The sequence below is a fragment of the Muntiacus reevesi genome, chromosome 1 (assembly GCF_963930625.1).
Source record: "Muntiacus reevesi chromosome 1, mMunRee1.1, whole genome shotgun sequence".
NCBI classification, from domain to species: Eukaryota; Metazoa; Chordata; class Mammalia; order Artiodactyla; family Cervidae; genus Muntiacus; species Muntiacus reevesi.
This window is the reverse complement of record NC_089249.1, coordinates 166,811,237-166,881,498: the sequence shown is the minus strand read 5'-3', so window position 1 is coordinate 166,881,498 and position 70,262 is coordinate 166,811,237. Positions and strand designations below refer to the sequence as shown.

The 70,262-nt window shown below is 45.3% G+C and overlaps 4 protein-coding genes, 1 non-coding gene and 1 pseudogene across 7 annotated transcripts in view; 3 read left to right on the top strand and 3 right to left on the bottom strand.

Moving 5' to 3' along the window:
* The window catches only part of MEAF6 (MYST/Esa1 associated factor 6), a 22,948-nt gene extending 10,715 nt beyond the window's left edge, over nucleotides 1–12,233 (bottom strand). For both annotated transcript variants that reach the window (XM_065916253.1, XM_065916258.1), the window contains exons 1-4: nucleotides 12,106–12,233; nucleotides 10,793–10,908; nucleotides 7,213–7,300; nucleotides 6,979–7,024 (exon numbers count right to left, since the gene is read on the bottom strand). In XM_065916253.1, the coding sequence (XP_065772325.1) occupies nucleotides 6,979–7,024; nucleotides 7,213–7,300; nucleotides 10,793–10,908; nucleotides 12,106–12,195 (340 nt within the window). In that variant the 5' untranslated portion in view covers nucleotides 12,196–12,233. The remainder of the gene's footprint in view (nucleotides 1–6,978; nucleotides 7,025–7,212; nucleotides 7,301–10,792; nucleotides 10,909–12,105) is intronic.
* Nucleotides 12,234–24,183: 11,950 nt separating this feature from the next.
* Nucleotides 24,184–37,558, bottom strand: SNIP1 (Smad nuclear interacting protein 1). Of its 2 annotated transcripts, none has more exons than XM_065916243.1 (4): nucleotides 37,291–37,558; nucleotides 35,777–35,879; nucleotides 27,187–27,791; nucleotides 24,184–24,814 (listed from the first exon to the last, which is right to left on the bottom strand). In XM_065916243.1, exons 1-4 carry the CDS (start codon nucleotides 37,515–37,517, stop codon nucleotides 24,616–24,618), a joined length of 1,134 nt encoding a protein of 377 aa, XP_065772315.1. In that variant the 5' UTR covers nucleotides 37,518–37,558; the 3' UTR covers nucleotides 24,184–24,615. The 2 variants fall into 2 exon arrangements, with proteins under 2 accessions (XP_065772315.1, XP_065772304.1); XM_065916232.1 differs by lacking the exon at nucleotides 24,184–24,814 and adding an exon at nucleotides 24,881–25,671.
* LOC136154050 (large ribosomal subunit protein eL37 pseudogene) lies at nucleotides 25,714–26,309 on the top strand (annotated as a pseudogene).
* Nucleotides 37,559–38,716: 1,158 nt separating the features above from the next.
* Nucleotides 38,717–47,043, top strand: DNALI1 (dynein axonemal light intermediate chain 1). The gene is made up of 6 exons (XM_065916218.1): nucleotides 38,717–38,826; nucleotides 39,339–39,484; nucleotides 41,470–41,639; nucleotides 42,779–42,957; nucleotides 43,296–43,460; nucleotides 45,381–47,043. The coding sequence occupies exons 1-6, from the start codon at nucleotides 38,746–38,748 to the stop codon at nucleotides 45,414–45,416; spliced, it is 777 nt and encodes a 258-aa protein (XP_065772290.1). The 5' UTR covers nucleotides 38,717–38,745; the 3' UTR covers nucleotides 45,417–47,043.
* Nucleotides 47,044–47,168: 125 nt separating this feature from the next.
* On the bottom strand, nucleotides 47,169–69,980 carry GNL2 (G protein nucleolar 2). The gene is made up of 16 exons (XM_065916207.1): nucleotides 69,795–69,980; nucleotides 68,035–68,119; nucleotides 66,761–66,855; nucleotides 65,048–65,187; nucleotides 61,695–61,879; nucleotides 60,105–60,171; nucleotides 59,026–59,184; nucleotides 58,364–58,477; nucleotides 55,059–55,187; nucleotides 54,239–54,343; nucleotides 53,303–53,461; nucleotides 52,974–53,087; nucleotides 49,648–50,105; nucleotides 49,235–49,320; nucleotides 48,033–48,118; nucleotides 47,169–47,355 (listed from the first exon to the last, which is right to left on the bottom strand). Exons 1-16 carry the CDS (start codon nucleotides 69,856–69,858, stop codon nucleotides 47,206–47,208), a joined length of 2,196 nt encoding a protein of 731 aa, XP_065772279.1. The 5' UTR covers nucleotides 69,859–69,980; the 3' UTR covers nucleotides 47,169–47,205.
* On the top strand, nucleotides 48,661–48,732 carry TRNAF-GAA (transfer RNA phenylalanine (anticodon GAA)). The gene has a single exon. It is a non-coding gene; the product is annotated as a tRNA-Phe (tRNA).
* Nucleotides 69,981–70,262: the final 282 nt, after the last annotated feature.

Below are 70,262 nucleotides of genomic sequence, written 5' to 3'. Positions count from 1 at the left end.
CAGTTCTTCACATCAGGTGGCCAAAGTATTGGAGTTTCAGCTTCAGCATCAGTCCTTCCAATGAATATTCAGGACTGATTTCCTTTAGGATGGACTGGTTGGATCTTCTTGCAGTCCAAGGGACTCTCAAGAGTCTTCTCCAACACCACAGTTCAAAACCATCAATTCTTCGTCACTCAGCTTTCTTTATAGTCCAACTCTCACATCCATACATGACTAGTGGAAAAACCATAGTTTTGACTAGATGGACCTTTGTTGGCAGTAATGTCTTTGCTTTTTAATATGCCATCTAGGTTCGTCATAGGTTTTCTTCCAAGGAGCAAGTGTCTTTTAATTTCATGGCTGTAGTCACCATCTGCGGTGACTTTGGAGCCCAAAAAAATAAACTCTGTCACTGTTTCCATTGTTTCCCCATCTATTTGCCATGAAGTGATGGGACCAGATGCCATGATCTTGGTTTTCTGAATGTTGAGCTTTAAGCGAGCTTTTTCACTCTCATTGTGTTCACTGCAGCATCACTCAATAGCCCAGATGTGGATACAACTTAAATGTCTGTCAACAGATGACTGGGTAAAGAGAATGTGATATATACATAACAATGGAATACAGTATTCAGCCTTAAAAAGAAGGAAATCCTGTCATGTGCCATAACATGGATGAACCTGGAGGAAATCATACTAAATGAAATAAGCCAGTCACAGGAAAATGAATACTGCACGATTGCACTTTTATGAGGAATCTAAAAGAGTCAAACTCGCAGAGGTAGAGAGCAGAACGGGGGGCACAGGTGGCTGGGGGAGGGGGTGGGTGGGGTGTCACTCTTTGATGAGAGGTCTGCAGGGCAACTCTGCACAGGTAACAACAGCACGTCGTGCGCTTAAACATCTGTAGGTCTTCTGTTTAGTCTTCTCACCACAAGTTAAAAACGACCATCAGGAGACACACGGTGAAGTGTACACAAGAAGCAGGTGTAGACTTCTGGGATTTTCAACACGACACAGGCGGTGGGGCTGAGGGCAGGCAGGGTGTGGAAGAGACAGGATCAGCCATGGTGTGATGGGTGGGAGGCAGTGTGACGGCTACACAGGGGTTCGTTATTTTGTCTCTATTTGTGTAGACTGAAAATTTACTCTAACAAAGAGTAATGATAAAATGATCTTTTCTCTCTCATTTTATCCCAATGATTCCTCCCAAGGTATGCCTTTAAGAATGGGGATGACAAGATTCTTTTTGGTAAGTCCATGGTTGTTTGCCAACACCGGCAACCAATTCTCTGATTTCCCAGATACCAACAATTTAACTTAATTCTGCCCCTAACTCCTGAAGTCACAGCAGACCTGACAGTTTAAGGGCTCAGTCCCACAAGAGAGCTCCCTACTTTGGACACCACAAGTCCTGGGCCTCCCGTACCTCCAACAGACCAGCTATAAATCAGAGGTCGATGGTTCACTAGAATAGCTCACAAAACTCAGGAACACTACTTCCTGTCACTGGTTAATTATAAAGGATACAAGCCAGAAACAGGCCAAAGGAGGAGGCACACAGGACCAGGCATGGGAAGGCGCGTAGAGTCCCTTGCCTTCTCTGGGTCGGGACCTTTCCAGCACTGCATCGTGTTCACTAACAGTAACTCCATCATTTAGGGGTTTTCACAGAGGTTTCACTACTCGTGGTCAGTCACTCAGTCATGTCCAACTCTTTGTGACCCCATGGACTGCAGCCCATCAGGCTCCTCTGTCCATGAGATTTTCTAGGCAAGAATACTGGAGTGGGTTGCCATTTCCTTTTCCATTCACTATGCAGGTATGATTAATTAACTCAATCTCCAATCTCAAACTCGCCACTCCCTAGAGTTTTCAGGGGTAAGGCTCAAAGTTCCAAGTTTCTAATCAAGGATTGGTCTTTCAGGGAAACAGCCCCCATCTGAAGCTCTCTGACTGCTCTTTGGCATACTAGTCATTCTTTATATTCTGGAACATCCTGGAGTTTTAGGAGCTCTGTGCCAGGAAAGGGGACAAAGACCACATACACCTTGCCCTTGATGCCACGGACAGTAACTGAACTATATTTATGAATATCACTCTGACATGGTAATGCCACTTCTGGGATACTGTCATACAGAAATTAAAACTGCATTATAAAAAAAGCATATGGTTACAAGGATGTTTACTGTGACACCATTCACAGTGGGGAAAACGGAGATGATGGGAATATTCATCAACAGAGGATGAACAACCAGACTGACAGGTGTCTTTCAGCTTTTAAAACGAATGCAAGATGCTAAGACCTCCCTGGTGGTCCAGTGGTTAAGACTCCATGCTTACATTGCAAAAGGCATGGGTTCCAAGGGCAAGGGTTCAATCCTTAGTTGGGGAAGTTCCACATGTCGAGCAGTGCAGCCAAAAAAAAAAAGAAAGAAATCTTATGGGACTTCCCTAGCTGTCCATGGTCAGGGAACTAAGATCCCACATGCCACATGGCATGGCCAGAAAAAAAAAAGACAGAAAAGAATATAAGACACTAACAATAGCTGACACGACGGTCCTTACCATAAGCCAAGTACTGCTGCACACACTTTAAATATATTAATACAAGGAACTCTCACAAAAGCTCTACAGTTACGATGTCCATTTTACAGAGAAAGGAATGGAGGGCTGGAGAGGTTAAGGAACCTGCCTAGAGTTGCATAGCTCAGAAGCTGTAGAGCTGGGATTCAAACCAGATGGCTTGATTCCAAATCACACTCTTTAATCACAACTCAATACTGCTCTCAATGTGTGTGCTGAACTGGCAGGGCCATGTGTGACAAAACAGTAAAAAGTAGACAGTATGCACTGATCCACTATCTCTATTTAAAAAAAAAAAAAACTCCCAGAGGAATCGGGTGGAGAGGGAGGTGGGTTGGGAGACCGGGATGGGGAATTCGTGTAACTCTATGGCTGATTCACATCAATGTATGACAAAACCCACTGAAAAATAAAAATATTAAAAAAAAAAAAAAACTCCAGCTCTGTGTGTGTGTGATTATGTCCAGGAATGTATGTTAGATTAAAACCAAGCTGTTAATGCTGGGAAGCTCAGGAAACAAATAACCTCTTTCACATTCACCTCTGAACAGCCTCACTCGTAATGAGAACATGTTATTTTTCCGGCTCAGTTGTATCCGACTCTTTGCAACCCCACTGTCGCCCGCCAGACTCCTCTGTCCACGGAATTCCCCAGGCAAGAATACTGGAGTGGGTGGCCATTCCCTTCTCCATGGGATCTTCCCGACCCAGGGATCAAACCCAGGTCTCCTGCATTATAGGCAGACTCCTTACCGTCTAAGCCACCAGGGAAGCCCCCAAAAATCTAATGAAATATAAAAAGATGACTGTAAGATGGAGAAGTATGATTAGGACAGTCTTTGTTTCTGTCACCCAATTCTATTTATTCAAGTAAAAATTTATCATCTCCCAGGACTTCCCTGGAGGTCTAGTGGTTAAGAATCCACACTTGTCTATGCAGTGGGTCAACTAAGCCAGCACGCTGCAACTAGAAAAGCCCGCACACCACAACTAGTGAGCCCACGCACTCGAGAGCCCGAGTGCCGGAACAAGAGAAGCCCGCTCTCCAAGCTAGAGACAGCCTGTGCACCACAACAAAGACCCAGCACGGCCAAAATTTAAAAAAATAAAATAACCATCACTGGAAACCTACGTGGTGGAGGCGCCGGCTGGGGAGGGACTAGCCTGACAGGGCATGTGGTCACAAAAAATTTGTATCCGGTGCTCTGTGATAACCTAGAGGGGTGGGATGGGGAGGGAGGTGAGTGGGAGAGGACGTGGTATACTTATGGCTGATTCACGGTAATGTATGGCAGAAACCATTGCAATACTGTAAAATAATTATCCTCCAATTAAAAATAAAATAAAATTTAAAAAAATAAGAAAGCTCTGGATCCCAGTATGAAAGAAGGGACATGGGACTAACAGCGGAGGGGCTGGGCACAGGGGAGAGAAGGTTTAACTAAAAAGGTGGGAGACAAGTTAAGAAAAAGGCAAATTAGATATGGCAAATTTTGTCTATGTTGCAGTTCTAGTCAAATACATTTGGGAGCAAAATCAACTGCTGACTCATTTGGGGGCAGTTGCTATGGGAATTCTGAGTCAACAGATGCATGAGTTGGTCATATTCTATAAAGCCAGTACACATGTACCCCCACACACGTGCAAACACAGACAAAGCTGCCTTCATCAAATCAAAGTCCTAAGAATTGAGAGCCTATGCAGTAAGCGATGTTCTAAATGGTTGATATGGATACTAAGTATTATGGGAGTCAGAGAAAAAAGAGTGGATTATTCTGGAAAAGCTTCACTGCAGGGGTGGAATCTACACTGGACCTTGAAAGAAACAAGAGGCCAAAATAAGTACAAAAAATAGCGCAAGCAAAAGCACGAGGTGGGAAAACACAAGGTGTACTTGGAACAAATAAATCAAACACCACCTCTAAAACAGAGAGCTTGAGAAGTGGCAGCTGAGAGAAGTCATAACTATCAGACTAGGAGATCTAATCTAGGGGGACAATACAAACTGATGTTAAAAGAACTGATCTGTTGTTTAACCTTTCTGAGCCTGTTTTCTCGTCTATAAAACAGGAATTCTGTCTCTCATGTGTTGAGTATCTCTTATAATTAAGACATTGAGCTAGACACTGGGGGCTATAGCCATGTTCCCTACTTTCAAGAAACTGACAATCTATGTGTATCCTCAAGGAGTAGCTTTAGATTAAATGAGATAATGCAAACTAAAGTGTTTCCTTCGTGTCCAGAACAGAAGTAAGTGTTCAAATCTCAACATGTTTGAGATCTACAAACACACAAGTCAAATTCCAAACAATCAGTCAAGGTTATGTGCAGTAAAAGAGCTGCTAGAAGGAGAGGAAGTCAACCTGAATTTCAGAACAGGGAAGTAACACCAAACAACTAATATGTATTACATTCTTTGTGCAAATCTGTGTTTTAGGATCTTTAGGCTAGAAGCAGTTTGTAAGAGGGGCTGGAGCTAGGGAGACTAGATTTACCACGGTTAAAGTACAAAGTGAAACCACAAAGTAGTAATCGTTTTCTTCCTCAGCTCATGGAAGCAGAAGGCAAGTGGCAGCAAGAGAATTGGGTTACAATATCTCAGGGTACAACAGTAAGGTGGTCAGCTGACTGACGCTGCCACCATGAAAACACACGCGAGTCTGCCTCTCATTGACATAAAACTGAGCGACTCATTCTTAGAGCAAGTAACATCAGACTTTAAGTTAAATAAATCCACAAATGAGACACTCTACTTGAAGGACTAGCTACTGAACAGTGAGGCAGTGACTTCAGATCAACATGAAACGTTAAAAGGCAGAAAGTAAGACATCGAGAACTACACTCAAGCATCACTTACCTGCGCAAGGATGCAGATGCTGGAAGGGTTTGCTTTGATGAAAGCTTCAGAGAAGCCCAGTAAAACAGACAGGGGAGACTGCAGATCCTTTTACAGGAGAACTGGATAAAATCTGCCAGTTTTGTTTTTCATTCTTGTTTTACTTTATTCTTTTAACAAAAATATACAATGCTTCACTAATTAGCATATAATTCCCCTTTGGGACTATGCTAATCCATTCTCTTCCTAGTGCAGGTACATAAGAAGCCAAAGGAAACAAAAGCAATGCATGCTTGAGGAAAACTTTCAAAACAGTTTGAAAATACATGCCCCAAATACAAAACTCCAAAACTCCAAAATCCTTGAGATCTGAAGACATAAAAGTACAAATTCTGAGAGAAAAGGTTGTTTCCTCCATTGCCACCAAAGATCAAGAACACAGGAATCATTCCATAGAATCTGTTATACAAAAATCTGGGGATAAGGGAGAGATTCTATACCAAGGAAAAAAGAGTGAAAGGCAAAGCAAACCATTCTGACAGTCATAGTGAAGGGGGAAAAAAAAAGGACTTAGTCCAACTGATGATGTTGGTAGAAAGGAGTCAAAGCCACCTACCAAGTTTTGAAGGCGGGAGAATAGAGTACTCTAACAAAATAATTGGGCAGATACACTTTGAAGAAAATGGCATGGCTCAGTTTTAGACAAAATGAGTCTGACTGAGTGGAAATGTCTAGAAGACATTTTATAGAATTTTCTAGAAATGCAGGACTAAAGCTCAGGGAAGTGAGTTAGGGACGAGGCTAAAAACTCAGAAATCTGTATATAGAGAAAATAATAGAAGTCACTGGGTAGTTCTAATTCCCAAACTACCAAAACCCATTTTCCTCAAACCAGTGCCCTAATGCAAACAAAACAACTGGATCCCACACCGAGACATGCCGTGGGCAAGTACCCAGCCACAGTACAAAAAGCAGGGTGAGTTTCAGAGCGACCCGACCCACAGGGAGAGCACCCAGTGCATCTGCCTAGAGTCTGATGCAGAAAGGTAAACCTGCAGCTCTAAGTCTCATTACTAGAAATTAGAAAGGAGTTAGACTGTGTGGCTTAAGTACAGAGAATGATACAATTTCTCTACAAAGTAAATACAATCTGCTCTCCATTTTAAATTTAAGAACACACAGGTACATTCCATTCACAGCATCAGAATTTCCTAAGAATGATTAAATTGGGTACACGGGAATTTATTAGATATGTCTAAAATTTTCCATGATAAAAAGGGTTATTTTTAACTAAAAAAAAAAATTTCCTAAGACTTCACAGGAGTGAAAACATATTTCTGTGTCTTTGAGCAGCTAAAGTGAATCTTCAAGTGACTGAAAAGGCAGGAGGGACATGGTAGTTTCTTCCACAGAGAAAAACATGATTAAGGATATCCAAAAGGGCTCCTAACTTCCAGAAAGAGGCAAGGAAAAGACATGCAGTCTTCAGATACACAGTTGGACTGAAGTTAAACATAGGAGTGATGGTAGCCCAAATATAAATTGATGAAAAAGTAAAAAAATAAATAAACTTACTCTTTTCAATGAGCTGGTCCTGAACTCCTGCCAAAGCACTCACTGCCTAAAAAATAAAACTACCAGTTACCAAAAAAATTATTACAGGTCTCAGGAGAGCACTCACAGACAGAAAGGAAAGAGACAGCCTACTCACAGACAGAAAGGAAAGGGAAAACTCGCAGGAATTTAACTGAGGGCTTCCTTAACAATGGGCCACAGAAAGATCCTCCCCCCCACCCCCACCTCACTTACAGCTGCTGAAGTAACTGAGGATTTACTGAAGAGCCGCTCTGCTTCCTTAAACTTCCGGTTCCTTCTATCGTTTTTGCTATTGGAGTTTCTAAAAGACACAAGAAACTCATTGTAAGCACCAAGCTACTCCTATGGTTCAAGCTGAGGACGCCCCAGGACAAATATAAGGAAGTCTTTTTTTTAATTATGAAGTTCATTAAGGAAACACCTCCACACCACCTGGATTGACCAAAATGACATTCATGCTGAATGCCTACATACATAGCAGTGTTTTCCAATGTATGGTATGTGATCCACTGTGACACATGGGATTACTTTAGCTTTAAAGTTCAGAGTCATTTTCATGTATTCAATATGTATTTAAATATGTATTTAAAATGTATTTATTTTAATGTATTTATTTTAATTATTAAAAACATCTAGCACAGACTAGTGCTATGAAGTATCTCTGTTTAATAACCTGAATTTAAAAATTTAAAGAAAGAACTAGGGTTCCTCAGAGAAATGACTGATACCAGGCCTGGGACAAGCAAAGTACAAGGTGAAAGAAAACAAAGTGCTCAGATAACAGGGTCATGTCAAAGGAATCGGCTTGGGGAGGCTCCCTCCGGCCACTTTTTGGACAAATTAAGCTTTCTGGTGGCTCAGCTGGTAAAGAATCCACCTACAACGTGGGAGACCGGGGTTCGATCCCTGGGTCGGGAAGATCCCCTGGAGAAGGGAATGGCAACCCACTCTAGTATTCGTGCCTGGAGAATCTCATGGACAGAGGGGCCTGGCGGGCCACAGTCCACAGGGTCGCAGAGTTGAACCCAACTGAGTGACAAACAAGCATCAGGAACAATAATGATGGGTGTGCTGCAGCGTGAAAAGTCAGTGGGTTGTAAACTCATGATTTATGTACTTCTTTGTATAGATTTCAATAAATGAATTTATACTAAATAATAAAATAAACCTCTACATAAAAAAGTGACAGTACTAGACCCCAATACACTGGGGGTTTTTTGGGTTTTGTTTTGTTTTTAAATCCATGCACCTACAAGGATTCTAAAGAGATAGAGAAAGACAGAATGAAAGGGAAAGAAGATAAAAAGGGACGACTCTTCTTTCGGAATGCTAGTAACAAATGTAAAAGGAACAGTAAAATTAGAATCATCATTTTGCAACCTCCATTATAATAACTGATTCAGATAAGAATCAACAATGGACAGTAAAACCAGTGACAAAAACTGGGGGAGTAGCATATTCACACTTCTAAAAAAGTATAACCTCTGAAATTGTTAATTATGAAGAGAAAAAAATAACTTTGGCAATTGTGAAATTACAGAATCAAACTTAGCAGCACCAACAATGGGGCAATCTGTCATTATGAGCTGTCTGATATCACAGAGGTAAACAGGGACTCCCCTGGTGGTCCAGTGGTTAGAACTCCATGCTTCCAGTGCAGGAGCACAGGTTCGATCCCTGGTCAGGGAACTAAGATCCGGCATATGGCATGGGGCAGTCAAAAAAAGAAAAAACAACTTTTAGAGGTACACAAGAGGTACACAATCAGTAATTCAACATTTTTGCCAAAAATATTTAAAGGATCCCTCATGAAGTCACAACAAGAAAAACCTAGAATTTGTACATTCTACAAGATAATGTCATAAACAAGCTCACCACTGAAAAGGTTGCTGCTGCTGCTGCTGCTGCTGCTAAGTCGCTTCAGTCGTGTCCGACTCTGTGCGACCCCATAGACGGCAGCCCACCAGGCTCCCCCATCCCTGGGATTCTCCAGGTAAGAATACAGGAGTGGGTTGCCATTTCCTTCTCCAATGTATGAAAGTGAAAAGTGAAAGTGAAGTTGCTCAATCGTGTCTGACTCTTAGCGACCCCATGGACTGCAGCCTACCAGGTTCCTCCCTCCATAGGATTTTCCAGCCAAGACTACTGGAGTGGGGCGCCATTGCCTTCTCCATGAAAAGGTTGGGAAGATCCTAAATTAAGAGACTAAAGACACATACTAGCCAAATGCAATGCACAAACACTACCTGGTTCAAAACAAGCTATAGCAATGCATTTTGGGAACCATTAGGGGAAATATGAATAAAGACTGTATATTAGATAATACTATTAATGCAGTGCTAATTTTCCAGGCATAATTGTGGTTACGTTAAGAAAGATGTTCTTATTCTTAGGAGGTATCTGCTGACACAATTAGGGACGAAGTGTCACAAGATCTGCTTTTAAATTTCTGAATGGTTTAGCAAAAAGTATATATACATATATATGGAAGAAAGGAGAGATACGACTACAGGGGGTGGCATGAGGGAGATCTTTGTGGTGACAGAAGAGTTCTATATCTTTACTGCAGTGGTGGCTATAGGAAGCTACCCACTTGATAAAATGACAGAACTAAACATACACATTGTACCAATGTCAATTTCCTGGTTTTACCATTATACTATATGGTTACATAAAACCCAACCACTGGGGAAAACTGAGTGAAGGGTATATGGAACCTCTCTGTATTGTTTTTTGCCTATGTATCTATAATTATTTCCAAAAAAATTTTTTTTTAATTTTAAGTATAGATATGGGGATGTATGGGCTTCCCTGGTGGCTCAGATGGTAAAGAATCTGCCTGCAATGCAAGAGACCAAGGTTCGATCTCTGGGTCAGGAAGATCCCCTGGAAAAGGTAATGACTACTACTACTCCAGTATTCTTGTCTGGAGAATCCCATGGACAGAGGAGCCTGGCAGGCTATAGTCCATGGGGTCACAAAGAGTTGGACACCACTGAGGGACTAAGCAGGCATGCCCGAAGAGGGGTGTGTGCTTATAAATTACACAAAGAGAAAAGCGAGAAAGCAAATGTGGCAACAAGTTAACAGCTGGTGATCGGTAAAGGGTAAAGGGTACCAAAAGATCATGAACTATTCTTTCAGTTTTTCTCTAGATTCGAAAATATTCAAAAAAATTAGAAAGCTTTTAAGAATAATATTACTAAATAAACCATGGCACAGTTGGCATATAGGTAGGGCAAATCCTGTGAGGGTGGAACTCTTGACTGATTAAAATGTACAAAATACCAAGAGGCATGCTGGTATATAAAGTATTATATGCTGTATTCCATTTAAGCCTCATACAACCCTGTGCCATTGGCCAGACTTCCCCTACTATACAGATGTAGAATTTGTCCAGGGTTACTCAGTAAGGTAGGGGCTGAACCAGAGTCCGAGCTCAAATGCAGACCTCTGTCCACCCCACCTTACTACTGTTTCCCTCCAAAGCTACTACCAAGAATACACACATAGTCCTAATCACAAATACAGTTGTTGCTTAGTCACAAGTTGTGTCAGATGCTTTGAGATCCCATGGACTGCAGCACACCAGGCTCCTCTGTCCATGGGATTTTCCAGGCAAGAATACTGGAGTGGGTTGGCATTTCCTTCTCCAGGGAATCCTCCTGACCCAGGGAAGGAACCCCCATCTCCTGCATTGGCAGGCGGGTTCTTTACCACTGAGCCACCAGGGAAGCCGCAAACGCAAACATTACTAGAGCACAGAGCAACACTACAGGCCTCTGTCACTCACTTTTGGTTGGTCAGATACCGATCCCAGCCACGAATAATGTTGCCATACATCTGCGTGTCTTCCAGGTAGCTTCCTTCAAAGGCATAGATCTGTCTCTCCAAGTTTGCCAGTGTTTCCTGAGATGAAAGACAAGGAAGCAGTTGATGCCTTTTACATGCAAGCATTAAGTCGGACCAAACTGAAATCCTGGTATCAGGCTTGGAAATTCAAGTTCAACGAAACCGAGCCAGCCGAGTGGAGAAGGATGACGTGGGCAGGGGCAGGCTGTTTTAGACAAGACGGTCTAGACCTGTCTTGCTGGGTGCCTTTAAGAATAAAATGAAACAGAGTCTGTCCCCAGAAAAATGTACACCCAGGCAAACGTCTGCATATACTCAGAGGCTTCGTGGAAACCCAGCTGTCAAGAAACTCCGCGGAGGAAGAAGGTGAGCAGTCTCCACTCCCACGCATAAAAGATACCGCTACCGAAGAGCGAAGGGAGAGCAGCCTTCCAGCGCGCCAACTCGCTCCCCTCCCTGCAAGCTCCGAAAGGCCGCCCGCACTGGGCTGCCGGTTGCTATGGAAACCTGGAAGGGCAGCTTCAGGTAAGATGCGCCTCCCGGTGCTCCAGCCAAAAACGCAAGGGGAGGAAAGGCTTAGCCACGAGGGAGCAAGGGGCCCCGGGCGCGTGTCACAATTCCTAATTCCCTAGACTGAGTCCGCTCCCCCTCACCTGTCATCTTCTAAGATGCCCCCAAACACATCCCACGCCTGCCCATCAAAAGCCCCATTAAACGGATCTACTCCTGTTCCCCGCAAAGACATTAACGCCCCTCCATCCTCCAAAGGTCAGAATGGATGTGCGGGTCTCCCCTCCCACATCCGTCTCCTACCCCACCTCCCCAGAGCCCATCGCCAAGCCCGAGCCGATCTCCTCCACCCTGCCGGCACGCTTGCCGCCCAATCGCTCCAAGAGCCCAGAGCCGCCCGCCCTCATCCAGCCCGCGGAGCTCGCGGACCCTCGCCGCTGCAGGGCTCCCACACGGCAGCCCCCACCCGCGGGCGCCATCCTCCCTCCACGCCTCCGCCGGCCTAGCCTCCCTCCTCCTCCCCCGCTCCGCGCCCCGCCCCCGGCTCCCGGCTCCAGATCCGCCCGGCCGGGAAGCTGAGGCGCCGGCGGGCCGCGCAATGCGCAGCCGTCCTCAGGCCGGCGGACTCCGAGCCGCCGCGCTGCGCCCGGGGAGTAACGAACGGCCCGGAGCGGCTGGGCCCGGGCCCGAAGACGGGGGCAAGCGCGGGGCCCCCACCCGGGCACCCCCGGTGCCGGCCCTCACCGCCAGCTCCTGCTTCCGCTTCACGAGCTCCGCCAGCTCCCGCCGGGTGTCGGGGATCTGCGGCGGCGCCGCCTTGTTGTGCATCGCCATGTTGGGCTGAGGCGGGCGGCGGCGGCGGCGGCGGCGCCAGGCTGGGGGCGGTCCCTTCGCGCCACCGCCCGCCAGGGGGCGCCCGCCGCCACACTGCGCCTGCGCGCGCGGTTTCCGGAGGCGCGCTGGGCGCCCCCGCAGAGCTCCCGCCAGCGGGCTCAGCGCGCCCCTGCCAGGAGGACCCCGGGGGTGGCCTCTGCCCTAGGTCCCGGCCGCGTTTCTGCACTGCAGATTCACCGTGTCCAAAATAAGACTTCTCGGAAGTCTTGCCAGTGAATGACTGTTAGTGTCCGCGGAATTACTTGAGTCAGAAACCTGTGTACCAGCCTCACCCTTCTTCACCCCCTTAATCCGATCCAAAACCAAGTCCTGTGGACTTGACTCCAACAAAGCTCGCCAATCTGTTTTTTCTTTTGCCTGCCACCTCCCTCATTCATCCAGGCTCTCATTTTTGGAGACATTATTACAACAGCCTCCTGTTTCTATCCTTAGCTCCATTTAATCCATTATCCAAAGTGGTGCCAGGATGACTTGCTTTTATAAAACAAATGTGTCACTTTCTGGGTAAAAACCTTTCAGTGGCTCCCTATCGCCCTTTAGAGAGGCGGTGGTTAAGGGCGCAAACGAGCCAGAACAGACACCTGGCTGGTGGCAGAAATGGAGGAGGAGGAACAAAGCTGAGGTCTGGAAGATGATTATTCTGTGTGTTTTCAGACACAGAAAACAAATTTATGATTACCAAAGGGGGGAGGGGGCAAGGAATAAATTAGGAGCCTAGGGCTGATATATAGGCACTACTATATATAATATAGATAACCAACAAGGACCTACTCTATAGCACAGCAAACTATACTCATTATATTGTAATAACTTATAAAGGAAAAGAATCTGAAAAATATTCTACATATGTGAATCGCTTTTCTGTACACTTGAAAGTAATACAACATTGCAGCTCGCTTCGGCAGCACATATACTGAAAGTCACAATACTGTGAATCAACTATACTTCAATAAAAAATTAAAAATTTAAAAATCCTACCTCTACCACTGCTGAGGCTGTGCCACCTTGAGCAGGTAGCTAAATTTCACTTGTCTCAATTTCCTCATCTGTATAATGGAGGTAATAATAGTGCATACCTAATACAATTGCTGTAAGTCTAATGTTGTTATGGAAAGCTTGGCATCTCCGTACACTTGTGCCAAATCAAATCTTGGGAGGCAGAGTTTTGAGTGAAGTAGAAAAGGATAGCTCTAACACTTTGCCAGGCAAAGGGGAGACAAACTGGTCTTCTGTCTCAAAAAACTATGTGTTCCACCCTGGGAGGATGTGATGAAGGGTTTTACAACAATAATTCAGAACTACTCTCTGATTGTGGCGCTAAGGCTTCTCCTTGTGGTGGCTCCTCTTGTTGCAGAGCACAGGCTCTATCTAGAGAGTTCAAGTTTCAGTAGATGCAGCACAGGGGCTCAGCGGCGGCGGCTCCTGGGCTGAGAACACAGGCTCAGCAGTTGAGGCCCACGGACTTAGCTGTCCTGCAGCATGTGAGATCTTCGTGGACCAGGAACCCAACCCGAACCTCCTGCATGATGAGCAGTTTGAGCGTAGGTTGGTAAAGAACTTCCAGACACACAGTATTCCAGCAGGGAGTGAGTATATTAAGAACAAAGAGCAGAGATAAAGTGGGCGCTGAGAGCGCAGTGGGCCAACCTCCTGACAGACCAGGGAGAGTCGACAGCTTTTGTGGGTTAATAGCCAACTTTTATAGCCTCAAGCCAAAGAAAATTCCTGCTGGAAGGTTGGTGTTAGGTGATTGGTTGGGGTCCTATAGGGTGTTTGCTGGAGTGGACATCTTTGCCTGATTGGGAGTCAGGAAGTCAGGCGGGCTTTTGGAAACAAAAGGGGCTCAGTTACAAAGGGGCTCAGTCAGCTTCAGAGGTGACCTTGGTTCTGGGCTCCACTTCTGTGGCCTTGGGGGCAGGACTCAACACTGCATTGGCAGCCAGGTATTTTATCACTGAGCCACCAGGGAAGCCTCTGTCTATTTATTTTTGGTTGTACGGGGTCTTTTGTTGCTGCAGAGGGTTTTCTCTAGTTGCAGTGAGCAGGAACTACTCTTACTTGCAGTACAGACTCCTCATTGCAGTGGCTTCTTTGTTGCCGAGCGCGGGCTTCCTAATTTGGGCTCACAGGCTCTAGAGTTGTGGCACACGGCCTTAGTTGCTCTGCAGCATGTTCAAATCCACTTTTCTGGTGGTCCAGTGGCTAAGAATCCACCTACCAATGCAGGGAACACAGGTTTGATCTCTGGTCTGTGATGATTCCACTTGCAACTACTGAGCCTGCGTACTCTAGAATCCATGCCACACACGAGAAACCCTTGTTCCAGAACAAAACAGCCCATGTGCAGCAATGAAAACCCAGGGCAGTCAAAGAACAGGTGTTGAATTTTGTTATTCAAAACTAATTGACATGATCATATGATTTTTATTTATCTTTAGCTTCTTGATACAGTGGATTACTACATCAGTATATTTTCAAATGTTAAATCAATTCATTTTCACATGTTGAACCAGCCTGACATGTCTGGAATAAACTCCTTGGCCATCTTGCATAATTCTTGTTATATATTGCTAGATTCAATTTGCTAATGTTTTACTGAAGATTTTAGTAGCTAAGTTCATGGGATATTGATCTGTAGTTTTTTGTTTTGTACTGTCCAGTCTAGTTTTCGTATCAAAATAATAATGGCATTATAAAGTGAAAATAATAATGACATTATAAAGTGAGCTGAGAGGTATTCCCTACTTTTCTAATTTCTGGAGATTGTATAGAATGGTGCTAATTCCTCTTGTAATGATTGGTAGATTACTTCAATGAAACTATCACCAACTGGACCTGGATTTTTTTTTAAGTTTTTAAATTACAAACTCAATTTTTAAAATAGTTACAGGATTATTCAAATGATCTATTTAATATCAGGTGAATTTTGGTAATTTTACGGGTTTTGAAGAATTGATCCATTTTCTCTAAGTTGTTAAATTTATGTGCATGGATCATTTCTTTCGACTTATCTTCCAGTTCACTAATTCTCCCTGAAGCTTCTGTTAAAGGAGTTCATTGTTGGATTTAGTTATTATATTTTTCATTTCTAAAAAGGTTTTAGTTGGTCTTTTGAATAACTCTCAATTTCACTCATTGCCATTCTTGTTCCCTGTGGGTATTTTTAAGCTTGTCATATATTTCTTTGAAAATAGCAACCATGAACATTTTATATGTAGTACCTTGAATTCAAGTATTTGAAGCCTTTGACAATCAGTTTATCCATGATTTCTGTTGGCAATAATCTTTACTTGTATACTTTAAAAAATAATCGGTTCTTTGCAGAATAAGATGTGGAAATAACTGGAAGGGAGATAATATATCTCTTCCTCCAAAGACTAATTTCATTTATTTATTTATATCAGACATCTGGAGGCACAAATAGTACAGGGTCATTTTCTTTTCTTCTTTTTTTCCTTTGTATTTAGTACAGGGTCATCTTAAGCCAAGTTCAAGACTTGAGGTTTTCTGAGCTCCCAGCCTGCAAATCCCTGGGAGGATTCAATTTCTGACCTGCTCTTTTATCCTGAAAGATATAGCCCTTTGGTGTGCCAGATTTTTGTTGGAAAGATGTTCTATTAGACTCATGGTATGTGTGCTCTGGGTTTTGATGTTTGTCCCATTCCATTCAGGGTAAGGTCTGATATGCTGGAATCGAGTACGGTTTGCCTTTACATTGAAAGTGTTTTCCAGGCGTCCGTGCTCCATTGCTGTCTGGATTAGTATCTTCACTTTGGGCTTGATTACTCTGCTTGTCAGTTCCTGGATGCCTTAAGAAATTTTTTTTAAGTTTTATTATTTTTTTTATTATTTTTTTAAGTTTCTTTTATTTTTGGCTGCACTGGGTCTTTGTGGCTATGCACAGGATTTCTCTAGTTGTGGTGAGTAGGGCATACTCTCTACTTGCAGTGCATGGGCTTCTAATTGTGGTGGCTTCTCTTGTTGCAGAGCACAGGCTCTAGAGCACTGACTTACTAGTTATGTCCTCAGGCTTGGTTGCCCCTTGGTACATTGGATCTTCCCAGACCAGGGATTGAACCTATGTCCCCTGCATTGGCTGACGAATTCCTAACTGCTAGACTACAAGGGAAGCCCAAGAGATTTTTTTTTTTTTTGAGATTTTTTTTAATTTATCTTTTATTCAAAAACTTTAGCTGTTTTCAGCAGGATTCATAAAAATAACTTAGGCAGTCATTAATAGAAACCAGAAGTGTCAATCACCTTCTTTCCCCTACTGAACTTCAAGCGCTTTCAAAGCCTCACGGAACACCTTAAGCATTTCTGAGTGCTAGTCTCTTAGAAATTGTTGGTGTTGTACAGTCATTTCTGACACTTTGCATCCCCATGGACTGCAGCATGCCAGGCTTCCCCGTCTTTCACTATCTCCCAGAGTTTGCTCAAACTCGTGTCCATTGAGTCAATGATGCCATCCAACCATCTCATCCTCTGTTGCCCCCTTCACCTCCTGCCTTCAGTCTTTCCCATCAGGGTCTTTTCCAATGAGTCAGCTCTTCACATCAAGTCTAGAAATTATTTTCCTGTTTTGGCGTCTGCAAAATATAATGATAATAGAAGCCCTACTCCTAAGATTATGTGGGTGAAATGAGTTAATGTATGTGCTTGTTGTGCACATGTTAAATGCTCCATCTAGTCAAAGCTATGGTTTTTCCAGTAGTCATGTGTAGATGTGAACGCTGGACTACAAAGAAGGCTGAGCACCGAAGAACTGATGCTTTCAAACTGTGGCTTGAAAACCATTTATCTGAATAAAAGATAAGTTTAAAAAAATCTCTTGGGCTTCCCTTGTAGTCTAGCAGTTAGGAATTCGTCAGCCAATGCAGGAGAAGACTCTTGAGAGTCCCTTGGACAGCAAGGAGATCAAACCAGTCAATCCGAAAGGAAATCAACCCTGAATATTCATTGGGAGGACTAAGGCTAAAGCTGAAGCTTCAATACTTTGGCCACCTGATGCAAAGAGCCAGCTCATTGGAAAAGACCCGGGTGCTGAGAAAGATTGAAGGCAGGAGAAGGCAGCAACAGAGTATAAGGTGGTTGGATGGCATCATTGGTTCAATAGACATGAGTCTGAACAAACTCCAGGAGATTGTAAGGGACAGGGAAGCTTGGCATGCTGCAGTCCATGGGGTAGCAAAGAGATGGACACGACTGAGAGACTGAACAGCAACAACACACACACAAATATATATATACACACACACACGTATATATATAATCTTTTTCAGGTTATTTTCCCTTATAGGTTATTACAAAATATTGAGTATAGTTCCCTGTGCTATACAGTAGGCCCCTGCTGGTTACCTGTTTTATGTGTGTGTGTGTGTGTACAATTGAATCACTGTGTTGTACACCTGAAACTTACATTGTAAATCAAATACACTTCAACCAAATAAAAATTAAAAACAAATACCATCTCTTTCACAAGCTGCATGGCACCTCCAAATTACTGTTCTGTTTCTAACTCAGCTGTACGCCAATTGCTAGCATAGGAATTTTATGCAATCATTGATTGGATTAATTCACTTTAACTTCAGTGTAAAAGTGTGAAAGTGTCAGTCGCTCAGTAGTGTCCAGCTCTTTGTGACCCCATGGACTGTAGCCCACCAGGTTCCTCTATGCATGGAATTCTCCAGGCAAGAATACTGTGGTGGGTAGCCATTGCCTCCTCCATGGAATTTTCCCAGTCCAGGAATCGAACCCGCGTGTCCTGCACTGCAGATGGTACTTTATTGTCTCCCACTTGATAAATATACTGGAAACTTGACCCAGGAGACTGAATGAAGCTTTAAATTCCAAACTTTTGATTTAAATCAATAGTGCTTTTATATAAACTCACACAGCCAGGAACCTTGAGGGTCCAGAACATTCTCTCACAAGCAGGCATTACTGGCGTGTTATGTGCGTGGCACACTTAGACTCTGATTAATGTAGCATCATTTCATTCCTCATCAACTACTAATTTCCACAAATGGAAGGGTGTTAACAAATATACCCATGTGTGTACACAAAAATAAACTCAAAATGGATTAAAGATCTAAACATAAGACCAGAAACTATAAAACTAGAGGAAAACATAGGCAAAACACTCTCCGACATAAATCACAGCAGGAGCCTCTATGACCCACCTCCCAAAGTAATGGAAATAAAAGCAAAAATAAACAAATGGGACCTAATTAAACTTAAAAGCTTTTGCACAACAAAGGAAACTATAAGCAAGGTGAGAAGACAGCTTTCAGAATGGGAGAAAATAATAGCAAATGAAACAACTGACAAAGAATTAATCTCAAAAATATACAAGCAGCTCCTGCAGCTCAATTTCAGAAAAATAAACGACCCAATAAAAAAATAGGCCAAAGAACTAAACAGACATTTCTCCAAAGAAGATATACAGATGGTTACCGAACACATGAAAAGATGCTCAACATCACTCATTATCAAAGAAATGCAAATCAAAACCACAATGAGGTACCATCTCACACTGGTCAGAATGGCTGCTGTCCAAAAGTCTACAAACAATAAATGCTCGAGAGGGTGTGGAGAAAAGGGAACCCTCTTACACTGTTGGTGGGAATGCAAACTAGTACAGCCACTATGGAGAACAGTGTGGAAATTCCTTAAAAAACTGGAAATAGAACTCCCATATGACCCAGCAATCCCACTGCTGGGATTACACACTGAGGAAACCAGATCTGAAAGAGACACGTGCACCCCAATGTTCATCGCAGCACTGTTTATAATAGCCAGGACATGGAAGCAACCTAGATGCCCATCGGCAGACAAATGGATAAGAAAGCTGTGGTACATATATACAATGGAATATTACTCAACCATTAAAAAGAATACATTTGAATCAGTTCTAATGAGGTGGATGAAACTCGAGCCCATTATACAGAGTGAAGTAGTCAGAAAGAAAAGCACCAATATAGTATACTAACTCATATATATGGAATTTAGAAACATGGTAACAATGACCCTATATGCGAGACAGCAAAAGAGACACAAATGTATAGAACAGTCTTTTGGACTCTGTGGGAGAGGGCGAGGGTGGGATGATTTGAGAGAATAGCATTGAAACATGTATATTATCAATTGTGAAACAGATCGCCAGTCCAGGTTAGATGCATGAGACAGGGTGCTCAGGGCTGCTGCACTGGGATGACCCTGAGGGATGGGATGGGGAGGGAGGTGGGAGGGGGGTTCAGGATGGGGAACATATGTACACCCATGGCTGATTCATGTCAATGTATGGCAAAAACCACTACAATACTGTAAAGTAATTAGCCTCCAATTAAAATAAATAAAGTACTTTAAAAAAAAACAAAAAAAATGTATGTACCACATAAAATCATAATTATATATAAGAACATATATAACTTCTAAGACTTTAAAAACCAAGCTATACTGTGGCACCTTAACACAATAATACAAAAAATTTTTTTTTAATTTTTTAGATACATGCGAGGGAGGAGCTAGGATGGCGGAGGAATAGGACAGGGAGACCACTTTCTCCCCCACAAATTCATTTTGAAATGAATTTCAAATTCAAATGAAAGATCATTTGAATGCTGAGCAAACTCCACAAAACAACTTCTGATCCTTAGCAGAGGACATCAGGCACCCAGAAAAGCAGCCCATCGTCTTCAAAAGGAGGTAGGACAAAATATAAAAGATAAAAAGAAAGACAAAAGAGTTAGGGACGGAGATCCGTCCCGGGAAGGGAGTCCTAATAGAGAAAGTTTCCAAACACCAGGAAACTCTCTCACCGGCGGGTCTGAGGGAAGTTTTCAAATCTCGGAGGGCAACCTAACCGGGAGGAAAAATAGATACATGCCTATGTATCACTGAATCACTTTGCTGTAAAACCTGAAATGATCACAACATTGTTAATCATCTATACTCCAAAATAAAGTAAAAAGTTAATAAAATTTTCCCAGTTATCTGAATTGATTACTCGGCTTTCCCTTATCATTAGGATACAGTAAGAGTATTTAAAATTTAAATACTTTTAAACTTTTAAATAAGTAAAGGAGTATTTAAAAATACAGTAAGAGAATTCCCTGGCAGTCCAGTGGTTAGGACTCTGCCCTTCCAATGTAGGGGGCATAGGTTCTATCTCTGGTCAGGGAACTAAAATCTCCCATGCTGTGCTGCACGGCGGGGGGGAAGAAAGTTATATCACTGGTTACACTTAATGAGCTATCCTTTGTCAGTGTCAGAAAGAGGAAACTAGAAGATGATTGGATCAAGGCTTATGGGGGAAATCTGAACTTTCTGTCCCATACCTCGGCAGAACCATAGACCACAGAGGATTTGAGGGAGGGGCTCAGAAGCACAGAGTTGTTCTGCAGATGGCTCGATTCTGACAGCTGTGACTTGCAGACAAGGACGCCAGGGTGGAGAAAGGGTGGGGAGTAAAGCCATTGCCAACAGCTAACATGAACATGAGTCTCTAAGCAACAAATTAATTCTAGAAGAAAGGTTTAGAATTAGGACCTCCCTGGTGGTCCAACCTCCAATGCAGGGGTGACGGGTTCCATCCCTGGTTAGGGAACTAAGATCCCACAATGCTGCACCTCAGTCACTGAGCTCACACTAGAAACCTGGCACTGCAATGAAAATCCCATGTGCCAAAACTAAGACCCAGCCAAAGCCAAGTTGTGGGTTTTTTTCTTTTTTTAAAGAAACCTTTAGGATTAACTCATCAACTTCAGATGAGAAGTCTACTTGCTGATACCTGGCCTGGCCTCAGAGATGAGTAGTTTTTTTCTTTCAGTCTCTTAAAAAAAAATGTGAGTATGGGCGGGAAACAACGTCCCATATATCTGGCATGAAACATCTCTTAATCCAGGAAGCAAAAGTTAACTATACAAGTGGCACCTCTAATTGAAAAATATAAGCAAAGTGGTCATCGATCAGTGTCCACCAGGATGGTGCATGAAGTCAAGCCAAAAGCTGCCAGAAGCAGAAGGAGTTGCACAGACTGAACAAGGAAGCCCTGGAATGAGATGCCAGGTAAGTACCTCATTCCAGGAGGAGAAAACCATTCGTCAGGATCAAGAGAAAAACTCATCCAAACATAATCTTTTAGACCTGCACGCATGTAACATGCACATCCACGGGCCAAATTAGAGCACTTTGGGTGAGGATGCTAATTGCTCTTACATTGCTTCTTCCCTCAGGTAAGCTTTTACCTAATTAACCCTTAAGTATTCACTCTTCAAAGGGGATCTTTTTTTTTTTTTTTAGTTTTTGCCCCAAGTCATGTGAGATCTTTATTGTGCCCATCTTGCATGAAATGTTGCTTTGAGATCTCCAATTTTCTTGGAGATCTCTAGATTTCATGCAAAGATGGGCACAATAAAGGACAGAAACGGTGAAGACCTAATAGAAGCAGAAGAGATCAAGAAGAGCAAGAATACACAGAGGAACTGTACAAAAAAGATATTAATGACCCTGATAACCACAGTGGTGTGGTCACTCACCTAGAGCCAGACATCCAGGAATGTGAAGTCAAGTGGACCTTAGGAAATACTGCTGCCAATAGAGCTAGTGGAGGCAATGAAATTCCAGCAGAGCAATTTAAAATCCTAGATGATTCTGTTAAAGTGCAGCACTCAATATGTCAGCAAATTTGGACAGGAAATTTGGAGATTGCAGTGGCCACAGGAAAAGGTCAATCTTCATCCCAATTCCCAAGAAGGGTGGTACTAAAGACTGTTCAAACTACTAGACAGTTGCACTCACTTCCCATTCTAGTAAGGTTATGCTCAAAATCCTTCAAGCTAGGTTTTAGCAGTATGTGAACCGAGAACTTCTAGACGTCCAAGCTGGGTTTAGAAATGACAGAGAAACCAGAGATCAAATTGCCAACATTCACTGGATCATACAGAAAGCAAGGGAATTCCAGAAAAACATCTGTTTCATTGACTACGCTAAAGTCTTTGACTGTTGTGGATCATAACAAACTATGGAAAAATATCTTAAAGAGATATTATCTTAGACAGATAATATCTTAGACAGATCATCTTATCTGTCTCCTGAGAAGCCTGTATGCGGGTCAAGAAGCAATAGTTAGAACCTTATATGGAACAACCGACTGGTTCAGAATTGAGAAAGAAGGACAAGGTTTATCTGTCACCCTGTTTATTTAACTTATATGCAGAGTGCGTCATGCAAAATGCCAGAATGGATGAGTTACAAGCTAGAATCAAGGATTCTGGGAGAAATAAACAACCTCAGATATGCAGATACACTTTAATGGCAGAAAGCGAAGAAGAACTAAAGAGCCTCTTTATGAGGGTGAAAGAGAAGAGTGAAAAAGTGGGCTTAAAACTCAGTATTAAAAAAACTAAGAAAAAAAAAAATTAAGATCACAGCATTCAATCCCATCACTTCATGGCAATTAAAAGGGGAAAAGGTGGAAGCAGTGACAGATAAAATCACTGCCGATGGTGACTGCAGCCATGAAATTAGACAATGATTGCTTCTCTGAAGAAAAGTTATGACAAACCTAGATAGCATATTTAAAAAGCAAAGACATCACTTTGCTGACAAAGGTCCATAAAGTCAAGGCTATGGTCTTTCCAGTAGTCATGTACGGATGTGAAAGTTGGACCATAAAGAAGGCAGAGTGCCAAAGAATTGATGCTTTTGAACTGTGGTGCTGGGGAAGACTTCAGAGTCCCTTGGGCTACAAGGAGATCAAGCCAGTCAATCCGAAAGAAAGTCAATCCTGAATATTCATTGGAGGGATTGGTGCTGAGGCTGAAGCTCCAATACTTTGTCCACCTGATGTGAAGAGCCGACTCACTGGAAAAGACCCTGATGCTGAGAAAGACTGAAGGCAGAAGAGGGAGACAGAGGATGAAGTGATTGGACAGCATCACTGATTCAATGGGCATGAACTGGGGCCAACTCCAGATGTTGAGGGACAGGGAGGCCTGCAGTGCTGCAGTCCATGGGGTTACAAATAATTGGACACGACTTGGTGACTGAACAACAATGTGGGATCTTAGTTCCCCCACCAAGGATAGAACATGTTCTCCCTGTAGTGGACAGGAGAGTCCTAACCACTGGACTGCCAGGGGAGTCCCCAAAGGGGATCTTTTCATTTCTTTCGAATAAAATTAGTCAGCTGCTCCTCTCCACACTAGGTACTAGTCAACATTTAATGTTGAGTACATACAGGTATGAGACCTCAATGGAAATACAATGGTAAGCAAGATCAGCTAACGTTAATGTTGTCTAGTCACTAAGTCACTTGTATCCCGATTCTTTTGCAACCCCATGGACTCTATAGTCTGCCAGGCTCCTGTCCATGGGATTTTCTAGGCAAGAATACTTGAGTGGGTTGCCACTTCCTTCTACAGGTGATCTTCCCAACCCAGGGATGGAATCCGAGTTCCCTGCATTGGCAGGTGGAGTCTTTTACCACTGAGCCACCAGAGAAGCCCAGTAAGATCATCAGTTTCCACCCAAGAGGACCAGCTAGCAGCAGCACTGACTTGCATCATCTCTCCTTCCCATCTCACACCCCCATCACCACCTGAGGGTGAGGAAGCAGGGACAGGTGTCAGCGGTAGGAGGCCCACGACGGATAACCTGCCCCAACTCTGACTCTTCTGGGAAGGAAAAACCCTCCACTGCCAACTCAAAAAGCACGGCTGCTTCATCAGGACCACCACTCAAGTCGCTGAGATGTGAAGATCTGGATTCCAAGGCAGGTGTGGGCCCTATCACTCCCACAACACCTTCCACAACTGTCAACTTCTACTCCACAATACTGATTCAGAGGTGTCCTTAGCACCAGAATACACCCATGAACACAAGGTCTTCTGTGCAAGCAAAGAAGTACATTTTGAAAGGGGGCTATATTTACAAATTTTATTATTTTTTATTCCAAAAATACATATAAATGAAAACCTGCTCCTCAAATGCAGGGAGGCCTTTGCCTATAATATTGTATTACATTTACGTCACAAAACATTCTCATAGGAAAATCAGTATGCGGCTCTTTCACACAATTTTTTAAATATGTACATATATACATACACACAACAGATGTAAGCAGTTGTGACTTTTCTACTTACACATAGTCCTCTGGTGGAAAATGAGAAAACTGGGCAATTCCCATACTTTCCAGCCTTGGGAAGGTAAATACAACCTCTCTGAATGTTGTTTTAAAAAGATGAAACGTGTCAACCACACAACCGTCTTTTGACATGTATATGTTGTTAGGATAAAGCAAAGACCCTGCTACAAAAATGACTCCTTCTCTCAAAGAAGAAAGAATGGAGATAACCTCTAAATAAAAACGTGAAGTTGAAGAACAGCTACGATGATCAAAATTGTTCTGTACATGTTCCGTGGAGAAGTCAGAGTTGTCTCCCAGGAAACAGATCCACGACCCATCTCGGCCTCCTGTGACATGCAGTCAGCACCCGCTGGCAGTGGCCATGGTCCTCCTGTACAGTTGTGAGCTGAAGCAGGCTCCATAAAGTATCTGTTTGAGTCCAACAGTCAATAATGAGGTCATGTGGTAAATCCCACCCACCCACCCAAACCAACCAAGTGCAAAATCAATTTCTATGACTCAAGAGCTCAACCAGGTCAAAGCTTTGGTATATTCTGGAGGCTATTTTGGTGATAACCAAAGCTTAGTAAGATTCTCTGTTCAGGGGTTTGCCCCCAAGATAAAAACAAACCCGGTCCACAAAGCTTAACAACTATATAAATAAAGTAACTGTACAAAGAAAACAAGCCACAATTCCCCCTTAACCAAAGGTTTATAGTTTCCTAGGCAGCAGTTCTGAAAGCACCAACTCAAGCCACGATGCTTCTACTAAAACACGATGTGTCGGTGAGACTGTTCGGGAAATAAATGCCCACAGGCATGTGGCCAATGTGTCACAGATAGAAGTTCAACCAAACCTAAGTCTTTTTTTTTTACACTGAAACATAAGCTGGTCAGCAACAGAAGAAAGACTTAAGGCAGTAAGAGGCATTACAGAGAGCACAGCGGTGCCCCGTGAGTCAGTCCCAAAGCCTTCGCACAAAGAAAAGGTCTCCCGAGAGTCTGGGTTGTTTTCAGTTCGCTAGCTGTCAGACACCTCCTCCTCTTCCTCGTCATCCTCGTCTTCTTTCCTGTCTACTTCAGAGGTGTCAGAGGACTCGTGGAGCAGAACATACTCTCTACTGCTGAACCCAAACTTAAGGACATCCTTTTCCTTCAGTTCATAGTATCTCTGTGGCTCAATTCGCTTGTTGTTCAGGAATGTTCCATTGCCTGAGCCAAGGTCAATGATGTAGGGCTTCACCCTGCGGCCAACTGTCCCATCAGCACGGGTATACTCCACAAGCCTAGTGGAGGTAAAGTAGAGAAATCTGTGAGGGAAATCCAGCCTCAGATCCTCCAGCTCTTTGCTAACAGTCTGGACAATGTAAATACCTGGCTTAGACTCAGTTCAAGTTCAAACTGTAGAAATCAATGGGAGGCACAGTCATGGATTTTGAAATTGGGAGCAAGTTAAATCGGTGAGAACTGGTCACTGGGAGGAAGGGATTCATGGTAGACCAAAGCTTAAAATGCAGAATCCAAAGCCACTTGCCATGGTTAAGAAATTTTTTTTTTTCCTCTTTGGTCTCGGTGGCAGAAGCAAGATGACGAAGGGAACGTCATCGTTTGGAAAGCGTCGGAATAAGACGCACACGCTATGCTGCTGCTGTGGCTCTAAGGCCTACCACCTTCAGAAGTCGACCTGTGGCAAGTGTGGCTACCCTGCCAAGCGAAAGAGAAAGTATAATTGGAGTGCTAAAGCTAAAAGACGAAATACCACCGGGACTGGTTGAATGAGGCACCTAAAAATTGTATGCCACAGATTCAGGCATGGATTCCGTGAAGGAACAACACCTAAACCCAAGCGAGCGGCTGTTGCAGCATCCAGTTCATCCTAAGGATTTCAACAATTAGTAGCGCAATAAATGTTCTGGCTTTTAAAAATAAAAAATAATAAAATTTGACATTTTTTGTATTGTTAATAATCAACACAATGCTTCTTTTACCTATATTTCAACATATTTTAGCTTCTGTCCCAATAGGAATAAACCAGTGTATTTGGACTTCGGAGTCAAGGGGACAGATAAGATGATCAAAATTGTTCAGATCAAAACCAATTTGAGCCAGCATGCTACCTGAGTGATTATTTATTAGGCAGGCCACCTGGCTTTGCTGGGCTCCATCGTCTCATCTGTTAAATGGGGTATTAATACCAGTCCTCGCCTCCCCACAGGATTGTTGTGAGCATCCAACAGTAACAGATGTACTACAGAAACTGCCAAGAGACTCAGCTAACACATGCCAGGCACTCTCAGCTTTATTTCCATTCTTAGCTTTATTTCCACTCTCAGCTTTATTTCCATTTACCTATCGTAACAGCCCTGCGAGGGACGTAGAAACTGAGGCCCAGAAAAGCGGCTGGCCCCAGGTAAGTGGCATTGGCAAGATTCAAAATCTGGATTTCGGACACCAACTTCAATCCTCTTACACAAGTGTTGGCAATTATTTATATAAAGTGATTACACATTAGATGAATAATACTCCTTAAGACTAATATTAGAAGAAATTCCCTGCCAGTCCAGGGGCTAGAACTCCACGCTCTCACTGACAAGGGCCTGGTTTCGATCCCCGGATGGGGAACTAAAATCCCATAAACCAAGCAGGTTCAGCCAAAAAAATAAAAATTAAAAAAATACTATTACGTATGAGGGATATGGGCTTCTTGTGCAAACACACGTGCACAGATCTCAGTAATCCTAACTAGCCAAGACGGCAGGCTTCTGCTGGCACCTTGGTTTCCTCCGCAGATGGACACTTACCGGTACTGAAAGACGGCATGCTGCTTTGAACAGGAGGGGTGATCGATGGGAATGTCTGCGATGCGGCGGTGCCGGCCCAGGAGGTAAGCGCTCTGTCGGTGGATGTACATCACTGGAAGCACTTCATCATTTTTAAAGGGGTAGAGACGCCACCGTTTTTTGGGGATACGTGCTTCCGGGGGCTCGCTATATTTAATAACTACACCCCGAAAGGTGTTAGTGTCCTCAAGAAGTGCCCCAGAAAGTTCGAAGCTTGGCTTCTCTTTCACAGGCACCTCTTTGTCCTTGCTGTTGCCTCCAGGTCCAGGCCGAGGCAGTGCGTCCTGAGACGCATTACTGCCAGCACTAACTTCATTCTTCTGGCGGTGCTCGCGGCGCCGGGCATTGTGGAACTCCCGCTCGGCTTCCTGAGCCTGCAGGTTCTGAGCATCTCGATCACGTCCCTGAGGCTGCCCGCTGCCAGGCCTCTCTCCTGAGCTTCTCCTCTGGTGGGAATGGCCGCGGTGCCTGTCCCGGTCGCTGTTCCGAGCTCGCTTGTGTTCCTGTCCTGAGGTTTCTCGGTGTGGCCGATCCTCCCGGCCTCTCCGAGGATGGTCCTCATGTTCCTGAAATTCGAACAGATTCAGGAAAGTAAAGGCAGTTCACAGTCTCTAAACAGAGCTGCATTCGAGAAGTCACTTGTGATTTGGTGTTCAGAGCAAAATGTCCCACAGAAATAAGGTTACCAGTGGTGGTCATGTTCCCCTTGCAAGGCCACCACCCAGTCAAAGTGTTAGCCACTCAGCTGTGTCCGACTCTTTGCGATCCCACAGACTTTAGCCTGCCAGGCTCCTTTGTCCATGAGATTTCCCAGGCAAGAATACTGGAGTGGGTTGCCATCTCCTTCTCCAAGGTACCCCAGGCTGCCCAAATATAGCTCTAACAGTGCACACCCATGTTCAGAGCCTGAGAAACAAGAATACCTACAGGCAAATTTAGGGAAAACACAACTCACAGAGAGAATTAAGTAGTCACATACAAGATAATTACATAAAGAAAAAAGCTACCTTTCTCTTATGCCAGAAATAAAAATGTATTAATAGTAATTTTGAAAGATCTTATTTCAACAGTAACAAAGATTACTCAATACCTAGGAATAAAATTAAGAACTATATAAGAAGAAACCTGTAAAAATTTACTGCAGCTGGGGCACAGGGGAACTGACCCTCCAGGCAGCTGTAGTTGGCGATCTGTATACGTGGTCCCTCTGTATTTGAGGGTCTGCATCCGCAAATTCAACCAACTCGGGACACAGAGTACTGCAGCCTCTACTACTGAAAACAATCTGCATATAAGTGGACCAGTGCAACTCAAACCCATGTTGTCCAAGGGTCAACTGTAACAGATATATTTTTTAAAGATTTGAAGAAATGAAGAAACATACCACGGCTTCTTTAAAAACAGTACTGAAAATCAGCCTAGTAGATAATGGGCAAAGGATAGTAACAAGCACTCTTCAGAAGAAGTATTAATAAATATTTAACGAACACGTGAAGATAGGTTTATCCTTACTAATCTTATAGCTAAAGTATCAGAGCTCAAGAGGGAGCCCTGCACTATGAAGTGAGGCTCCCCTCCTGGGAAGGGGTGGAGAGGAAATCCCGAGCATCAGGACTGGGACCTTTCCCCCACTTCCTCGCCGACCCTCATCCCCAGCCCCTGCCTCAAGGCCTTCTCCCTACCAACCACAGAGGTCAAGTAGGGGTATGCTTGCTCAGAGCTGGACCCAGTTTTCCTAGACTTCCTAACCTCCAAAGACAAGTACCAAGAAGAAGGGAGCCGCAGACACCCATCTCTCCTACCCCAAGACAGTCACAAGCTTGCCACCACCATCTGCCTTGAGTTCACCAGAACTAATCTCATTATACCCTTTATCCCTGATTAAATGAGTCACTGTAAGAAGTCACAGACTCCAGGCCATCACCTCCACCTCCCTTGTACTCTAATTCCCATAAGGCTCTGTATATGAAGGATTCTGTCCCCAAATTCCACCCTTTTTCAACTCCTAAAGCCACTGTACTTTCTATTTCCCCTGGAAATGGGAAGCTTGGCAAAACCAACCTACACCCTCCACGTCTTCTGATAGTTCCCGTCTCTGTTCCCCTCCAGCTCTCTCAAAGGAGCTGGTTTTCGCCTTCCAACCTCCCCTCAGCTCCCAGCATCTTCAGGCCTGGACATACGGCAGGCAATGCCCTTTCCTCTCACTGCCAATTCTAGAACACTCCCCACCTCTTCTTTCTCCCTGAAAAGATGCGGCAGTGAATCTCATGTAAGACCACTGTCAGCCACCCCTCTCACTGTTGCTATCATTTACTAACCCTAAATCACGCCCCTTCACGTCACCGTCTCACTTCTAGCTCGTGTCACTCTCTAAAGCACTGCCCTTGCTGATTTCAGTACCACGTTCACATCTCCACTCTTCGCATTGCTCTCTCCCCGTTATCTTATCTGCCATCTCCTTTCTCCTCAGCCACTCACCTCACGGTTACACAGACCTTTTCACTTCGAAGAACTGCAGCCCCTCTATAATTTCAGGCAGTCCTCTTTCTGCCCATCTTTCCAGTTCACATTTTACCCAACTCTAACGATCATGCCAGTAAGACTCATCCAAGCCTTTGATCCTCTTACCTCTGCACAGTCCCTCACTCTCTTGATGTGCTCTCTTCCCTTCCCCTCTAGCTGAAATTCCAGGGTCAAGCAGTATGATCACTCCCTCAATCCCTTGTCCAATGCCATTCTTGTTGCGCTGTCCTGGCAAAACCACAACCAGCATCTAGTACATCAAAGTGGCAAGAGAGAAGCACAAGCCATTCTGACGGGTCCCACTTCAGAAGCATGACCTAAGCCTCCTTAACGATGCCCAGCAACCATCCTACATTTTCTTGATCTAGTCCTCCTCCCAGATGACTGTTTCACCCCTTCTCTCTCATCCTACATGGTCCTCTACATGTCTTATTTACTCAGAAGGGGTTTTCTATGTCTGCCCCCTTACCACTATCTACACCCATATACTGTTTCCCTTCCTGTGCCCATAAGGAAACTATGTGTGCTTCTCAGTTCAGTTCAGTTCATTCAGTCGTGTCCGACTCTTTGCAACTGCCCCAGGAACCGTAGCACGCCAGGCCTCCCTGTCCATCACCAACTTCCGGAGTTTACCCAAACCCATGTCCATCGAGTCGATGATGCCATCCAACAATCTCATCCTCTGTCGTCCCCTTCTCCTCCTGCCCTCAATCTTACCCAGCATCAGGGTCTTTTCCAATGAGTCAGCTCTTCGTATGAGGTGGCCAAAGTGTTGGAGTTTCAGCTTCAACATCAGTCCTTCCAATGAACACTCAGGAGTGATCTCCTTTAGGATAGACTGTCTGGATCTCCCTGCAGTTCAAGGGACTCTCAAGTCTTCTCCAACACCACAGTTCAAAAGCATCAACTCTTCGGCGCTCAGCCTTCTTTATAGTCCAACACTCACATCCATACATGACCACTAGAAAACCATAGCCTTGACTAGATGGACCTTGTTGGCAAAGTAATGTCTCTGCTTTTTAATATGCTGTCTAGGTTGGTCATAACTATCCTTCCAAGGAGCAAGTGTCTTTTAATTTCATTGCTGCAATCACCATCTGCAGTGATTCTGGAACCCAGAAAAATTAAGTCAGCCACTGTTTCCCCATCTATCTGCCATGAAGTGATGGGATCGGATGCCATGATCTTAGTTTTCTGAATGCTGAGCTTTAAGCCAACTTATTCACTCTCCTCTTTCACTTTCATCAAGAGGTTCTTTAGTTCTTCCTCACTTTCTGCCATAAGGGTGGTGTCATCTGCATATCTGATGTTATTGATATTTCTCCCAGCAATCTTGATTCCAGCTTGTGCTTCCTCCAGCCCAGCATTTTTCAAGATGTACTCTGCATATAAGTTAAATAAGCAGGGTGACAATATACAGCCTTGACGTACTCCTTTTCCTATTTGGAAGCAGACTGTTGGTCCGTGTCCAGTTCTAACTGTTGCTTCCTGACCTGCATACAGATTTCTCAAGAGGCAGGTCAGGAGGTCTGGTATGCCCATCTCTTTCAGAATTTTCCACAGTTTATTGTGATCCACAGTCAAAGGCTTTGACATAGTCAATAAAGCAGAAATAAATGTTTCTGGCTCCTCTGCCTTTTCTAAATCCAGCTTGAACATCTGGAAGTTCACAGGTCACGTATTGCTGAAGGCTGGCTTGGAGAATTTTAAGCATTACTTTACTAGCGTGTGAGATGAGTGTGTCGTGCGGCAGTTTGCGCATTCTCTGTGCTTCTATCTGAAGCCAGTCCCCACACTGGGGAGCTCCCCTCGCACGCAGAGCATCACTGCAGTGACCCCTGCCCTCCCCTGCACAGTCCCCTTTCCTGGTCTGCACTGGACCAGCCCTGTTAGCACTGGCATCTGCTCTTCCCAAAGCCCGTTTCCCATGCTGGCTTCCACTCTATCTCTTCACTCTCTGAGTAAAATTCCTTAAAAGAGTTTGGTTTCAATCAGTCTCCAATTCTTTTTCCATCTTTTTCTGAATTCTCCAATTAGACTTCACCCTTACTACTCCACTAAAATTGCTGGTCAAGGTCACCAATGACCTACATATTGCTAAATCAAATGGGCAATTCTGTCTTTGTTTCCAGTACATGTATGTATACTAGGCAAAAATCAGTAGAAGCTTTGGAGAGAATATGACAAATTACATAACCAGACAACACAAAATAACTAAGATTTCAACATACACTCTCAACTATTGATAAGTCAAGTAGGATAACAGATACAATATGATTCTTTTTGTTAATTAACATCTTTGCACAGAATACACACACACACCAAAATATAAAGGAAAAGAAGAGAACATAAGCATTGTAGAATGCTAAAGTATAAACACCAAACTATTAACAAGGTGACTTCTGGGGACTGAGGTGGTTTTTTTTGTTCATGGGGAGGGGTGTGATTCTGGGGCTAACGAGAGAAGTAACCATATACTATGTAAACCATACTCTCACTTTTTTATTTTAGAGACTTCTGTGTTATGATCATGAATAAGCAATTGATAAATTTTTTCCTCGGGTTTCCACAATCCTGTCCCCTACCTCCTTAAAAAAAAAAAAAAAAATCGAAGTATAGTTGATTTACAATGTTGTATTCATTTCAGGCATATGCAAAGTGATTCAGTTACACACATATACACATTTTTTTTCAAATTATTTTCCATATTAGGTTATTAAATTATATCGAATATAACTCTGTGTTGAACTTTTTTTTTTTAATGGTGGCTGAATAGTGCAAAAAAGAATCTCTCTAAGTACAAGTCAGAGGCGGTGTGTGCTCTTACAATCCAGGTGAAAGTCACTGATTTTCAACTGCCTGTCAAGTCCTCAATCCCCTCTGCTTGAGAGCCATTTACAAGTTTCTAGCTGATACAACGAAATCAGCTTTTTAAGAGATTATTTGAGGTCAGGAGGGAAGTTAGCATAGATAGGCAAACTAAGCCACTCCAAAGTAACAATAATCACAAAATAGTTCCATATGATAGGTCCCAGGATTTACTGTAAGTTGCTGATTTAGAAACCAGAGGTAAAAACCTGCAAGCTGAAAAAAATCTCACACACACACCTTTCTCCAGGGGATCTTCCTGACCCAGGGATAAAACCTAGGTCTCCTACACTGCAGGCAGATGTTTGCTGTCTGAGCCTCCAGGGAAGCTCCTTTATATCTATCTCCTATAAATATAAACAGTCAGGGAGGAAAACGGTGGTCACCGGAGATGGGAGGCGGGAGGATAAGACTGATGGTATTTAAGGGTACTAACAGTAACGAATAGCAAATAAGCCATAGATAGAGATCTAATGCCCAGAAAAATGAATATAAACAGTAACACTACTCTATAATGATCTAACTTGGTAAATACTGCTTCCATGGCAGTCATATTACAATATATCAATGTATCCAACTAACAGGCTATACACTGTACCTTTTAAATCTACAAAATGTTAACATGCCAAAATTATTAAATCACAACAGTGGCAAGCTGTACACACATACACACACACACACACACAAAGCTACAAGTGGTTTGAGAGGTTTAATCTGGGTATTGTGGTTCCAGTGGCTGAATTCTAAGATAATGAAGGTGATGGCTGACCAACTCATACAACAGATCATCAAGACTGGCTCTGAATCTTTTTAGGTAGCAGGAAGTTGGCTCAAATTCATAGGAAAATCCATTTCTTAATGCCAGTGTCTCTATTTGCACTTTGTAACCCAGAGGTTCTTTAAAAAGACTGAGGACTTCCCTGGTGGTCCAGTGGTTAAGAATCTGCCTGCCAATGCAGGGAAAACGGGTGTGATCCCTGGTCCGGGAAGATTCCACATGCAACAAGGCAACTAAGCCTGCACACAACAGGAGTATAGCCTCTGCTCACTGCAACTAGAGAAAGCCCACACGCAGCAACGAAGACCCAAAACTGTCAAAAATTAAATAAAACTTCAAGGAAAAAGAACAAGACGATGACTGAATGCCTGGTCATCAGGACTGAGGACACGGCAAAAGTGTCTGCTCTTACTACTCTTATTCCACTTAGTGCCAGAGTCCCAGCCATGCAGCAAGAGGAAATAAAATGAATATACACTGTAAAGGAAAACAAACAAAACTGTCTCTTTGCAGATATGATTATCTATGTAGAAAATCCCAAGTTTTAGGTTGGGATTTATTTAGGTAAAATAAATGAGTTCAGTTAAGGTCACAGGATATAAGATAAACATACAGAAATCGATCATATTTCTATGTACTAGCAATGAACAAGTAAATGCTGAAATTCAAAATATCACTTAATGATAACTTAAAAAAATTACTTAAGTGTAAATCTAACAAAACACATACAGGACTTGTAGACTGAAACACTGATGAAAGAAATCAAAGATCTAAATAAAGAGAGACACATCTATATTTAAAGATTGGAAGACTATGTAATTTTTTAAAAATTCTCAAAAAGTACAAGTTTAACACAATTTCAATCAAAATCCTAGCAAGTTTTTTTTATAGATATAAACTAGATTGTTCTAAAATGTATATGGAAAGACAAAGGAACGAGAATTCCTGAAACAATTATTTATTTGGCCATGTCCTGTGGCATGTGCCATCTTAGCTCCGCCCAGCAGGGGTTGAACCTGTGCCTCAGAGTCTTAACCACTGGCCTGCCAGGGAAGTCCCAACAAGTTTTAAAAAGAAGAAAGTGAAAGAATCAGTCTGTCCAATTTTAAGACTTATTAGCCACCAGGGACACGCAAATTAAAGTCGCAGTATCACTATCATACTTGTCAGATGGTCACAATACCAAATGCTGGATCACTCACATTATAAAAAGGGACAGCCACTGTAAGGACTGAATTGTGCCCCCTCCAAATTTATATACTGAAGTCTCAACCCCCACATCTCAGACTGTAACCAGATTTTTTGCAGGTAAGGTCTTTGAAGAACTGATTGAGTTAAAATGAGTAAGCCCCTAATCCAATATAGCTGATGTGGTTAAAGAAGATGTGAGTCAGAGATGGGAGCGCACAGAGGGAAAGACTGTGAGGACCCAACAGAGAAGGCAGGCCAAGGAGAAAGGCCTCAGGAGAAACCAAACTGCTGAAACTTTCATCTCTGACTTCTAGCCTCTAGAACTGTGTGAAAATTATAGTTTCCACTGCTTAAGGCAACCAGTCTATGGTATTTTGTTATGGAAGACCTGGCAAACTAACATAGCACTCTGGAAAACAATTTCTTAGGAAAAAAAACAAAACATAACTACCATACCATCTAGAAAGTGCACTCCTGGGCATCTATCCCAGAGAAACGAAAACTTATATGTTTACACAAAAACCTGTAAAGAAATGTGTACACAGCAGTCTTATGTCTAATAGCCAAAAACTGCTAACAACCCAGATATACTTTAATGGGCAAATGGTTAAATCCATACGACTGAATACCATTCAGCAATAAAAAGGAAGGAACTACAGACAGAAGCAACAATATAAATGAACTCCAAAAGAATTTAGCTGAGTGGAAAAAGCCAATCCAGAAAGGCTACAAACTGTGCAATTCTATTTTCATAGCATTCTTGAAGAAACAAAATTACAGAAATGGAGAAGTGATTAGAAGCTGCCAGGAGGTGGAGGGGTAAGGGTGGGAGGGAACTGGGTGTGATATAAAAGAACTACTTGAGGAATCCTTGTGGTGATGGAAATGTTTTGTATCCTGACAGAATTGATGTCAACATTTTGGTTGTGATATTGTTCTATAATTCTGTAAGATGTTACCATTGGGACAAACAGTCACTTTTGTATTACCTTTTACAACTGCATGTGAATCAACAATTATCTCAAAATAAAAAGTTTAAGTTAACAAAGAAAAAACAAAAAAGGAAAAAAAAAAAAGCCCAGTTTTTGGAGAAGCCCGTTGCTGGTACAGGAAAACACATACATAACACTTTAGCTACGATGGAGAGGCTCTAGGTTTGGAGCCAATATGAAAACATCTCAATCCACTTACCTGCTTTACTCTGATTGCTGAGTGGTGAGGACTTCGGCTTCTCTTACTCCGGGGAGACTTGCTCCTTCTTCCTGAGGATTTGTTTTTCTTTTTGGCTGGGGACCTGTTCAGAAAATGGTACACACATTTATCTCAACTTTCATTCCCTCATACAAAACAGCTCCAAGTGTCAGGCATACCCACAAACACCATGTCTGTGTAAGTCTTTGCTGATCACACTAAAAGGATCAGGAGCTTCACTTTTCTGGTCCTATGTCTTCCACATACGTAACTGCCTACTAGAACTTCTCACTTAGAGAACAACTGTGGATTCCCAATCACCCAAACCACTTTTCTCTGTTTACTGCCAGCTGGGTAATCAGTGCCACCATCCACCCTGCTCCTCAGGCAAAAAACCTAGCAGTCACCCTAGATTATTTTTCTCCCCTCGATCAACAGCCCTCCATGCTCCTTCCCCACACAATCATAATCTATCAGCAAAGTCTCTGGCTCTATCTCCTCACTCGCCAATGTCATTCTTACCACTCTCCTTGATTACTACACTGGATTTCCCCTCTCACTCCCTTTTCTAGAAGAACACAATTAATTCCACTTCAGGTTCTGTGTATGGGTTGTTCACTCTGCCTAGATCTTCAACAAGGCAGATTATTCCTATCATTCAGGTCTTAGGTCAAATAGTGGACTTTTCAGACAGCAACTCAGGGAAAACCACCTCCCTCCACTCTCTCACTATCACATTAACCTACCCCCAAATACTTGTTACTAACTGAGACTACTTTTCCAAATTTGCTTGTTATTTTGTCTCAGGGCTACAGCACCATCCAGGAGCACCATCTAGAGGCAGACCATCTAAGTTCACCCTTGCAGCCCCAGAACCTAGGACTCTCTTCTTCCCCAACCCCCCACCATTTTCACCATTATATTTCTGCATATAATCCTACACTATTTTAAGTCAAATTCCACATGTACGTTTGCATGTATTTTTTTAAATGTTGTATATTTTCCCACATTATTTTATAACCTAGAACGGTCTTTAGCACATAATAGGTACTCAGTAAAACTACGTCGAATGAATGAATAAATGAAGGTGTCTATCAAGAGGCATTCTCCCCCCCGGCAAGAATATCAGGTAGATTGCCTAAGCCCTCGATATGTAAACTTCTTGGGACAGATAATTGAAAAGATAACGCCGGCACTCCATTTGCAGGCAGATGGGGGAAATCTTTCAACTTAAACTATCACTGCTATCAACTGGATCATACTCGGTGAAATGCTGGGTACACAGAAATGAAGAGGCGATAGACTGCGCAGCAGGCATTGAGCGCTTATCGTCCAGCTGCAACCCAAGTGCTAGGTACCGGAGTAAACATTTTCCACACAAGCACAGCTGATCACTTCTATCGCTTTAGGATTAAGTCCAAGCTGCCGCGTTAAGGTGTGTTTCTGGCGCTAGCCCTGTCCTCCCTTCTCAACGAACCCTATCTAAGACTCATCCCGAGATGCTTCCCACTTACCGGCTACCTCCTCGGGCTCGGTTCCCGCGGTGACTTGGGCGGCCCGACTCGCCGGCCGGTGGGGACGGGCTACCGCCGGACGAATCCGGACGGCGGTGGACCGGAGGCGCGGACTCCGGGCTGAGTCGCTCCTGCTTCACCACTACCGCCGGCGCTATCCCCACCACGTCCCCGTCCCGGTGCCTTCGCCGACTCCCCCGCTCCCGCTCGCTCTTCACCTCCTTCATGCCGAGAGATCTGCGGAGCCAAGAAAAATAGATCCGTTGCCCTCCTGTCCCAAAGGAAATGACGGACTTGCCTCCAGGACTTCCGCTTCCGGCTGAGCGCTCTCCCAGAAGCCCTTACAGCGGAGATAACGTGACAAGATTCCGGAGTGGGCGGGGCCTTAGTGACCCGTCTCGAGAGGCGGGAGATTCAAGTTTCAAAAGCAAACTTAGGGAAAACTGCTCTCGAGGACGACTTCCCTGGTGGCTCAGACGGTAAAGAATCCGCCCACAATGAGGAAGACCTGGGTTCGATGCCTGGGTTGGGAAGATCCTTTGGAGAAGGGAACGGCTACCCACTCCACTATTCTGGATACTCCAGCCAGTATCCTGGAGAATTCCATGGACAGAGGAGCCTGGCCCGGCTACACGACTCAGCGACTTTAACTTCACTCACTTTCAAGGATCACTTTCAAGGATGTTTAACTAGTAATTACTAAACAGAGACAACCTGCACTTCTAGCGGTAGGAAAGATACTATGTCGCCATTCGCAATGCTATTTACAAGAAAAGTGAAAGTGTCCGACACTACAGGAAGATTCTTTACCACCACCGGAGAAGCCCATTTGAATTGCAGTTTGCTATTTACAGACTATATGACAAATGGGGGAAAAAAACCTGACTTGTTAAACAAAACTGTGCACAGATTGTGATTACATTTACGTTTGGAAACACCAAGGAAAGAGGAAGAAAATGCAATCACAGATGGGAGCCCGTGGGCAAATCATTAGCATTTCCTCTCTGTTCCTGCACTGTCTGATTCTGATATGTTGTCATTTCTCCATTTAATTAAAAACAAATACCTTTTATAACGTGGGAACTTCAGATGCTTTCCACTGGGAATCTTTCCCAACCCTTCGCTAAGGAGTCAGACGACTCCCCATTTTGCAGATGACAAAATGGAGGGTCAACGAAGGTGGTAAGCATCTAATTCAAATTGCGAGCTAGACGCAGCCCAGGGATTCAGAACTGTTTTTCTCCCTGCTTCCAAGAGCACCGAGGCACCCTGTTGAGCAGGCGGTCTGATAAGCATTGGAAAACTTTCTGCGAAGGCAGAGTTTGAACTCGCGCGCTGCTGGCCCCACCCCGAAGCCCCGCCCAGGCCATGAGGGCTGAGCGGAGGTTTCCATGGCGACGGCAAACAGGGCCCTGACTGGAGGGCGGCTGCTGGGCTGCTACTCGCGCCGCCACCATGATTCCCCCAGCGGACTCTCTGCTTAAGTATGACACCCCGGTGTTGGTGAGCCGGAATACTGAGAAACGGAGCCCCAAAGTAAGGACGAGTCTCAGAGGGTGGGGGAGCACGAAACTCCGCTGGGGTAAGACAGGGGCTGCGCTGAAGTCGGGAGTCCCGAGGGACAGAGGCCTGCGAGTAAAGGGAACTGGAACCTGAGGAGAGACGCCAAAGAAGACCAAATGCTGGGTGATCCCAAAGGGCAGATTAGTATGGGGAAGAAAGTCACAGGGCGATGTGACATGTCTTTTTAGTCGCAGGGCCCCAGAATAGACCTGATAGTGATGCCCCATCACTAGAGCAGAGGCCTGAGCAGCTGGGCCAGAAACATCTGTTCAAGGAGATGCAGGCATTGGGTTGGGGTGGAAGCAGAGACGCTGCATGGACTCCTTCAGCTCTGAAATATAACTTCTGCTGAGAGGACAGATAGGGGAGATTGAGCTGGGGTTAGGGGAGGGATGTGCAGGAAACTTGGAGCAATCCAGGGGCCCAGGGAGTGTGGAGCTGAGTGTCTGAGTCGCCTCCTGCTCCAACTTGTTCCTCCTTCTCAGGCTCGGCCATTGAAAGTCAGCCCCCAGCAACCTGGACCCTCGGGTCCCGTCCCACAGCCACCCAAGACCAAGCTCCCCTCAACTTCCTGTGTCCCAGATCCTACAAAGCAAGCAGAAGAAATCTTGAATGCCATCCTGCCCCCAAGGTAAACAAGTAGTGGCTAGGAGGAGGCCCAGGCTTTTGCTTCCCGGAACTTGGGAATGTGAGAGGAGGCACCCTGACTCTGTTTCTAACTGAGATTTCTTCCCAACATCCCAGAGTTTCTAGAACTTGCAGATGGCTAGATCCTGGGAAGGTCCAGGGAGACCTCTTCTCTACTTGCCATCATTTCCTGAGTGCTCTCACCCAGGCTCATGGCTTTAAATATCATCTGTATACTAATGGTTACCATGGGTCTTTTTGCAGCCCTGTCTTCCCCCTTAAACTCCAAACGTATATATTCTGCTACTTACTCATCACCTTCATGAAGATGTCCAAGGAACATCTCAAACTCAACATGTTCAAATTAAATCACAATGTCTTTCTTCCCCTAACCAGCTCATTCTCAGTCTTCTCCTTTCCACTAGGGGATCAGGCAAATTTTCATTCCCTTTGATCTCTCCAGTCACATGTCCTGCCCTTCATCACATTCTCTTGTCTCCATTGTTCTTGTTTTCAGACACTAAGTCATATCTGATTCTTTGTAACCTCATGGACTGTAGCACGCCAGGCTCCTCCATCCTCCACTATCACCCAGAGTTTGCTCAGATTCCAGTCCATTGAGTCAGTGATGCTATCTAACCATCTTATCTTCTGCCACCCCTTTCTCCTTTTGCCTCTACCTTCCAATTACTTTCCAAATCTGACTGCTTTTCACTCTGCTGCCACCGTCTTATTCCCAGTCGCTGTCACCTGCATTACTGCGATGGCCTCCTGCCTGAAAATTCTGCTTCCACTCTCTGCCCCTACAATCTATTCCCCACTCAACCCCAAAATCACAAGTCAGACCGTCCCATCTCACTCAGACTGAAATCCAAGGTCCTTACAACAACCCAGAAGACCTGGCACAACCTGGCCCCTGAAGTATCCAAGATCGTCTCTGGTTATTCTCTTCCTAGTTCACGGGGCTAATGCCACGAGAGCCTCTGCTTGCTGTTTCTGAAACACATCAATGACTTTCCCACCATAGGACCTTCTCACTGCCAGCGATCCTCTTCCCCTGATATCCCCCCGATTCCCTTGTTCCTTCACTCAAGTCTTGTTCAAATGTCCTCTCCTCAAGGAAACCTTCTGCAGACTCCTTTATAAACGGAGAGCTCCCCCCAAAAAAATATATAAATAAAATAAATAAATAAACAAAATAAACAAAACAAAATAAAACATAAAATATAAATAATAAATATATAATAAATATAAAAAATAAATAATAAAAATAAAACAAAAAAATTTTTTTAATAAATAAAGGAGGCTCCCTTCTTCTTACCCTGCTTCTTTCTTCTGCAGCCACATTGATCACAAATATCCTTTTCAACTATTTTTATGTAATAAGGTGATAGAAGTTCTGAGGGTGATTTTCACTTGCTTCCCTCTCAACAATGCATGGAGTCCTCTCCCTCAAGGTGACTCTGCCCTCAGACTGCCCCTTGTGATTCCAGAACCTGGCTGGGTCTCTGATACAAGGTTCACTATGGGCGTCCATATAGGTACACCCACCCCCCCCCCCCCCGCAGTTCATACCTTCACCTGTTTTTGTTGACACAAGGCTTATGGTCTCCTGTGTCTCCTACCCCCCAAGTCAGTGGGTACTGCCGCTGGGCCTCCCATTCAGATCAAGCAACATCCACCATAAATCTGTGCTCAGCATGTTAGGAGTGGGAGATCTGGAACGTGGGTGATGACTTCACAGAGGATCGTGGGAGAATGAAGACTGCCCAGCCCCAAGGTAGGGGCCCTATGGAGGTGGCACCGTGGGTGTGGCTTTGGAGCCACACCCTCTTCAAGGAAGAGAGAGATGGGGATTCCGGGGGGTCGGGGACAGAGCTGCCCCTCCCTCCTCTCAGGCAGAGAGTGCCAAGGGCCACCTCTGCTCAGGTCCTGAGGACCTTGTGTGGTGCTTGGGGCTGGCTCAGCCTGGCTGTGTCTATCCCGCAGGGAGTGGGTGGAGGACACGCAGCTATGGATCCAGCAGGTGTCCAGCACCCCCAGCACCAGGATGGACGTGGTGCACCTCCAGGAGCAGCTGGACCTGAAGCTGCAGCAGCGGCAGGCCCGGGAGACCGGCATCTGCCCAGTGCGCCGGGAGCTGTACTCGCAGTGTTTTGGTGAGTGGTCCGAGAGAGAGGCTACACAACGCTCTACTGCCTCCTTCCCTTCCCTTCAGTAGAGACCCAGGCCCTGAGTCCCCCCAAGCTGAGCCCATCCCGTCCTGGAATGTCTGTCTCCCCGCGCCTACCCCACCCAGCACCGTCTTCCCCTCCTGCCCATCTCTCCTACCAGTCCCCACCTTGTCAGTCGTATTCCTGATGACTTGGTTCCTCACCCCTCAGCAACTGCTTGGAGTAAGATGAGAACTTCCCACTTCCATGGGACCCCTTCCATTTGGTTCTTTTCAAAGGTTTCTATATTAAACAGAGATTAATTTTTTAATCAGAAAAATTTCATGTTCTATATTTATATCCACCTATCAACATCAGGCCTTGGTCCAAAAAAGTATTTCATGGTGATTCGTTGTGACTCAACAGACCCAGGGACTTTTTGTTTTGTTTTTTAGCCCATACCATGTGGCATGTGGGATCTTAGTTCCCTAACCAAGGATCGAACCCAGGCTCCCTGCGTTGGGAGCATGGAGTCTTAACCACTGGACCACCAGGGAAGTCCCCAGACCAAGAGATTTGAAATCTCCCTCCTTGGGTGCTGGTGTCAGATGACTGGCCCTCAGTCAAGTCTCACTGGCCCACGTGGACTTGGACATGCAGAGCACGTCCAAACCCTGCTGCCGGGGGGCTGGCAGGTTCACTTCAGTTTGAGGGCAATTCTGGCTTGTGCTCCCCGTCAGCATTTATGGAGGAGATGTTTCCAGCCCCAAACCAGTCCAGCCAAGTGGGCACAGGGGATTTCCCAACTGCTTTAAAACAGCCACCATCTTTATATCAAAAAAGTCAGATTGCTTTGAGTAGTACCCAGTCTCTGCCTAAGAGTGGACCGGAAGAGCCCCCTGGCTGTAGACGCACACAGCTCTTGTCTCCGTTTGCCCTGGCCAAGCGAGGCCTGCTGATGGCCTGTGCTCCCAAGTGCCGAGTTCAGAGAAGTCATGACGGGGCCCCCGAGACCTGCCTGCCTGTCTGCAAGTGAGGAGGACACACCGTACTGCCCTGCCCGGCAGGAAGGTGGTTTGCAGTAGGACAGTTGGCATTTCCCCTCCCGCCTGCTTTCTCCCACCTTGCTGTGTGCACCTTGGCAGATGAGCTGATCCGCGAGGTCACCATCAACTGTGCGGAGCGGGGGCTGCTGCTGCTGCGGGTGCGGGACGAGATCCGCATGACCATCGCCGCCTACCAGACCCTGTATGAGAGCAGCGTGGCGTTCGGCATGAGGAAGGCGCTGCAGGCCGAGCAGGGGAAGTCAGACATGGAGAGGAAAGTGAGTGGGTTCACCAGGAGCCCCCCAAGCCTCTGTGACTCTTCTGTCCACCTCGGGGCCACAGCCTGTCACGCCAGCACCCAACTCTGGCCTCCGAGGGTGCTTTCCCGTCACCTCAGCAAGGACCCTCTGGTTCAGTGTCACGGCCGGTCCTGGGATGACAGGACTGTCTCCCCTTGGACAAGCCCTGCCAGTCACTGGCCTCCCACTGGGTGGCAGTACAGACCCTGGCAATGCCCTGGGTCGGGCAGCTGTGTCCCAGGTCCCCTCCACCCAGGGACTCACACCACCCCATCCACTTGGCGACGTCGCAGGATGACTGGTGCTTCTGTCCGCAGATTGCAGAATTAGAAACGGAAAAGCGAGATCTGGAGAGGCAAGTGAACGAGCAGAAGGCAAAATGTGAGGCTGTTGAGAAGCGGGAGAGCGAGAGGAGACAGGTGGAGGAGAAGAAGCACAACGAGGAGATACAGTTCCTGAAGCGGACGAATCAGCAGCTGAAGGTAATCGTTGCACCGGCCCAGGTGGAGTGCCCCCAGCCCCAGCCCCAGCCCCAGCCCCACCCCCCGCCCCAGCCCCAGCCCCCGCCAGCCAAGCAGAGCAGCCCAAGCGTTTTGTCCTACAGTGACTTTCAATACTGCCAAGGAGTCAAGGAAGCTCTTCTGGGGAGAGGTGAGGGATCAGAACACAGATTCTCTGTCCATCTGGTTCTGGAGATGGGTTCTGTTCTCAACTCTGAACCCCCATGACTCCTCAGCCTGGCTCTCCTGTGGATTTTTGTTTCCCCTTGGGTAAAAGTTGCCTATCGTCTGGGAGAGGTGGGTATGTCAAAGGTGGAACTTCTGTCCTATGGCAGCTGGCATTTCGGAGCCTCCTCAGAGGGGGCTGGGTCTCTCCAGTGGGCTTTAGTGGGTGGGCTTTCCTATTGCAGTTGCCTAGAGAGGAGGCACTGCATTTGGGAGGGTGGGGGATAAGGGAAAGCCCTTTGAGAGGGAAGAACCAATTCAAATCATGAAACTTCTCCTGGTACATGATCAGAGAACTCAGGTGTAGGTGTTTTTCATCAAAGCCTTTTGCTGACAGTATACTTTAATCTGACAGAGCTGAAGGGAGGGAGGGGGACTAGTGAAAAAGGCTGGGCAGGGGGCCAGGCCTCTGAAACTCCAGGCTGTCTGTCTGGTCGAGAGGTTCTCAGAGGTTGGGTTCCAGACAGCATCATCCTCATCACCACAGCTTTTAGAAATACAAATCGTTGGGCCCAGTCCAGAGCTGCCCAATCAATCAGAAACTTTGGGGTTGGGGGCCAGCAAGCCAGGTGATTCTGATCCTTGCTAAAGTTTGAGAACCACTGCTCTAGACAAATGGCCTATTAGTGTATAATGTCCGTCTCCCATGGCCCTGGCTCGGAGGGGCCCCTGGATGTATCTCCCTCTCCTCCCTAGTTTCACAGAAGCTTACATTCTTGCGATTGGCAGGCTTGTGGGTGCTACAAGCCAAGAAGGCCAAGCATTTGAGATAAAGAAGGGCTTGTGTTAATTGCTAGTGGAGGATGACAGATTTTCTCCTTGGCAAGTTGAACAAAACAAACTTTCGCAGCCAGATGTGAATCTGTTTACTTAGCAGTCTCTGAGGCTGCCTCCCTTATCTGCCATATTCTTTCATCGTAAGCCCAAGTTCCCCGGTGCCTCCTATGGTACTGGCGGCAATAGCAAAGCAGAATGCCTTGGCTTCTAATATTTACAAGCAACCCTGTTATCCCCAGGGCAAAGGGCTCTTTAGAAGCGAGTTATTTTTATTGGCTCAAAGCTGCACTCCAAATAAAGCACTGTTTGCAGTCCCCAGGATAGACCTACTTAAAGGTCTGTCCACACACTATGATGGTGAATTATTTTTCCGGCTGCCACAGGAGCAGAGTAAGTAACTCCCAGGCGTCTGAAGCCTCACATACAAGATGGACAGCTCCCTACTCACCGGTAGCAATTTTCTCTAATTGTGTGGCAAGTTGTCTCAGTGGCTGAAAATTTGCTGTTTCCCAAACCTCTTGTCCCAGCACAGAGCTCCCAGGCTCCCAAACGAGAGAGCCAAATGTTTAACTTAGCAGAAGTATTCAGGCCTGAAATGTGAGCCATGAAAAAACCACTATTTCAACAACTTTTATTCAATTTCCTTTTCAATGCCTTATATTATACACTGAGCAGCTATTGTATGGAAAGCAGGCCAGCTCTGATTTCTCCTAATGCAGCAAGACTGAATGCCAAGCCAGAAACCAGCTAATCCAGAAAACATGGAGTTGGGAATGAAGGAGAAAAATAATTGGAGTGGCGGCATTTGGATCATTCTTCCAGGAGACTTTTGTCACCTCTCGGCTATTTGTGTTAGGCTGCATGTTTCAAATATTAATGGAGTTTGTTTCTGTTTTTCAGGCCCAACTGGAAGGCATTATTGCACCAAAGAAGTGATAATTTCCATGTGGGTCTCGGCAAGCACCAACGACCCCATCATAAGCCCTTTGTAATAAAAAGCGTTTCCTGAGTGAAGAAGCCCCACTCCCGCCCTTAGCACCACCTACATATCTGTCAGAAGTCACACCACTGCCCCCAAGTGGTGTGCACCACCTCAGGTCTGACAGCCAGGCTCCAGGCTGGACAACGGAAGGCAGTGCAGCCCAGGCAGTCTCCACACACGGCCAACCTTGGGACTTGCTGGCTTCGACAGTGAGACTTAGAACTCACCCGGCTTGGCTGTACCCGTCTCGGGTGGAGCAGCTGCTTTCTCGTCGTCTCTCCACCCTATCACTTATTTTTGGTCATAGGAAGCTGCTTCTCTACCCCATTTCTGGTCCACAGCTCACCTTGTCCCTTAACCTTGACCTGGGTTCCTCTGGACTCAGTCTTGTCTTTATTTGATGTCTTTTCATCGTCCATACTCCAATGAAGTTCTAACACCTCATTTTGGAGTTTTCAGTTGATACTGTTTCATCTTATCCCTGCTCACCAAGTCACTGGGCCCTTTCCTCCCTGCCACTGCCTACTGCTGGGTAAGAGGCAATGGCAGGGAGTCAAACCCACGAGTTTCAAAAGAGTGAGTGTCTGCTGGAAAGAAATACAGGTTGAGGTGTCCACTGTGAGCTGCCTGGACCTTGGCTCCTCCCCCACCGACTGGATCTTTTCAGCTTACTCTGCAGAAAATCAAACCCCAACCCTACAACCCTCTGACTAGCCCAGACGTCACATGAAGTTCTCATTATTAGTGACCAGGCCATGGTGAGGAGACAACTGCATTTTACTCTTCCTTATAAGCTAGACTCAAAGTTCGGAGGCTCAGAACTCTTCTGGTTTCACAGACCCATAAGACTAAATTAGCGACATAAATCTGATTCAGGGCAGACTAGCAAAATGACTAAGTTCCATCATTCAAACTTCCCAAGTAGCATAACTAAGGGGGCACTAACATCTCCCCTTGTTGGAAGGCGTTAGGTGCTCAGTACTGCCATGAAGAGGTGCTCGGACCTGACGCCTGTCTGGCAAGGGCTTCCAGGCTCCCTCAGGGAACTACAGGCCAACAGGAAGAACTGTGTTCCACTGAGTCTACAAGCCCTGCACACTTTCATCTCAAATCTCGTCACAGCTTTTACCCTCATCCAGGTGTCCTGAGAAACTAGTCCCCGGATTCCACTGAAACAGCCTGTCTGTGCCCTCTCATCTTCATGGCAAAGAGCTGTGGTCATGGAGAGGTGCTAGATCCACAACTCCCTGACTGTAGAGCAGTCACGTCCTAACTGGGTTCTCCTAACAGACCCAATGAGGAACAAGCCTCATTGTTCCTCAGCAAGCTGCTGTGGCTTTTTCTTCGTATTTTAAAGCCTAGGCTCTGTACACAACATCTACAAAATTAAAACAAAAAAAAGTTCCATTCCAAACTAAATCGCTCATTGCTAGTACAGAAGAAATATCACACTCCGAATTTTCTAGACCTTGGCCCTGTTTCTGTCAGACACCTTCATGCCAGGGTTATACTCTTAGGAACTCAGAGGACTAACTCATTTGTCAGGAGTTCGAGTGGACTCCTTCGTTGAGATCCTTGGGGGTGAAGACTTCTCTTTACTTTCACTAGTATTGGTGGGTGGTTTCAACTGTCCAATCTCAGAACAGAGGCATCCTGGTCTTTGAAATGCCAATTGGGCATGAAGACAATGAACAGTGTCTAGTTGCATGTTTTTGTATAATTTAATAAACAACATTTAACACGTTACTGCTTCTGTCTGGCTTTCCTGTGCCTGTGTTTCTGCCCTTCTGAGTCGGTGGTCTTTCTGTTCCGGTTCCTGTTTTTCACGTTGTGTGTCTCATAGTAGCGGACACCGACTTTCTTGGATCTCTGCTGCCGTGCTTCTCGCCGCCTCTGCAAAAACGGCACACACACCAAGAGGCAAAAAACCAATCAAACAAACACTGAAAGTCATAGAAGAGGCCCTTGTTTCTCTGTGCTCCGTTCCCAGACTGCTCCCACAACTACTGGCGGCAGCACTCACAACGAGCGAGGGTTCATCTCACGGACTCAAGCCTGCACTTCCACTGCAGCTCCAAGTGACAGGCTGTCACGTGGCCCAACCCTCGGCAGATGCCTGCATCTTTTCTTCTGCACTCCTGCCAAGTGGTCCTCTGGTCTAAGGCTGGACACTCATAACAAGCTCTCCACCTCCCAAAGGGGACCCCTCCAGCTCTCAAGAGCCTGGTTACAGAGCTGAGCTTCACAGATGGCAGCAATCTGCCTGCACAACTCGGCTCATCATGTGTCACTTCCCTGAGGCCACATAAACCCAGCAGACGCTTCCTAACGGTAGTCTCCAAGTTTGAAGGCAGCGACTGGCATTCTTGAAAAAAGATATACACTCAGCTGACCTTCATGCAGTCAAGGTCAACTCTTAATCCTATTTCACTGACCTCAACCAGGTCATTTAGGACTGGGGTTCCTTGACTTAAACTCTAGAGCATTAATTTCATAAAGTGTGAGTTGTAAGAAATATACTTCCTCTCTCTACTCTAAAACTGGGGGATGCTGAGGACCAAAACACGTACCTCCTTAGATGTAAGCGTCCTGTGAGTTTTGTCTGACTGCTCCTCTTCCCTCTGTGCTTTCCTCTTCTTTCCCTTTTTGGTCGGTGCTGGAAACGAAACATGCGCACACACAGAAAAGAAATGGGAATTTTTTATTTAAAATGTGCCTGTGAATCCTAAGGTGGGAAAGAGCTTGATATACTGGAGGAGGAAGGCAGAAGGCCGGTGTGAAAACAGTGTGGTGTGAGACACAGATAAAACCAGGAAGATGCCAGGAGGCTGCCAGATCGGGGGTAGGGGTGGGGGTGTGCTCCCAGGCCTCCAGTTTATCTTGAAAACATACTTGATGTAGAAGTTATTAGAATGACTGCATAAAGAATAAATATATGAACTATCTGCCCGTCCAAAAAAATTTGTCTTTGGATCCACCCTTAGATTCTAAGTTTAATAATGTATTCTTTTTAGAGGAAGTTTCTTGAATTACCAATTTAACCCCAAGAAATGTGCAGAATAAAAAAACGATAAGGACTCCCCTGAGAGCTCAGATAGTAAAGAATCCACCTGCAATGCAGAGGACCCGGTTGGATCCCCAGGTCAGGAAGATTCCCCTGGAGAAGGGACAGACTACCCACTCCAGTAATCTTGGGCTTCCCTGGTGGCTCAGCTGGTAAAGAATCTGCCTGAAACGCAGGAGACCTAGGTTCGATCCCTGGGTTGGGAAGATCCCCTGGAGAAGGAAAAGGCTACCCTCTCCAGTATTTTGTCCTGGAGAATTCCAAGGACAGTATAGTCCATGGGGTCGCAGAGTTGGACACGACTGGGCTGAAGGGTTCAATGCCTGATCTGGGAGGATCCCACAAGCCATGGGACCATTAAGCCACCACAACTACTGAGCTGGAGCTCTGCAATAAGAGAAACCACCGAAATGAGAACCTGCGCATTGCAACCAAAAGGAGCCACCGCACGCCGCACTAGAGAAAGCCTAAGAGCAGCAACAAAGACCCAGAGCAGCCATACATAAATAGACAGACAGATATTAAAAAAAAAATAAAGACAATTTGTGTGATAAATAATAAGTGGAACCAGGGAAATTTGCCAGATATGATAAATATCAGGATGACCAGGATGACAGTACAAGAGATAATTCCCGAGATAAAACTTAAATTTCCCAAAGTTCTGAAGATGCATATTGCATCTACCTGATTTCAGTAATTTAACTGTACCTGTATTGTCTACATCTTCTTCAGCTTTCCTTTTTTTTTGTCCTTCGGATTTTGCAAAAACCATTTCACTCAGTCCCTTGGATATCCTGAAAAGGGAGAGTCCGGTAATGAAACTGTCTGACATTTCCCTCCACTGCCCACAGCTCATGCAAATGTGAGGATGGTGACATTTCCCAGATGAAAGAAACCTGCTCTTCTTCATGTGGTTAACGCCACTGGTAGAAGCAACACCATTTTTGCAGCCCCTGGACATTTGTAAAAGACTCAACCACTAAGTTTCTCAAGGTTCAGGCAGCTGTACATTTTTAAAATGTATAGCGACACCTTCCCCTACCCTATAAAAAACTCCTTATGTCAAGTTTCTGGGAAAATGAACCAGCACACAGCAATCTGTGAGATCAAGAAGACGCTACCTGATTGCTGAAAACTTCTTAGCTTTGGCTTTGTTTAAAAACCTCTGGTACTTGGCGATCTTTTCATCCAAGGCTTGAATAACAGCCTTAGTGGTGCGTCCCGGGTGATCCTCCTGGGACTCTGCGTAAGACTCGTCCTCATCATCTCCTGGGTGCTCCTGTTCCTCCTCCTCCTCCCTCTCCGCAGAAAGGCTCTCCAGCTCATCATCGATATCGGACATCTCCAAAGGAACCAGGTCATCCCCAGAAAACTGAGGCGCAACGTTGATCTTGCCAAAGTTCTGCCGGATGCGCGCCAGAATCTGCTGCATTTCTGAATCGATGCCACAGGGCTGGGGCTCCTCTTTTTCCTTCTCGAGGATGGATTCTGACTCCTCACCTACAGCTTCTGTGACTTCCTCTTCTGGGTTGTTCTGGGGAGTTTCTGTGGCAACTTCCAAAGATGAGGAGGATGGAAGCTAATCAGGACAGAAGGGTGGGGGTGGGGAGAGAAATGAAATCAGAAAATGAAAACTGAATTTCTTTTTTTAAGTTTTTGTTACATTGGAGTATAGTTGATTAACAATATTGTGTCAGTTTCAGGTATAGAGCCAAGTGATTCAGTTACACATATTCTTGTAGTATCTCTTCTTTTTCAAAATTTTTTTTCCCAATTTATAATACTGTGCATTATCCCTGCTGTATTTCTGAACTTACACATCATGCTCTCAAACGAGGCAGTCCTCTTCTCAGGACTAAGGGAAAGTGTCAGAAACATGCACACCTCAGTCACGTTGTTAACGTATCACTAAGTCAGTGTGCATTAAGCCCTGAACCCAGCATGCAAGGATGAGAGGAATACAGCTACGATCCAAAAGGGTGCGCCAACTCACAGTACTCAGCCATGAAAACCCAAACCACTAGACACACTGCAGACACAGGAGGTCGCCTACACCACCCCTGAGGACTGGAGGAACAGGGGCTGCTGAGAAAGCACGTCATGGGGAGCGCACACCACGGGGGAAGAATGGAGGCCCAGCAGAATGGCGCTGGTTTAGAAAGTGCTGAGGGTGGAGGAGAGGCACTGAGGAAGCGGCTCGAAAGAAGGTTGGGAGGAAATGGAGGGTTCAGAACCAGCCCTGAGGTGGTTTCGGGGAAGGGGCCGAGGGAAACGTGGGCTGGCAGCGCGAGGCCTCAAGTGTGGACACTCACAGCTGAGGCCGGAAGGACTCACGGAATTTTCCACAGGCGAGGTGGCTGCGCAGAGCACTAAATACATCAGGAACCCATGGAATTCAGGAAACACCACACAACATTCCTACGTATGTTTTCATACGGTTTTCTGTTAAGGTAGTTTTTTAGCCTTGGGATTCTCAAGGGAGTTTCTGCCACCACCAAAAAGAGGGAAGGGTGAGTCACAGAGCAGGGGTAAGTGACTGCCTCAACTTAACAACTAGACATGGAGGAAGAGTGAGAGAAAACCCCGCCGTTTCCACACGGGGTCACCTGGGGGCAAAGACGGTCTCCTTGGACCAGAGGCCCCGGCCACACCAGCCACAGTGCTGCCTACCCCACGGCCTCCCTCCAGAATCACGGCCCATCAGGCTCACCTTGCCTCAGGGGTTGGGGTGCTCCTGGCACCTGGAACCTCTCCTGTGACATCCACGGAGCTCCTGCCTCAGGCCACCAAGGTCTCCCCTAAAGGCCACTTCCCCAGAGGCCAGCCCTAACCGCCTCACTTACAAAGCACCCCCGTCTCCCACAAACCCCTCAACCTGGTCTGGTCTCCCTCACGGCAATCAGTACATCCTGACGTCACATGTTTATCTGTGCACTGCATGTCTTCCAACAGGGTAACAGAAATATGCATTTGGCCTTTGACCCCCAATTCCTGGCACAAGAGCTCCTAAAACCTTTGGTTTCTCTTGTTATTCTTCCTAAGTCCCTCTGCCCCACATCAGTTTATGCTATTGAGACGACTGTGCGGGGACCCAGCTTCAGACTAGGAGCTGGCCACTGAGAGTCCAAGCAATCGCTGAGAGGGCTGGGAATTCAGTTCAATCACCCATGGCTAACGAGCCTGTCAACCGCACCTGTAAGGAAGCCTCCAGGCTGGTGAGCACCCTGACGTGCTGGGAGGGTGGCCTGCCTGGAGAGGGTGTGGACACTCCATGCCACCCTCCACCCCACAGGTGCCCTATGCACCTGACATTCAGCTATTCCTGACTTGTATCTTTTATAATAAACCAGCCATCACAAGCAAATCACTTTCCTGAGTTCTGCAAGTCCTTTCAGCAAATGACCACACATGGGAAGCACTGAATTCGTAGTCAGCTGGGCAGATGTGGGGGTAGTCTGAGAACCCCATCTATGCTGGCGCGTGAGGTGGGGGCAGGCTTGTGGATTTTAGCCCTTAACCTGTGGGGTCTGCACTGACTCTGGCAGCTACCCAGCTGGTTCCGGAGCCTGTGTAACAGGTACGGAAAGACGAGGCCCGTCTAGGATCAGAAACACCAGGTACTCCTCCACTGGCACGTGGACATGTGCATGTGTGTGCGTGCGCGTGTACAGGAGGGCGGGGCCTTGCCCTGCGGTACTGCTTGTCTGGTGGTTTTAGGGGAAGAGGAGAAAAGGTTGAGTAACATCAGTTTCAGGTATGTTGATTTTGAAATGCCAGAGAAAATATTCAAACGGAAATTTCTAGCTGACAATGGAAACTCTGGGACTGGAGCCAGGTGAGAGGATATCAGAGAAATATGGACCCAAAAGACTAGCTTAAAGCAAAACTTAAAGCCATCTCTTCAACAGACTTGGCTGAGCTCTGAAGAAGACCCTAAAGTAGAAAGGCAAAGCACTCAAGTTGGAGCCTTGCGCAGTCCACTGCCGGGAGGGACATGAAGCGGTTGGGAAGCTTCTCGGGGTAGCTCAGAGCCCCCAGACCTAAGACTTTCCCTGAGCATCCACCGTACCACTCTCCTTTCCCGCCTGATCACGAGCTTCCTGAGGGCAAGGACCATGTTACCCCAGCACCTGACCGGGTCTGTGAAACAAAATAAACCTTGGAAACAGCTCTGTTCTTCAAGCAGAAGACAAGACACAAAACCGAAAGCGAGCACTCACAGGTAACGAGCTCTCCTTTTTCAAAGCCCTGAAGACTGGCATTCACACTCAGTCTTCTATCACACCTCTACTTCCAGGTCATCCCCCCCCCAAGGTCACAGCCAGTGGCACCTGGGATGGGAGACACCGCAATTGGAAGTTATACCCCAAAGGAAGATGACGGTAGTCCAAAGACATGCGGGTCCAGTAACCCTGCTTCCAGAGAGGTGGGTCCACCTCTGTCTTACCTCGGGGGCTGCTGGGGCTTCTGCATTGGGCGGCTTGACAAAGAAAGGAATCCGGCCCCTCTGCCAGTCATTGAGGACCATCTTCCCCACAGTCCGCAGGTCAGGCTCTCCACCCTGAAACGTTGCAGAAAGATGCCCACTTCAAACCACAGAGCCGCGTCCCACTTTGCTGGCACATCGCTGTCCCAGCTGTCCGTCACCACCTGGCTGCCGAGGTTCATACTTCACACTGCTCACACACATGTACCAAAAAAAAAGGGCCACAGCACACACTGCGCACACAGGCCTGAAGCAGGCCCCAGTCTGCATTCTCACAAACCTTGGCTCACCTTTAACAACTTCCCTGTCCGGAAAGCTAGCTTCTCCAGAAAGTCCTCAGCGTTCTCCCAAGAATCAATCTTGTATGTCTTGCTGATATATTCTGGTTTTGCTCGTTCAAGTACAGCACCAACGTGGTCTTCAGGAGTCTTAATTTTTTCAACTTGAACCTAAATATTGATAGGAAAGCTCCTGCTTACAAGCTTGACTATGGAAGGAGTGAAGCTCTGAGGGTTCTTTGTAATTGTGTCTGAAAATAGATTTCAATGCTTCAAAGCAAGCAGGGCCCAGAGGTGGTGAGACATGGTTGGCTGGAAGGAGTGCCATGGAAAGCTGAGCGCAGCCGGGGAACCCAGAACCCCTCTCTAATCTGGCTCTAATCCGGCTCAGCACAAATGGACGGCATGGCTTCCGCAAGCACTTTAAACTCGGAATGCTCTGTGCTACTGACTTGCAGAAATGGTTAAAAGTCTGCCAATTCCAGGACACAAAGAGAAGGGAATAAATAGTTTAAGGAAGGAGGGGAGGAGCTGCCCAGGATGTATATAGCCAGAAACACTGGCGAAGGTTAAGTGGAATCATTTAAAGCTCTAGGTCGTCTTCAGAAACAAGTGAGGAAATGACCGAGTTCCAAAATGACTCAACCCATAAACCCACGAAGATGAATTATTGCTAAACATAAACAGGCCCTGCTTCCCTCTGGATCCCGTGTGTAAACGACAAACGCTTTTGTGGGATGACACTGACCAGATATGCCCTTCGGCCTCCTCAGACAGGCTGAAGTGGAGCAGAGAGGCCGCCCTGCTCAGTTTCATGTTCCTCCAGTCTGGTCAGACAGGCTGACCCCAACTGCCTGCTGAATGAGTAAAAAGCAGGGGTCTCCAGAGCCCCCCACAGCACGCTCCCCTCGAAGGCAAACACAGAGCCTCCCGGGACCAAATACTCACGACTCCTTTCAGTACAATGTCGGTCTCCGAGTCCTCGGAGGGGTAAACCACACCCGGACAGTCGATGAGGAAGATCCGACGCATCAAGGTAATGTACTGCCAGACCTAAAAGCAGAGACTTGTTTCTGACTGCTTCGGGTCAGTCCCGGAGAGGAGTTTCACAAAGCCCTGATGCTCACCTAACAAGACGGGGGGCTGGGCCCGGGGGTCAGGTGTGGGGGCGGTCACAGAGGAGCAGCCTGCTAGGTAACGAAGCTCCAAGCCCCTCCTCCGTATACCGTGCACGAGGCACTTCCACGAGGCATAAACTATAGCTTCCATCAGCTAAGGGTCTAAAAATAATGCAGAGGCAGGCTCTCCATCTAGGATTGTGCAATAACGTCCAGTAAAGCGTTCTCTGACTTCTCGAAAAGTACTTCTGGAAGCTTCATGCTGCTTGGCCCCAGTTCCTTTCACCAGAACCATGCTGCACCCCACACTCCGTGTTCCAGGGTAGGCCCTCTAATCAGCACAATCTATCTTAAACTTGAATTGCTCTTTCTTAAGCCAGACATCAAATAGTCTCCAGTTTTGTTTATCAAAACAAAAGGCTGGAGTGACATGAAAACAAGACTCAAGGGGCACACAGCAAACCATGCCAAGATCAGGCAGTGGCACATAAAGTCTTATCCAAAGGGCAGAAACAGCTCCAAGACATTCCCACTTGAGACAAGGGGACTAAACTCCCAATGGAGATCTCATCCAAGAGAGGCAGACAGACGTTTCCATGTCCTGAGTGGAAATAAGTCAAAGTAAGACAGACCCCTCGAGCCAGAGGTACCTTTGTTTCACCTGCGATGGGGGCCACGTTGCAAACCTTCTTGGAGCGCAGTGTGTTTATCACAGAGCTCTTGCCAACATTTGGATAGCCAATGAACCCCACACTGATCTGCTTCTTGTCCGTGTGCAACTGTTCAAAAAAAATACACACCACACACACGTGGAGTGAGTATCTTTGGGACAAACAGGTTGTGTTACTTTGCTGCCATAAAGAATACAGTACAAACTACCAGTACGACTTGATTTAAAGCCCAGACACGCACCACCTGCCTAGTCTGAGTGGGTTGCATACACATCCTCATTAATAAATCAGAGGTGAGTCAGCACCTCAATCACTCATATGAAATTATTCTTGAATGTTTTAAGGTTGAAAGTATGTAGGTTGAGAAACAAAGGAAGAAATAGCTCGTTAGTCATCAGTTTAGAAGAATGCTGTCTACTGATACAATGTCTTCAGGGAAGAGAACCTTACCAGATGCACCAATCCCATGACCCACCCCTCCTCTTCTCTGCACATATTTTGCACACTCATTGCCAAAAACAAACGACAAGAGAAAAGAAAGGCAGCGTCAAAAGCTAGATAGCTGGGTGAGAGTCTCACGGAGGCAGAGCTCAAGAAGAGTCTACAAATGAATGGGGGCTTCTGACTAGAGACAGAGGACTGAACATCCATGACTGCCTCACTCCCTCCACAAACCCCTGGGACCACAGCAGTGAGAATTCACACCCCACCCCCATCCCCAGAGAGCCAAACACATAGAATGGAAGCATAAGCTAGAGATGAGACAAAACAAACTAATGTGTGATGTCAACAGAATACTACCAGTTAAAAAGTAGTATCTAACTTGGCCCACTACAAAATGTGAAAGCTACATGGCTGCAAAGGTAGAAAGGCTAAAAATGCAGCAAATACACTGCAAAATGCAGTGAATACAGGCCTCGGGAATAGGCAGTACAGCCCTCTCTAAGGGTGGGCCTGAAATCCAGAGGACTGACCAGTGGACTGTCTGTACAAAGAGTCACACCTCTCCCTCCCCTGCCCAGCACAGGGACCCCAAGTTCTGTGCCCCGGAGGCTTAGAAGACAATAACTGCTTTGGAACCCTACATCTTTGAAAATATTTCTAATTTTCAGGCCTGACAAGGACCCTAGATTTACACAGAACAGCTGCTGAAAGCAAGTTTTCCCAGAGAGCTGAACGTCTAAATACTAAATAGTGCAACCCCAGGCCCCTGCTCCCACTGCACTCCTAGAATCCTGGTAACCAGGTCCACACACCCCTGAGCTGGAGACGGGAAGACTCCCTTCTAGGGAAACTCACAGGTCCAGGAGGAAGACCTACAGACGGGGACTCCCATGATGATTCAGTGGTTAGGGCTCAGCACTCCCACTGCAGGGGGCACAGGTCTAATCCCTGGTCAGGGAACTGAGATTCTGCACGCTGCATGGGGCAGCTAAAATAAGACGAAGAATAACAGACCTGCAGATAGCGACATCTAGAGTGTCCCCCAACGAAATCCTGGATTTCTTCCCAGTCACCCTACAGTAAAGCCTCTCAACAAGCCCACCCCCTGCATAAAGCTTCTATAGCCTTTTGTCTGTGGCTCACTCTTAAAAATGAATGGAGAACCAAGAATAACCAGACACTGAAGTGTGACTCTAGTAGAAAAAACAGCAAAACAGCAACTTGGAGGAGACAGTGTCAATGTAAGAAAATGTAGAGGAAAATTCCCAAATACCACTATCCTCATCGTCCTCAGAGACAAAGAAGCTAGTGTATCCGTGAAACACGAACAGACTATAAAAGGGGGGAGGGCGACTTGGAGTTAAACAAGGGCTTTCAGAAGTTAAAAATTAAAAGTGAGAGGCAAAACACATTTCGTGATAGAACAGTTAAATGACCGAATCAAGGTAACTGCCCAGAAAATTGGACAAAATGTCATAAATGTACTGAAGCAAAGAAAATTCAACAATTGGGACTTCCCTGGCAGTCTAGTGGTTAGAACTCCATGCTTCCACTGCAGGGGGGGCATGGGTTCAATCCCTGGTTGGGGAACTAAAACCCCACAAGCCATGTGGCAAGGCCAAAAATAAAAAATGAAGATGCAATGTGGTACCTTCAACATTCTAAGAACAAATGGTGTGAGGGTAGAATGAAGAAATTTGCAGAAGGCAAGGTCTCAAAAAAATGTTCCCCCAAAGTACTCTTCCTCAGAAAGCCTTTGGAAAACACATTCCATGAAAAGGAGTAAACCAAGAAAGAAAAAGGATTCAGTGAACAAGGGAGCCAACACAGGGAACAGCCGTGTGAATTCTCAGATGATGGTGAGAGGAGATCCCAGGAAGACCCGGCCTCAGTCTGGGACGTGGCTCCACCTGGACGGGAGGTGCTGGACACCCTGAAAGTTCCCACGCTATCGAGGATTTGGTGACACGTCAGTGACAAATAAAGTGGAGCTACTAACACCAGATAAAACAGAAGGTCCTGCGGGAAAGGAATTATAATCATAGCACTGTGGATCAGCAGGGACTGACACTTCGGACGTAATACTGTAAACACTGAGCAAATGGTAGTTTAGCCAAACGCCATACAGGGACACAGGAAGTGGAGAGAGAGGACAGGGGTAAGAAACCTAACTCTCATTTTTCCACAGCAGGAACTTAACAAATACGTAAAACTGAGTGGGGTGGGGAATGAAACACAAACTCATAAGCGTGTACAAAAATATGGAAGAAAATGCCAGAAGTTAACAGCCATGAATTTCTTCTGGGAAGCAGGGAAGGGTAGGACAGAGGTCATGTATCCTTTGTTAGAAGCCAGGTAAGAAAAAAAAAAGGCCACGTAAGATGAACTGAACACATGAATACATAGTTGCAGGTACAGCACAGGAAATTTCAAGACGGTTTGCTTTCAGGGCCTCCCTGAGGAACTAGCGTCTGACCAGGGGTCAGAGGCTGGAGTCCAGCAGGGTCCCTTCTAGGCAGAGGGGAGCGAACTGCATGGCCTAGGAGCCCAGAGTGGAGGGAGTGCTGGGAGGGGACAGGTCATCACCACCAGGCAGAGGGTGGACCATTCGATGCCAGGGACACGGCAGAAAGGAAAGCGACGTTCGCTGGGGAAGGGGGTACAGGCTGAGCATCTGAGGGTCCCCTGTAATCCTGAGGCTCTGTGAGTGGTTACAGCTCCGGAACACACTGTTCTCACTACTGAGAAGATGTAGGAGATGAGACACACTCTGGGAAGAGAAATTCTCACACCAACCCACAGCCCCCCAATTCCAGGAGGGGCAGGCCAGGTTTCAACACCTTTCCAAACTGCCGTAGAAGTTGAATAAACGCTCCTTTGCCAAATGGGTTAGTAAGACTCGCGTGGAAAGCAAGTGTCGGGTAATCCTGGGAGAGGACGGCAACCCATCGTTTCTAAAGGGAGAAAAGAAAGAAGCTGGTAAATTGGGAGCTGTTTATTTACAGCACAGGAAGAACCAGAGCGTGAATGACAGGACGGTACTTCACACATACAGCTGTCCAAGGAAAATGTTAGCTGTACTTCTTTGAAATATTTTTCTCAAGTATGACAGTTGATGCTGTTTTCTGCCTTATAAACACAGAACAGTATTCCCAAAATGCCTTCACTGTTACTAAAGGCAATTAAGCTAACATAATGTGAAACGGGCCAGGGGCCGCAGCTGCCGCCCCTTCCAAAGGCCCACACTAGTCCTCCCGTGGGCACCGCAGCTGTGCCACTGCCAACCACCAGGGATCAAAGGTAACTGTCCATCATCAATGATGGGCATTCATGGGCCCATTTTAGGTTTGCCTTCAATGAAGACACTTCAGTGACTACAACCTCAACAGTGCAACACTGCTGCCCCACCTGCTGACCCAAACCCTACCACGACACCTAATTATTCATGGATAACGAGCCACATGGACTTGGTCATCTGTTTTGCATTAGCAGCTGTACTTACCGTTGCCCAGGTTGGAACAAGGTCACATTTGTTAAGAACAAAAATGAGATGTTTCCAGGGTTTCTCTTTTCTCAAGTAAGTCTCAATGTGAGGGGAACGTGTACCCATTGGATCTCTAGCATCAAGAACTTGAACCACGACATCTGATGAATCTATCACCTGCAAATTCAAAGAAACAAAAGTGATTTGCTACAGTAGTACATGGGCAAAATTAAAAAGAGAAGGCATTTAAGGGAACCTGGGAAAAATAAAGCAATAACAGGGATAACCTCTCAACAGTCTTATGAGGAGAGCAGGTTGAGCCAATCTCAAAACCCAGCGATCAGTATTCTAAAAAGTGTTTTTCACCCTGTGGGTATCTGAAACTTGTCAAAATTTCAAACAGAACTGGCTTGGATGAAACCAGTCTATTTCATGACTGCTATGCAATAGCGAGTAGAATCATTTACTTCTTAAACCTCTTAAGTTTCTATGTTATAAGTGTTTTGCATTTTACCAAAAAACCTAAGAAATTTAGTTTGCTTTCATGGAATTAGTTTCCTATTACGTTACCGTTTCATTACGTGACTATACTTCAAAGACTTTGTTACTGAGAACATTACTCAAATGCAACCCAGCCAGTTGAACAGCACTGGACCAGGACTCGGCAGACACAAAGCCTCCTGCACTAGCTACCTGGGTGAGCTGGGGAAGGTACTCAAGCTTTCGAGACATCCATTCTCGTCGGTAAAACAGAGACGGCTGGACTAAGGAACTCAAAAACTTTCATGCAGTTCTAACCAAGTATAATAAATCTCAGCAGAAATTTAATTTCAGCAGGTAATCCAAAGAATATCGATATAAACAGAGAATATACGAATCCATGTAATGTGGTTGTTACTGCTATGAGTAATTAAAAAAAAAAAAAAAAACACGGTTATCTAGAACAACAGTAGTATGTGCAAAGCCATATCCATCCTGGTTTCTCCATGGAAAAAGGATGGGTGGACGGACAGAGCATCAGTAGGTCCAAGTTCATTTTCTCACAAGATCATGAAGGCCAAAGGAACCACTCAACGAGAGAAAATTTAAAGTCTTACCTTGTAGAGCTCACCCCATATTCTTTTAGACTGTCCCTTTTTAAATATCTCTTCTTGGGCTTCATTTCTAAATGAGAAAGCAACCAAAGTGAGCAACTGATGCGCTATAAAGATTAAAGGATGTTTTAAGGAAAAATCAACCATGTGCCCAGGGAAAGGGGGTATAAAAAAACTAGTTGTTGTCAACACGGCTGATGATTAGAGAAATGCAAATTGTAACTGCAATGAGGTATATCTCACACCAGTGAGAATGGCCATCATCAAGTTTACAAAAAAATAAATGCTGGAGAGGGTTTTGAGAAAAAGGACCCCTCCGACACTGTTCATGGAAATGTAAACTGATACAACTACTATGGAGAACAGTACATGGGTTCCATAAAAACTAAAAACAGAGCCACCATATGACCAAGCAGTCCCATTCCTAGGCATATATCTGGAGAAAATCGTAATTCAAAAGGATGGATGAATCTCAATGTTCAATGCGGCACTATTCACAACAGCCAGGAGTGGAAGCAACCTAAATGTCCACTGGCAGAGGAACAGATAAAGAAGGTGTGGTACGTACATACAATGGACTACTGCTCAGCCACAAAAAGGAACAAAACAGTGCCATGTGCAGGGATGTGGATGTACCCAGAGACTGTCAAACAGACTGAAGTAAGACCGAAAGAGATAAACACTGCATAATACTGCTTGTGTGTAGAATCTAGAAAAATGGTACAGGTGAATTTATTTGTAAAGCAGACACAGAGCCACACATACAGAAAGCAAACTTATGGTCACCAAGTGGGGAAGTGGGGTGGGATGAGTTGGGAGATTGGGACAGACACATATATAGTACTATGCATAATACAGACAACTAAATGAGAACCCGCTATACAGCACTGGAGAGGGAAATGGCAACCCACTCCAGTACTCTTGCCTGGAGAATCCCATGGACAGAGACACAACTTAGCATGCACACACACACATATATATACACATACACACATATACATATACCCTTGAATGATTCTTGATCTCCTTTTGGGTATGAATGCCTATGAAAGTATGATGAAAGTTACGGATCCTTTTCCTCTCCCTCCTCTTCCCTAAAAACAAAACCTCACTACTTTTATGTATGCACAAAAGTTTTCCATATTATCTTCAGATGGTCACAGAAACCTCAAAGGCCATCCATGAACCCCTCTCAGTAATCCAGAGGCTCTGGTTAAGGAAATCCTGATAGTCACCAAAATATTAATAACAACAGAGGTGGAGGAATTAGGAGTGCTTCTTTTCTTTCTACTGTATTTCCAATTTAACTACATTTTGAAAAATTGCCTGTGACAGAATATACTGCTATTATTACAAAGAAAGTGTCACTTATTTTTATTTGGGGGGGATTAAGAGGCCAATAGTAAATCATCTATCTTAAATTAACTTCCATCTGACCCCAACCAATTTCACTAACTTTTCTAGTATAAGGGAAGAGGTTAATTCCATCTATGAGATAGATTACTGAGCTTCTTGCAGGTAAATAACTGTACAGAAGATGTTTGTTTTACAAAAGAGCAAATGATGAGATGTGCATGAACTTCAAAACAGTACCTCACACCAGTGTCTTCAGCTACCAAGTCACGATCCTTGCCCTGGTCATAGCTCTCAGTGGATGTTTCTGCATTTTCTATAAGTGACTGCATATCACTTGCAAATAAATTTGGCCGCTTCCTCTGTGCTTTAGGGCCAAATGTTGTTTCGAAGCTTTCAGTATCAAGGATGTGCACCTTTGCATTCTAAAGAGAGAGGAAAATTATAGGTAACACCAAACAAAGCACAGAGCAAAAGCATAAAGTTCAAAACCTACCCAGGAAAGGCTTTCTGCTCTCATTTTTACAAAGCTCAACCCATACCAAAATATGTAACAGGAATACAGCCTGACTTCTCATCAAAATGCTTATTTCAATAGCAAACACACTTGTTCCCCTCTTCTTCAAGTTCTGTAAGCTTCCTTAGAGAAATACAAAATACAAATAAGCAAAGCAAATATGAAGAGCTGTGTGTAAGACTTGCCAAAAACTCAACTTTATTTCATTTATCATAAACTTTTAGTCAAATGTAATTAAGGTTACAATACTGAAAATTAGCTTCTCTTTTCTGACCCCCTCTTTTTTTTAAGTTTTCAAGTAAGTGCATAAAATTCGCCAAATTCACAGATTTTGTCAAGGACGATCATGCTCGAATTTGTGTTTTTTTTTTAAACCAACTGTAAATGCCAACTTTTTCTTGGAAGTTAATTTCTTTCATGGCTAAAAGGAATTGCTTGTTTTGTAAGATGCATTTTAGTTTCAGATAACATTTTCCCTAATTTAGGTAACATTTTTTATTAAATGCACATGGAAAGTCTTCAGATGAAAAACATCTAGCAAAAGTCCAAAATAATAGTTTAGATGTGATAAAGGGAACCTGATCCTAACTAGAATTTGATGTGCCTATAAAGCAGTTACGAGCAGAGGAATTTTTGAAGCAGGATGAAAGTCACAGTCTGAGTTAGGATCTATCACGTAACAGTATGTTGTTAATAGCCGGCAGAGAATATCCTCAGTTTAAAAAAAAAAAAATCACCTTCTGCCCTCAGTACAGGCTCCTCTGTAAGCACCAGCTACTAAACTCAGAAGACAGAACAACCCCAAGGCTTCTAAACAGAATCCCCTCCAACTCCTAAAGATCCTTAAGATGTTAGCATTTTCTCAGAGTCTCTAACCCATCTCTTAGTTTACTTTTACTCACTACACCCAACAAGGGAACACCCCCACACAGAACAGTCACGTTTCACATGAGAATGAGGTTCTAAAGTCACTGGGAAAATCATGACCAAAATTATCCTTAAAAATCTCTTAGCCTATAAAATACTCGGTTAAGGGAAAGCACCAAGATGACGGGCTTTCTGCTGCCACCTGCGAGCGGAGGGACTCGGAGATCACGCAGCAGAAGCAGAAAAAGGCAAACGAGAAGGAGGAACCCAAGTAGCCTTGTGGCTTCGGCCCAACCCTCTCGCCCATCGCCTGTGTGCCTGGAGTCAGTCCCACCACACTCGCGGTTTCTCCTGTGGCGCTCACAGGTCCCAGCACGGATGGCATGCCCTTCGCCTCGAGTCTGCAGCGGGTCCCTTTTGTGCTTCCTACCCCCCAGGCAGCCTCCCTCCCCCTGGGCCACTCCTGGGGGTGAGGGGGTTACCCCTTCCCAGTGTTTTTCATTTCTGTGGGGCTCACCCCAAAGTATTAAAAGTAGCTTTGTTAAAAAAAAAAAAAACCACACAGTAATTATTATGCACATACAGGTGAATGTGCAAAAGTTAAAAGTATATCTGATATAACTACGTGTGTGCATACATGTGCGAGTTCAGTCACGTTCGACTCTTTGCAACTCCATGGACTGTAGCCCACCGGCTCCTCTGTCCCTGGGATTTGACTATACTGTGAAGCCAATCTCAGAAGCAGATTTTATAATGAGCAGTGGATACTGAAGTAGTGCAGTGGACAGTAAAGAATCCACTTGCCAATGCCAGAGATGCAAAAGACTTGAGTTTGATCCCTGGGTTGGGAAGATCCCCTGGAGAAGGAAATGGTAACCCACTCCAGTATTCTTGCCCGGGAAATCCCATGGACAGAGGAGCCTAGAGGGCTACAGTCCCTGGGGTCACAGAGAGTAGGACATGACTCAGCGACTGAGCATACGCAAACACACACAAGGTTTTTCAAGGGCAAAGCAGAAAATTCATCAGTTACTCTGAGTACCGGCACCAAAATACAAGCCGGCTGCTGCAGTCGTGGGCCCCCCAACCTACACTATCAGACATTTAAGCGCTGCATTTTAAAAGCACTGAACAACCAGCATGTGCAACAAAGCAATAAATCCACAACAGAGCTTCTTCTCTGTTCTTCTCATAAACAGGATTCAACAGTTTGTTAAAAGATGGCTTTAGGGAGAACAGACAGAGAGAACAAGAGAAATGAGCGACTTGTCTGTGTTTCACGAATTACACTCATGTGTTTCCCTGACAGAAAACAGTCACTCCACTAATAGGTGCCATTCTTCTAGTCCGTCATAAAACAAAGCATAATTGACAAAACCTGAGGCAATAACCAGGCCCTGGGTTTTATTCTGTTCTGCAAGTAAACACTTCTCTTTGAACTGTTTAATTCTTGTATGTATGTCAATGTTTTCTTCCCCTCCTGATGCTGGAACTGAAGCTCTGTGCTGTAACTGATGGATGTTTGGGGAAATTATTATTCAGTTCATGTAAAAATGTGCAGCCAAGCTTTAGGCCACTTCTCTGGTTCCCTGTGAAACTCATTCCACTCAAGCCAGATTCAGTCCTTTCTGCACTTTGAACTTCATCAATTTTAACAACCAATCTGACAGGCACCCTTTCCTTCAGGGGACAAGACTCTTAAAGGAATTCACTGAAGCTGAAAGTACTCAACACCAAAGTCTCCTTTCCTACCAACCAGTCCTAATTTTACATTTCCCCAAAGTTTGATGGAATTACCACTTAAACAAGTTTGCCTGCAAAAACATTTAAAAATGGTATTGGTAATAGCCATAAACTATTTAGCTCTAATTAAGTGGCGGCCGACGTGCTTGCTTTGTGCCAAGAGCCTTAATGGATGTTTCATCTGCATCCAATCACCCAAGGAGGTGGCTCATCCTGACTTCAAGGCTGCAGAAAGGGTCCAGCAAAAAGGTTAAAAGTCAGGCCTGTACTCTGGTCCACTATGCTACTGAACCTCTCCGACAGAATTCGGATTCATGCTAAAGGTGAGACCCTTAATAACGGCGAAAGGAGAAGTCTCAGAAAGCTCATCAGTACTGCATCAGGCACTATTCTCTATAGAAAAAACAAGAGCTAAATAAGGTAGAGAGAGATCTGTGTGGTCTGCCGGGGACATCCTCCGTCTTACATGAGGCCGGATTCGATCATGGAGAAGAGACATGGGTAACTTGCTTTGCTTCATGACAACTTTGTATGGATCCTTCAAGACTGTGTCCATTTCCTCTTGAAATTTTTGTAATGATGACTGCTTAATCACACGTGTATTTCCTGTTTTACAAAAGAATGTTACCGTTTAATAAACTGCTCCTTATTGCTTTTGCCTCCATGTTCCCATTGACACAGTGAAAGGCAAGATTTTTAAATTGCCCTCACTTACCCAAACACCTGACACATTTACCCTAAAGCCATTTTCAAACTTAAAAGGCAAACACCAAAAAACACAAAAACTGCCTCTCCTGCATTCATTCACTACGAACTAAATCACCAACCCAGACACACAAAGGGTTTCAGTAGTTTTCCAAGTCCAATTTCCTGACTGGACAAAACTGAAAAGTAAACATCACTGAATGGAACTGGGATTTGACAGACGTCCTACTTCCGGCTGGACGTGGCAAAGAAATATGGAGCCAATCACAGCTGATCAGTTAGTGTACTCAGAGGATCCCGAAGCACAGCGCCTCCTAAGAGTCATAGCTCCTGGTTTGAGGATGATGAAAGCTTGAAGGGACTGTTACATTAACCAACCAAGTCCTGCAAGGGAACAAAATAAAACTACGCAACACCTCCTGGAGCACACCTTGGAAGTGAGAGCCTGTTCTCTAAAAGGCACATGGCGGCACACATGCCAAACTCAAGGTGAAGACCACGCCGGCGGGGACGGCGACAGCGACAGCAGTTAATGTTTCCACTGTACTTCTTACTGGACACTGTTCTAGACACTTTACATCACGTGTTAACTCACTTAATTATCACAGCAGACCTACAAAACAGGTGCTACTTTTGTCTTCATTTTGCAGATGGAAAACTGATAAGCACACTTAAGAACTTGCTTACGGTCCCAGACAGGGTAGAATGAGGACTTGCACCCAGGAGGGTCTGGATCTAGAGTCACAGGACCGTGCCACCATGCTAAAGGCCTCTTGAAGGCCTCTCAGACACTCTCCTGTGTTGCAGTTTTCTAGGGGATACCCGTCCCACCCAGAGCTATTAAGAGATGATCAAATACAGTTCAAACAACAAGCAAACAATGGATCTGACCACCTGACATGTCCACACAGCTGGCAATGCTGAGGGAAAGGCTGACAGCCCCGACGGAGATGAACGTGGGGTTTCCAAAGGAAGAAATTCTGCCTTCCCGCTGCCTCTGGAGACACATTACTCACTCCTGGGAAGGACTAAAGAGAGGTCCTTTCATTTTCACTCAGTCCAAATACAACTGCACTAAGAAAAAAGGTTTCAGAGGAACTTCAGGCTAAAGGCACAAACACACCTCAAGATACCTCTCAAACAGCCATCTCTCCAGGTGATCAGAAATTAGAAGAGGAGCATAGGAGCGCTCCAAGGTCTGTGAATGCTAATCATTCAGGACGATCTCATCTAAGAGGTTCACACTCAGTGAACAATGATGAGCTCTTTTCAAAAAAGGAAGACATCTATGAAAGCCACCGGTACCACTTTTCTCTGCATTTTCCCCATGGCAGGGACTTCTTAGCTCATTCCTTTCTCATACTGTCCTTGACAGTTTCCCAAAACCCGAATACCTTTTAGACACCTGAACACTCTACCCTTTCCCAAACAGGGCACATTTTCTAGGGCAAAAGTAGCAGAGGATCATACTCACCAAACCACTTAATGTTCGGCTCCACTCTTGCCACTGTGCCAGAAGCCACCGTTGACTGATACTGCAGAGGCTTAATCACTTTACCACGGCTGTTCCTAAATGGAGGAAATAACAGATTTGGTTTGAGGACAGAAGACAAGGGCAAATTTGGGTTTACAGAATACCCTTCCCATCAAAAGGACCTCTTTTTTCCCCCCCTTTTCCGTTTTAAGCAATCATGAAATACAGATTTTGGTAACCAAAAAGTCCTTTGACATTCAAAACAGATTGCCCCAAGCCATTTAACCTCTTGCAACAGAGCACGTAATGATATTTGCTCGATGAATAACAACTAATGTCCATGTTTAAAAATCTGTTTACTGTTTGCTTTAAAAAAAAAAATCACATACTTGAGCCTTTTGGGGATAATTATTTGAAGGCTGGTTTAAATGAATTTTAAGTAGAGGGTGATTTATGCTGGAACTCGAAATTTTAAAACAAACTGCAGAGTAGCAGGTGACTAAGGCAGATTAAGTTCATTGACGTTTGCGTTTTAGACACATCTTTTAGAACGGATGAAGAATCCAATTACCAAACAAATTAAGACCAGTTCACAAAATGTCACACTCAGCAAGTCCCTGTGGTCGGGGCTGCCTCAGCAGAACTCTGAGTTGTGATGAGTGTCCAAGTGCCACAGTGTGGTGATCTAAAGTCTGGCCTTAAAAAACAACTTTTTTGGCTGCTTTCATGACACTGCTCTGTATGCCTTGTTCAAGAAAAGCAGATTTCTATCTGACAGACATTTACCCTGAGATGTAACACACCATTCATGGAGGCTGAGGCTGTGAGCAACAGGGCTGTTGTAGGGTAAGGACTGTGACACGATCACTATTTCACCACCCACTACTCATGTCTCTAACTCAAAATTGACAGTTGATCATATAAAACGGTATTTGAAAAACACGCTCAGTTGAACAAATGTTGAGTGCCTGCTCCAGGCAAAGCATCAGGAAGAGTCTGTATGATTCTGACACCTAACTGTTCCTAATGTACCAGTTTCTTAATCTCCTAATGTTTGATCTTAGTTTAATCAACAGCAAAATAGACAGTAATTCTTGCTTTACATCTGAGAGAGAAAGAGAAGGACAAGTTAGGGTAGCAATGCTGGCTTGGCGTCACATTTGGGGATGCCTATTTGGGGAAAGTGGAGGTGGGAGTATCAAGGACTTCACAGGTACAGCTACAAGTCCAGGGCAGGAAGGGAAGGGGGAGGGGACAATAGTGTCCAGGCTCACCTGCGCTCCTTCTGTCTGTACATATTCAGGCGTCGAATTGTGGCCCGGTCCCTCATGTTGTGGCCTCCTGCTCCCTGCACTCGATCTAGGAAACACAAAAGTAGTCTGAACACTATTTGATAACCAACAAGTCTAATTATAGCCATCGCTTTAAGCACACCAACCAGTTCATTTAAAGTAGGCAAGCTTCCACCTCAGTGCAAAATCTCCACTTTCTCCACGTGTTGCTCCAAAAGAATCATTCCTGGAAGCTACATGGTATGACAAAGCTGACCTAATCTTGACTCCTCCATAGGACTGTTTTGAAAATGATAACAGGTAAGGTTTCTGAGCACTAGTAATGGCACTGTGCTATCCATACTACAGGCGTCGTCTTGTAATCCATACAGAGGGTCGCATTATCCCCATTGTGCAGTTTAAGAAACTGAGGCACAGGGGGCAGCCATCCTGTACAAAGACAAAGATGGCACAGACAGAATTTGAACAAAAGCACTGGATCACCATCTCTGCTGTTAACCACTAAGATGCCTAGCTCTGGGTTTCAGTGGAACAAATATTGTGTACCTGCTCCAGGAAAAGCACTGTGAAGGTTCTGTATGATTCTGAAGCCTAAGTGTTTCCAATGTACCAAATTCTTAACTTCCTAATGCTTGATCTTAGTTCATTCAACAGAAAAATAGATAGCCATTTTTGCCTTACATCTCAGAGAGAAAGAGAAGGACAAACCAGCAAAGTAACGCTAGCTTCACATTTGGGGATGCCTTCCCTGGTGGGCTACAGTCCACAGGGTTGCAGAGTCCGACGTGACTATCAACTGCGCATCAAGTCGCCTGTCTACTCCTGAAGTCATGCAGTAGAAAACAGGCTGAGACCACAGGACTGGTGGGTCTACTGCTCACTAACTTGTCAGCTGTGAGAAGCCACTTCACCTATTTTGGCTCAGTCTCTTCACCTATAACATCATGATCTCTAGGGCCTTTGCAGGCTTAATACTGTAAGATGCCAGTCTACACAAATTGAATAATTTAGCAGCAGTCCAGGGAAAACATTCAACATGAATCAAAACCAAAACCTTTAAGCCATATTTTAATATGTTTTATTAACTAAACCCAAATGGAAAGGACTCTCACAAGGGCTATCTTGTTCACTCCGTGTTGGAACCTTAAAATTCATACACATCTCCAAAAACATCTTTACTGACACGACCATATTTATTTATCTGTAACGTTTTCGATGCACTTGGACGATTCCAAGACCCAAATCTACAGTCCTTTTCTCATCTAAACGGCCAAAGCTAAGGTGGCAGGCAAGTGTGGCGAAATATAAAAGGCCAGTTGGGTTGGCCGACATGACTTTTATCTGACTTTATCTAACTTACTTCTAGCAATTCCTTGAGCTAGACTTATACAAGACTTAACTATATTGGGGGAGGGGCTTCAACACCCGACACACACAGGAAAACAAGAAAAGGTCAAATTTAAGTGCCCCTTCCAACTCTGAGCTTCCAGTTTCACCTTGGAAACGCCCCAAGGCTGCCAGGCCCAAGAGTTCGCTTTCCCGGCTTTAGACCTGGAGCCGGGCATCTACGCTTCAAAGGCGCGCAAGACTCAGCCCTCCTCAGTGCCTCCGAACAAGGAATCCCTTCGCCCTTCTCATACCCAAAGGCGACAGCGGTTGAAGTCACTCCAAGCAAGGCACTCGGAGTCCCTAACCCCAAGCTTCCTCCAAGCCCCACCCTCCGCAAGCCCAGCCGACTGTACCGGGATTTGTGCTGGCATTAGAGGGGTTGATGGTGCTCCGTCCTTTGTACTTGGGCTTCACCATCTTGCCGAGAGGACTGGTACCAGACCGTTGGGCCCGGCCTGCGTGGGGTAAAAAAGTTCGTAACTTCCCAAGCCGGACCGAAGACACCCGCTCGAACCACGCTGGACCGCGTGTGCGGGACGACGTCACTTCCGCTCGCACCCCGTCTATCCCCCGCGCGACTTCCTGAGATCGCGAGGCGCGCGCCGCCGCACTCCTAGTTCCGCCCCCGCCCCGCCTCTTAGACATTTCCCAGCGTCGAGCCCCGCCCCTCTCGCTCCCTAGCAACCGCCAAGCTGCCCTATGTAGCAACCACCCAGTTACCCTGGACTTTCGGCCTAGAACTCCTAAGTCTAGGAGTCCTGCCCGCAAGCGTAGATGCCCCTTCCTAAGCCAATGCCGCAAACTTAAGTTTAATTATCTTC

Coding starts and splice junctions, on each gene's coding strand:
- SNIP1 (XM_065916232.1), bottom strand. CDS start 37,517: ATGAAGGAGGTGAAGAGCGAGCGGGAGCGGGGGAGTCGGCGAAGGCAC. Junction 27,792..35,776: donor CAGCAATCAGAGTAAAGCAG/GTAAGTGGATTG, acceptor TTCGAATTTCAG/GAACATGAGGACCATCCTCG. Junction 25,672..27,186: donor CATGCCGTCTTTCAGTACCG/GTAAGTGTCCAT, acceptor TACCTCCACTAG/GCTTGTGGAGTATACCCGTG.
- DNALI1 (XM_065916218.1), top strand. CDS start 38,746: ATGATTCCCCCAGCGGACTCTCTGCTTAAGTATGACACCCCGGTGTTG. Junction 39,485..41,469: donor AATGCCATCCTGCCCCCAAG/GTAAACAAGTAG, acceptor TCTATCCCGCAG/GGAGTGGGTGGAGGACACGC. Junction 42,958..43,295: donor AGTCAGACATGGAGAGGAAA/GTGAGTGGGTTC, acceptor TTCTGTCCGCAG/ATTGCAGAATTAGAAACGGA.
- GNL2 (XM_065916207.1), bottom strand. CDS start 69,858: ATGGTGAAGCCCAAGTACAAAGGACGGAGCACCATCAACCCCTCTAAT. Junction 58,478..59,025: donor TTGTTCCAACCTGGGCAACG/GTAAGTACAGCT, acceptor TTCTCCCTTTAG/AAACGATGGGTTGCCGTCCT. Junction 55,188..58,363: donor TTCTACGGCAGTTTGGAAAG/GTGTTGAAACCT, acceptor TTTTTTGAACAG/TTGCACACGGACAAGAAGCA.